This window comes from Scophthalmus maximus, chromosome 5, assembly GCF_022379125.1.
Source record: "Scophthalmus maximus strain ysfricsl-2021 chromosome 5, ASM2237912v1, whole genome shotgun sequence".
Classification (NCBI taxonomy): Eukaryota; Metazoa; Chordata; class Actinopteri; order Pleuronectiformes; family Scophthalmidae; genus Scophthalmus; species Scophthalmus maximus.
In genome coordinates this window covers 15,649,684-15,715,000 of record NC_061519.1, presented here as the reverse complement: position 1 = coordinate 15,715,000, position 65,317 = coordinate 15,649,684, and the positions used below count along the sequence as shown (strand labels likewise).

General features: G+C 43.8%; 8 protein-coding genes and 2 long non-coding RNA genes across 21 annotated transcripts; 6 read left to right on the top strand and 4 right to left on the bottom strand.

The window, feature by feature from the left end:
• Positions 1 to 4,835: 4,835 nt before the first annotated feature.
• On the bottom strand, positions 4,836 to 9,916 carry mul1a (mitochondrial E3 ubiquitin protein ligase 1a). Of its 4 annotated transcripts, none has more exons than XM_035634020.2 (6): positions 9,798 to 9,916; positions 7,800 to 7,953; positions 7,357 to 7,444; positions 7,139 to 7,259; positions 6,319 to 6,550; positions 4,836 to 6,202 (listed from the first exon to the last, which is right to left on the bottom strand). In XM_035634020.2, the coding sequence occupies exons 2-6, from the start codon at positions 7,914 to 7,916 to the stop codon at positions 5,687 to 5,689; spliced, it is 1,074 nt and encodes a 357-aa protein (XP_035489913.1). In that variant the 5' UTR covers positions 7,917 to 7,953; positions 9,798 to 9,916; the 3' UTR covers positions 4,836 to 5,686. The 4 variants fall into 4 exon arrangements, with proteins under 4 accessions (XP_035489913.1, XP_035489915.1, XP_035489914.1 ...); XM_035634022.2 differs by lacking the exon at positions 9,798 to 9,916 and adding an exon at positions 8,465 to 8,660; XM_035634021.2 differs by lacking the exon at positions 9,798 to 9,916 and adding an exon at positions 8,140 to 8,183.
• On the top strand, positions 8,504 to 13,773 carry alg3 (ALG3 alpha-1,3- mannosyltransferase). Of its 3 annotated transcripts, none has more exons than XM_035634018.2 (9): positions 8,504 to 8,642; positions 10,989 to 11,088; positions 11,194 to 11,341; positions 11,514 to 11,674; positions 11,799 to 11,919; positions 12,034 to 12,239; positions 12,400 to 12,476; positions 12,593 to 12,737; positions 12,837 to 13,773. In XM_035634018.2, exons 2-9 carry the CDS (start codon positions 11,015 to 11,017, stop codon positions 13,012 to 13,014), a joined length of 1,110 nt encoding a protein of 369 aa, XP_035489911.2. In that variant the 5' UTR covers positions 8,504 to 8,642; positions 10,989 to 11,014; the 3' UTR covers positions 13,015 to 13,773. The 3 variants fall into 3 exon arrangements, with proteins under 3 accessions (XP_035489911.2, XP_035489909.2, XP_035489910.2); XM_035634016.2 differs by lacking the exon at positions 8,504 to 8,642 and adding an exon at positions 9,877 to 10,135; XM_035634017.2 differs by lacking the exon at positions 8,504 to 8,642 and adding an exon at positions 10,259 to 10,346.
• vwa5b2 (von Willebrand factor A domain containing 5B2) lies at positions 13,683 to 24,467 on the bottom strand. The gene is made up of 21 exons (XM_035634012.2): positions 24,329 to 24,467; positions 23,763 to 23,978; positions 22,735 to 22,960; positions 22,452 to 22,609; positions 22,044 to 22,175; positions 21,832 to 21,956; positions 21,544 to 21,720; positions 21,322 to 21,432; positions 20,446 to 20,648; positions 19,371 to 19,485; positions 18,705 to 18,890; positions 18,396 to 18,612; positions 17,984 to 18,321; positions 17,271 to 17,508; positions 16,857 to 17,198; positions 16,617 to 16,754; positions 16,301 to 16,426; positions 16,172 to 16,222; positions 15,556 to 15,667; positions 15,142 to 15,265; positions 13,683 to 15,057 (listed from the first exon to the last, which is right to left on the bottom strand). Exons 1-21 carry the CDS (start codon positions 24,465 to 24,467, stop codon positions 14,296 to 14,298), a joined length of 4,236 nt encoding a protein of 1,411 aa, XP_035489905.1. The 3' UTR covers positions 13,683 to 14,295.
• Positions 14,915 to 17,401, top strand: LOC118310761. 2 transcript variants are annotated; one of them, XR_004793837.2, is made up of 5 exons: positions 14,915 to 15,083; positions 15,186 to 15,700; positions 16,070 to 16,198; positions 16,307 to 16,462; positions 16,992 to 17,401. It is a non-coding gene; the product is annotated as an uncharacterized LOC118310761 (long non-coding RNA). The 2 variants fall into 2 exon arrangements; XR_004793836.2 differs by lacking the exon at positions 16,992 to 17,401 and having other exon boundaries at positions 16,307 to 16,600.
• Positions 18,185 to 24,465, top strand: LOC118310763. Its single transcript, XR_004793839.2, has 6 exons — positions 18,185 to 18,373; positions 18,744 to 18,827; positions 19,343 to 19,493; positions 21,539 to 21,737; positions 23,216 to 23,964; positions 24,338 to 24,465. It is a non-coding gene; the product is annotated as an uncharacterized LOC118310763 (long non-coding RNA).
• Positions 24,468 to 30,252: 5,785 nt separating the features above from the next.
• Positions 30,253 to 39,309, top strand: prss56 (serine protease 56). Of its 3 annotated transcripts, none has more exons than XM_047332279.1 (14): positions 30,253 to 32,980; positions 34,506 to 34,664; positions 34,798 to 35,052; positions 35,196 to 35,388; positions 35,523 to 35,631; positions 35,733 to 35,889; positions 36,044 to 36,186; positions 36,370 to 36,529; positions 36,640 to 36,828; positions 36,944 to 37,135; positions 37,271 to 37,467; positions 37,767 to 38,334; positions 38,435 to 38,541; positions 38,652 to 39,309. In XM_047332279.1, exons 1-14 carry the CDS (start codon positions 32,881 to 32,883, stop codon positions 38,823 to 38,825), a joined length of 2,703 nt encoding a protein of 900 aa, XP_047188235.1. In that variant the 5' UTR covers positions 30,253 to 32,880; the 3' UTR covers positions 38,826 to 39,309. The 3 variants fall into 3 exon arrangements, with proteins under 3 accessions (XP_047188235.1, XP_047188236.1, XP_047188237.1); XM_047332280.1 differs by having other exon boundaries at positions 30,254 to 32,980; positions 35,199 to 35,388; XM_047332281.1 differs by lacking the exon at positions 30,253 to 32,980 and having other exon boundaries at positions 34,538 to 34,664; positions 34,767 to 35,052.
• Positions 39,310 to 40,674: 1,365 nt separating this feature from the next.
• On the top strand, positions 40,675 to 46,471 carry chrng (cholinergic receptor, nicotinic, gamma). Its single transcript, XM_035634355.2, has 12 exons — positions 40,675 to 40,830; positions 41,840 to 41,976; positions 42,072 to 42,116; positions 42,249 to 42,373; positions 43,101 to 43,256; positions 43,925 to 44,022; positions 44,153 to 44,353; positions 44,728 to 44,842; positions 44,916 to 45,030; positions 45,163 to 45,427; positions 45,526 to 45,659; positions 45,741 to 46,471. Exons 1-12 carry the CDS (start codon positions 40,767 to 40,769, stop codon positions 45,945 to 45,947), a joined length of 1,662 nt encoding a protein of 553 aa, XP_035490248.1. The 5' UTR covers positions 40,675 to 40,766; the 3' UTR covers positions 45,948 to 46,471.
• Positions 46,472 to 47,912: 1,441 nt separating this feature from the next.
• LOC118310948 (phospholipid scramblase family member 5) lies at positions 47,913 to 51,464 on the top strand. The gene is made up of 7 exons (XM_035634356.2): positions 47,913 to 48,249; positions 48,335 to 48,412; positions 48,534 to 48,726; positions 50,326 to 50,437; positions 50,527 to 50,626; positions 50,929 to 50,987; positions 51,294 to 51,464. Exons 1-7 carry the CDS (start codon positions 47,913 to 47,915, stop codon positions 51,318 to 51,320), a joined length of 906 nt encoding a protein of 301 aa, XP_035490249.2. The 3' UTR covers positions 51,321 to 51,464.
• Positions 51,458 to 55,534, bottom strand: eif4e2 (eukaryotic translation initiation factor 4E family member 2). Of its 4 annotated transcripts, none has more exons than XM_035634358.1 (8): positions 55,377 to 55,534; positions 54,410 to 54,521; positions 54,198 to 54,332; positions 53,922 to 54,026; positions 53,676 to 53,828; positions 53,439 to 53,579; positions 52,704 to 52,777; positions 51,458 to 52,600 (listed from the first exon to the last, which is right to left on the bottom strand). In XM_035634358.1, exons 1-7 carry the CDS (start codon positions 55,394 to 55,396, stop codon positions 52,742 to 52,744), a joined length of 702 nt encoding a protein of 233 aa, XP_035490251.1. In that variant the 5' UTR covers positions 55,397 to 55,534; the 3' UTR covers positions 51,458 to 52,600; positions 52,704 to 52,741. The 4 variants fall into 4 exon arrangements, with proteins under 4 accessions (XP_035490251.1, XP_035490250.1, XP_035490252.1 ...); XM_035634357.1 differs by having other exon boundaries at positions 53,443 to 53,579; XM_035634359.1 differs by lacking the exon at positions 55,377 to 55,534 and adding an exon at positions 55,257 to 55,376 and having other exon boundaries at positions 53,443 to 53,579.
• Positions 55,535 to 55,620: 86 nt separating this feature from the next.
• capn10 (calpain 10) lies at positions 55,621 to 63,462 on the bottom strand. The gene is made up of 13 exons (XM_035634353.2): positions 63,144 to 63,462; positions 62,579 to 62,831; positions 61,948 to 62,079; positions 61,628 to 61,824; positions 61,227 to 61,456; positions 60,994 to 61,135; positions 60,550 to 60,716; positions 60,190 to 60,446; positions 59,396 to 59,598; positions 58,677 to 58,932; positions 57,623 to 57,816; positions 57,484 to 57,529; positions 55,621 to 56,745 (listed from the first exon to the last, which is right to left on the bottom strand). Exons 2-13 carry the CDS (start codon positions 62,723 to 62,725, stop codon positions 56,716 to 56,718), a joined length of 2,001 nt encoding a protein of 666 aa, XP_035490246.2. The 5' UTR covers positions 62,726 to 62,831; positions 63,144 to 63,462; the 3' UTR covers positions 55,621 to 56,715.
• Between the last annotated feature and the right edge of the window lie 1,855 nt (positions 63,463 to 65,317).

The following is a 65,317-nucleotide window of genomic DNA, read 5'->3' as shown; positions in this document are numbered from 1 at the left end:
GTGGCTGAGTAGAGATCAGTGGTGTTGGAAAAGCTCTTGGCTTTGTGTTACTAAGTATTGCCACAGATACATGGAGCATATGTAAAACATGTTACCGAGTCCACCGAGCATTTATTTCAACCACCAGAAAACATGCAGCAAGCCTGTTTGGAGGTGGGTCCAAATAAAAAAGTGTTTTATCATGCTTTGCAAAAAAAAAAAAGCAGTCACAAAGACTTAAATGAGGATGTTGCAACGTGTGAAATTTAATTAATAGCTCAACTAATTATATCTATCCAATTATGATTTGCCTCCATTTGGATCCACGCTCTGCAGAAAAGGTTACATAATGCATCAGAGATCATAATTCTGCTGCTCCATCCGATTGTAATTCCCCAGGGATGACTCACGAGGCTCCTTCTGCCCAATAAACTCGCAGCCTCCAGCTGTCAACAGGCAGAGCTGTTGATTCATGCGGTGGGGTTCAGGCGAGGGCCAGGGATTTCACATGACGTCATCAGTCAGCGACGGGCTGAGAGGCTGTGGGGGGTGAATCTGACCTGCTGCTCTTGACGGTACCAGGCGCTGCTCTTCGTGATCACTATTTTGGGAAGAGACGTGGATGTGTTACACCAACTGGACACTTCTCTGTCTTACCTCAGCCCGCAATAAGGCAAATGCACCTCGAACACCACAGTCCACAGTCTCCTCCTCTCTCCCCTTCTTTCTCCTTCTCCGTCTCTGCCTCTTTAGCAGGCAGCAGTTCTTAATGATCTGGCTCACTCAATCAGTCACATAATCTCTGACAAGGGCACCCAACATTAAGAAGTGTGTGTGTGTGTGTGTGTGTGTGTGTGTGTGTGTGTGTGTGCTCTGTCTTGAAGCACTGCTTCCAATTACAAGTGAATCACCGTGCTGAGTCACTCATCCCCGCTCCCCATCTCTCTCCTCAGGCCAAACAAGGTCTGCCGAGCTTGAACACACACACACACACACACACACACACACACACACACACACATTGTGTATGTACCCACTATGTTCCTCCTTGATGAATAGCTGAGGAAAAACACACATAACAAGTCTTCGGCTAAGAGCCAGGATCAATTCTCGTGTGTGTTAGGATTTAAGAATTGTATAAGTGAGAGAGAGAGAGGAAGAGAGAAGGTATTAAAAAAAGGGTAATAATGTCACGGAGAGCAAACACAGAAAGAGGTGAGAAACACACACACACTCACACACCATCTGCAGTAATGGACCAAATGGAAGCAGTGTGTGTCAGCTGTCCTCGTCACCAAGATTAATGCTGTTTGTTTTCCTGCATAAACATCCTCCAAAAGATTGTGGGAACATTGGCAGAGCTCGGGCCCCTGGATCAGTGATCACACAGCTGAGACAGAAACTCTCACATCCTCAGACCGCAGCGCGCTGGAGGGACAGCTCATTCACACGGGAGGACAAAAGCTGTGATCAAAGGTGAATGTCTCATGTTGCTCAATGCCAAGCTTGACTTTAAAGTAAAAACATTCCTAGGGAAACATTCAAGGGTTGTGTCACATAAAAATAAATAAGCTAATGTGGTGACAGTCAATGATGGAAAGTAAGTGCATTTATTGAAATACTGTACAAACGTATAGCTGCCCAGAATGAATATGAAGCAGTGATTAGCGTCATTGGCTTCGACGTGATCAACACAAACATAAAACATCTGCTAACATACTGTTGATATGTGTTTTCTTCCTTCTACAATTCGGATGGTTTTCCCTCCCTCTGTTGGAAATACTGTATTTTTTTTATTTAGAACACTCGTTTTTTCGGCTCAAACTGAAAAGCCAAACAAGAAAATCTTTATATTGGACCACGGTGTATGTCCCTGTGACGCCGTCCCTGTCTCCCTCTCCTCGGGGGGGCGAGCGCTCAGTTTGTTGATTAGACGAGAAGCACTGCAGTCACACTTCAGCCGGAAAGTAGGTCACATATCCCACGTTTCGCTACATGCCCAAAGCAGATGGGTGACAGCGGTAATTGGCACCGGGGACTATTGCACGCTGTGATGGCTCTCTCTCCTGAGATACCTTATCTCTACCTTTCCCCCTGCTGTCTGTTGGAGTGTCTGCTAATGCCTGGCTGCCAAAGTTGAAAAGCACTCCTCCACTCCACCCTTACCAACGAGGAACACAAGCACATAAGGTCAGGGCGTGCCAGGATTTCAAAAGGCTTATCAAAACTATCTCTGCAGATCCGGAGCTGCTGCACCATCAAACTACATCATTTCAGGCCCACAGTCCACGGCCGCGCCAGCAGCTCTGTGATGCTGCATGTGCTACAATGTTGTTGTTTTTATGTTGAGTGCTTACATTTTCTCTGTCACATAAAGGGTATGAGCAGGTACAGTATGAGGTTTACCCTGTTTATTATTCAGTGGCTGTGGCTAAGGAGATGGTGGGTTGTCCACTAACAGAAAGTCGATGGTTTGATCCCCGGGTCGTCCAGTCTGTGTGAGGAAGGGTCCGTGCACAAGACAATGATTAAAAAAAAGAAAAAGATAGAAAAAGGCGCTGTATGAATGAACGGTGTGTGTTTGTGTGTGTGTGTGTGAGAGAGAGAGAGAGAGAGAGAGAGAGAGAGAGAGAGAGAGAGAGAGAGAGAGAGAGAGTAAATCCAGGGGAATGTGACTTGTTCTGTAAATCTCTTTGTATTAATACCACCAGTAATAATTTACCATTATCTTTAGAATGCAGTATGTGTGTGAAGTAGCTGAGGCTGATGGGAATGTCATTAGTTGTGTAAGTTGAAAAGTCAGGAAAGTCCCCAAAAGTCATTGCAATTCATCCTGAGGGGAACGTTAATATCTGTTCCAAATTTTATGGCAATCCATCCAAATTTGTAAAAAAAAACAACACTTATTATAGTGTTGGAGGAAAAAGTCATGGGTTCATAAAAATCATTGAGTTTCATCCGTTGGGCACCATGAATATCTTTTCAAAATGTCATAGTCATCCATCAAAAAGCTGAGACATTTCAGTCTGTACTAAAGTGGTGCATGTATTTGACACTAATGAATTGAGGTTTCACCTCAACCAAACCACCACCGTCTACGCCCTCGTCATCGCAAATCAGGGACCACGCCCGCGAAGCGCGGCCAATTAGAGGATAACCATATGATTTAAATATATTCCGTCACTTATCAGAGTGGATTGAACAGGATCTCACAGTGCACATGAGTTCCATCCAGCCATCTACGGGAGTCGGTGTCCTCCGGCAGAGCTCAGTTCTTCAAATGAAGAGAGGTGGACACCTAGTGGTAGAAGCAAACTCTTTATTATAATTCACATTGACTGAAATGGGCCTAGATGATCTTATCTATATTCTCAAACACGGTGCGCATAACAACAAATGTATATTTATAGATTCGTTAGTCAAATTTATACCTACCCACCTGAGAACATCACTGTCACTCTTTTGCTGCAATGTGTTTTTATCATTTCATAGACTCATTTAAACTGGAACGAACAAATACAATTCTTTTCTTTTTTCATGCCCTCTGAGGTCTGCGGGTGCTACAGGAATAGTCTGTTCCACGAGAGCCACAGCTGCTGTTCTGCTGAGAGAGCTCGTGAAGAATTTGTCAACGTGAACCCTCATGACCGCCGAGGAAGATTTATGGGATCCTGTGTCGTCCCACCTGCTCCTTTTTCACCCCCACTCTTCACCTTACCACGCCTCCCAAACCCCCACACACTCACACGGGCGCCTATTAGTTTTTTTCCTCTCTGTGCCACTGCTTTTCATCTATCAGCCATTCTCCACGTCTTGGCACATGCTTGTTAGAGATGACACAAATAGCACGCTCGATGACTCACTACACCAAATTCTTTTCAGACACCAGGTGCTGTCAACAAGACATCGTGCCTATGGGGGGAAAAAAACCCTTCATGAATTCACATCATCTTGAGAGTCATGTGAAACACCTGTATGTATTCAGACATGAACTACTTCCCCAATGTTAAAGAGAAGCAGTAGCCATTTCACGTAACGGCTGGCGGCAGAACATCTCGTCCTCATGAAATGATCGAGCAGAAAACTCCACATTAACCTCATATCAGATCTGTATCCTCTACAGTCAAAAACATTTCCAGGATGACCTGGGGTTTTTGAACATTACCACAAATGTAATGTTAATGTTTGTATACAAGATTTAGAATGGATTGTTTGCATAGAGAATACTAGTTTACTCAGAAAACTTCTGTAATAAAATGGCTTTTTTTAAAACTCCAAAAGTCAAATGACAGTTACAGTCCTCCAACCACTAAGTGAAGTCAGGTGTTTTTTGGGGGAATTACCTGCATTTAAGTATAGATTTGTTTGATAACATGGTAGGACTCCTCATTTATACAGTAAATAATTCATCATTTGGGAAAAAGTATGTGAAGCTCTTGGCTAAGTTCATCAACAAATGCTACCTGGAGTCCCGTTAAAAAAAACAGATTGGAGTGGAGAGTAAGAAGAATTTGAATTTAAAAATAAAACACCCAAGCATTTTCAGTTTGATATTCAGAAGAAGCTTCTGAATCACAACTCGCAAAAAAATCTTCAGGATCGACTGTTGATTTTAAATATCAAAGTATAAAAAAGTTACATATTCATCAGTTTACATGTAGTGAATTGACCCTATAAATATTAGAAGAGATTCAATATAAGAGATTTGTTTGATTTCAGTTGGAGTTGTACCTGATTCTAGCTGCTTCACAGCCGACATCCTTATCATCAACGCCATAAAAGCTACGTCGCCATCAGTCAACAGTGGGTTAACTTTACAAACTGAATCTCTACATTAGAGAAGCAAAACTTGCTGCTACATGGTGAACAGTTTTATTCCTGCAAACACACAAAATAATGAAGTAAATTACAATCCCAGCTTTTTTCATTTTCAAACGTCGTTTTGTCGTTTTATAAACTCAAGAGACATCACTTGATGACAGTTATCATATAACTTCCTCTAAAGCCAGACTGATTTTCTCCTCTTTTTTAATAAATGTGGTTTTAATACTCCCCTGGACTTGTAAAAGACTTTGATGTATTAATTGGCGGAGTTCCCTTTTAAGCATCTCTAAGTCAAATACACTACACAAATGATTCCACTGATTTACTGATTTTTTTCCCACAAACATTATACACACTCTCACTCACCTGTAGTGCATTAATCATACATTAACACTCAAGCTCTGTCTTGGCCCTGAATGTAACTATTGATTCAGCAACTTCCTGTAACTCAAAAATATAACTGAAACTGGCTGAAACAAAAGCGACCAGACTGGAGTTATCCAGATACATACATTGCAATCACTCTGACACAGCATCAGTCATAAATTACCAGAATAAGGCACGTAAACCAGTAGGAAAATAAACATTTCTATTGCACTAATTTACATTTTTTTTTTGCATTTACCTCATTATCCTGTTTTTTTTTCAGGGAAAAGTACTTCAGTGAAATGTGGTAGTGAAAAAAGCCTTTGCAAAATATCCTCATGATTCACAGTTCATCAGTACTGTACATACAGTATGTTCTTTATTCTAGACGATAAAGAGATCAGTCATTTGCCCTTTTGTAGCTGCTGTCAGTGCAGCAGTTTAGACTTCTCAGGTGTAAAGCTGGTACAGTTTGTATGGTACAGTTCCACTGAGGTTATATGGTCCCACGGGTGCCTCAGACGTGAAAAAGCGGCACCACTCTGCTGATATTCTGTCTACAAATGGGGCACTGGCGGCGTGGAAGGGCCTGGTAGCAGGTGTGGCAGCAGCACACATGCCCACAGTCCAGCAGAATACAGTTACGTGGCCGATAGAGGCAAATCACGCAGGCGTTCTCTGCGCGACCTTCCGCCGCATCTTGAAGGCCCTCGGGGCCCGGTGCTGCAGCAGGCGCTCGGGGAGCTTCAGCCTGCATCCTCTCAAATTCCCTCCTCTCCTGCTCCTGCTCCCACCGAACTTTTAGGTGGCAGTAGTAGCGTCGACCGACCCAGAGGAGGACCGACGCCCCGGCCAAAGCAGAGGCAATGGTCAGCGCTCTCCACCAAACAGCCACGCTCTCTTGATCTCGCCGCAGGCTGTCAAAGTCAGTGATGCTCAAGAAGTACTGTGCACTATTAGAAGGGGGTCGAAGATTCAGGACGCCATCTGTGTCCAGTATCAACTCACCTACACCTGTGAGAGTTGCACCCACCTGGGAAAAGAGAAAAAAAAAGGTGAGCAAAAAAATTATCCTTTCTCAAATCATTATGAATTAATCACTGAGCTATAGGAACCAACAATGTTGGTATATTACATCTAATAACTGACCTTGAGCATTTCCTCTGTCTCCAGTTGCCCTTTGATTTTCTCCCCACTGAGGTATTGTCCCACAATGTCTCCAAAGCCGTAATTGACCTGGTGAAACTTCTCGTGGGTGATCTCCGTGTGCACTCCGGAGGCTTGCAGAGGGCACAGGACCTTAACTGCGGTCTCATCCGATCCCACTAACACAAAGGGCACTGTGTTCACTCTCTGGTGCAGGACTCGCTCACTGTCTGTCCTGCAACAGGTAGCGGAAGGGACAACACATCTCATGATGGAGAGGATTCTGGATATGCCTCATCTGTAGTAAGTAGTTTAACGACTCTCTGAATTCACGGTTCGGTTTCTACTTGGGTTTTTTTATTGTTATTATCCTTATTATTATTATCCTTGGTCATGATTGGACGGAAATAGTAATGTGACAGATGCAGTTGGAAGACAAAAAAAATATGAATTATTTTGTTTTATTTTCAATTGTTGAATGAAATTTTCATTCAACAATTGAAATGTGGAAGAGGTAGCAGCAGGTTGGGGTATCGTGCTTCTGTCGTCCTGTATCGTGATTCAAGATTGTGGACATTAGTGTCACAGTTTCAGTCTTGTTTTCAGAATCCTAACTGCCCTAATGTGTAGAATCCAAAAAATTCTGAGAAAATCAAACGACATCATTTGACTAATCTTGAGACTGCTGTCTGTATTGATCCTGCATTACAAACCGGGTTGAGGAATTTAAAAACCTGTGAGTTTTGAGGATTAGAAGATCCTGCTGTGAGTCTGCATGTAGAAATTATACAGGGAAAAAAAACCTTCTTCACACTGTGCTCACCAGGTGCTTGAAAGGCCATTCCAAACCAGCCTTTGTTGTGTCAACATGAATTTCTGCAGCACGCCGGCAATTTCTTTTTGAAAGTGACTCGTAAGCGGCTCGCCCACTGGCTGCACAGCACCTACATATACGAGCACAAAAAGTAAATAATTAGTAAAACATTTCTTTCAGTAAACAAATATGGATCAATAAATAAGAAACATCGAGACCCCAGTTACCTTCAATGACAGCATACTGCAGACATGCTCCTGGAGTTACTTTCAAGATGTCTTTGAGTTTCCCATCTACAGTGAAATGTGGAGCATCCTGACAACACAAGACACAGATTGTATGTATTACACATAGCGCAGAGTAAACAGTTTTGGGGTTCCTGTCCCATAGAACATAGTTTTTTTTCCCCTTAACATATTTGGCAGAATACTTCTTCAGTCCTCTACAAATTAAAAAAAATGTAAAAACTCTATCCACTTTGTGACACTTGCCGAGTGCTGATCTTCCTAAAGAGAATTTCAAGAACTATGTCACAGCTGAAAACTGTTTCCATGGTTTCACAACTAATACCATCCCTGCCTATGGTTTAGAAAGAATGAAAAAACAGAAAAGTATGAAATTGCAAAATATAAAGTAATGTAAAGTTATGTTCATTATACACACAACTGACATCAAGTTTATCCACGGTCGTCCGGCTCTTCCTGTACAGATAGTAGCAGATGCCTGAGAGGGCGAGGCTGGCGCCAAGACACACCGCCTCTGGAACCCCCACAGAAAATCCCTCCATCGTCTCTGGGTCTCCTGTCACTGCCACAGGAGCAGACCTGCACAATGACATTTAAGAATATCAATAAGTCAACTGTCACCATTCACTGTTGTGAACTGTAACTGTGTTGTGAAACAGCCTATATAAACTCTTCATTGTTTTGTTTTTTTGCTATAATGAGGCATAGAGTTTCCCTCCTTTGCATTTATTATAACAAAAATGAGCATGTTCATGTGCTTTGTACACATGCAGTCCATACTGCTTCTAATTGGTCATCATCAATCAATTTTAAAATGAACAGTAAAATACAGTTGCGGCTGAGTCAGGGGAGGCATGGGAGGCAGTTTGATCTATCATGATCAAAGGACGGCTTTGCCTCCCTTGGTGGGACAAAAACAAACCAATCAGAATTAAGTTCATCGCTGTTGTCAGGTAGAATTTTGTATGAGTAAAAAAAAAATTGAAGGGAGGCTAGCTGAGTCTGCCTTTTCAACCAGTCACAAAGCCGTTGATAGCTACGCTCTGCTGTATCTGCTAGTGACATGATATGTTCAGTGTAGCCTGCTTACGTCAAAGATGATTAAGAGAAACGCCAACGATGGAGGGCCAGGAGGATATACTGCAATATGTACCTGTCAATACATTTTGGAGATCAACGTTCCAATGCCAGTTACAAATTAAAAACTATGGAAATATAATTCAGAAGACACCAGGTGGATCACAATGCTTCAAAATGGATACATACACGTGAGTGGAATGGTTATTAGGCTCGGCAACTCGATCGTAGTGGGATGCACTTAACGAAAACTAGAAGGATTTAAGATTAAAAGTTCGCACCCAGTTTCAAATGGTAATGTTAAAAAAACAAAAAAACAAGTTAGAAATCGATGTGTAATCGTGGACTCAGACCTGACCTTCAACAGCCACATTAAAACAAGTCAGCCTACGATCACCTAAAGAATATATCAAGGGTTAAAGGACTTATATCTCTTATATCTGCATGCATTCATCTTCAGCAGGCTCGACAACTGTAACAGTGTCCTCACAGGTCTCCCTAAAAAGTCAATCAGACAGCTGCAGCTAATTCAGAACGCTGTCTCCTGTCTGTCAAAGAATTGATTTCAAAATACTATTGTTGGTTTACAGAGCACTGAATGATTTAGGGCCACAGAACATTTCCGATCTTCTACTTTGCAGTGAACCACCCAGAGACCTCTCAGATCGTCTGGGACTGGTCTGCTTCTCTGTCCCCAGTGTCAGAACTAAACACGGAGAGGCAGCGTTCACTTTGTATGGTCCACACATCTGAAACAAACTGCCAGGAAACTGCAGGTCTGCTGCTCCAACTCTCGGTTCTTTGAAATCAAGGCTTGCTTGACGTTTGTGATGAAAACAAATGGAGAGGTTGGTTGGTCATGTACAAGTCAAAGGGTTTATTGCACGCGGGTTCAACTGCAACACTAAACCACAAATGTGAGTGTGAAAGAAAGACATTGAAACGTGGGACACCGGCTACAGCTGATCACTGTGACAGTCAACTCCATTTGAACACAGCAAACTTAACTAGCCTGTTAGAATTTGGCATTTGACGTTTGTTAAAATCAACAGATCCCAGCTTTGAGTCAGTGATGGTGATATTTTAAAAATGGGTCAAATGTGCAAGCGGTCTATTATCATTATTTTCTCATTAAATGAGATGAATTTTATTTCAAATCTTGGTGAGCTAACGTTAGCTGCCAGCCAGCTAACGTTGCTAGGGCAGCACTAGCAGTGACCTCTGAATGTTTTTCTTAAACTGATGTTAGCTAACCACGTGAGCAGCAATAACTCATGTCTAAAACCATACATATATGCATGTCTTCATATCAGGTACGAGGAATAATAAGTCTGTTTTGTTGTTACCTGTCAGAGAGAAAAGGAACGTCTCAACTTCTCGTATTCGATTGAACCGTGTTCTCCATTAACGTGACGTACGAGATGAGAACGTAGCGTCACATGACAAAGTCCGCGCATGCGCCGCGCGGCGTTTCTCCACATCGTCGCCTGTTCCGCCGCCGACATGGCAGGAGGTGTGCGGAGAAAGTCTCCCGGCTCCGCGTCCCCGTTGTGGGCGAAGCTTCACTCGCTGTGGCAGGGCAAACATTTGGTCCTGTTCAAGACGGAATACACGCTGCTGGTCTTGTCTGTGTTGTGGTTCCTGGAGATCGGGATCAACGTGTGGGTCATACACAAAGTAGCATGTAAGTAAAGCTACGCAGCTAGCTAGCATGCTACGGTGTTTCGTCGCTGCCCCGAACGTGTCTGAACGCTAAGTAGCTAGCGTTAGCTTAGCGTCTGACTTCAAATGCCAACTGTCAACGGGAGTTTACTGTCCTTGCATGACCATATACTGTCGTCTGCCCTGTCCCGGTGATACACGGCCTTCACTGCTAGTTTTAAAACTCAAAGCAGGTAAATAAATTGTTTTAATGACTTAATTTTAAACTTGTAGTGGCATGTTAATTCTCCATGTGACTACTGCGAACGTTAGATTTAAACGCGAGTATGACATTTGTGTCATTGCCTGTTTTCGACATGCCGTCTTCTTTTTTCAACGCAGGGCTTCAACAATAATTGTCAGTAACAAATATATCATTAGTTAATCTTTCTATTTTTAATGAACGGTTGATTCTGTTAAGTGTTCGAAAATAGTAGGGAAAATGACAAGTAGAATTTTTCTAATCTTTTTTTCTTCTTGGTTTGTCATACCAACTGTCCAAAACCTAAGATTTTCAATTCACAATTATTTAAAACAAAAGAAAAAAGCAAATGTCAATAGTGGAGAAGCAGGAGCCAGTGAACGTTTGATATTATTAGCATCAGCTAATCCTTGACAGCACTACTGCGCATGCTCGTGATTTAATAGAATTGATGGACCAAAGTAAATGATAGCTGATTGGTCATTTCAATTATTTATGTAGCAGAAACTTACCAGAAAATCTGAATCCTTGGTTGACAAATTCAATTATGGAACAATAAGTATAAAATAAATAAATAATAAATAATTGGGAAATCTTCTTCATCATTCATGGGCACCAATTTATCTTCTTCCAGACACTGAGATCGACTGGAAGGCGTACATGGATGAAGTGGAGGGTGTTATCAATGGCACCTACGACTACACGCAGCTGAAAGGAGACACAGGTCCCCTGGTGTAAGTTTCATACGTCTTCAGTGCTGTAGATGCTCCATCCTGTGGTCGGATATAATTATTTGGGACCACGACTCTGAGATAAACAGTGGCACCTTGTTGTTGCAGGTACCCGGCTGGCTTTGTTTACATCTTCACTGCTCTGTATTACATCACCAGCCACGGCGTGAACATTCGCCTGGCTCAGTACATCTTTGCTGTTTTCTACCTCGTCACACTGCTGCTCGTATTCAGGATCTACCACCGCACCAAGAAGGTCAGCCCGTGGTTGTGTGACAAAAACACATTTATCCTGCAACATTATGACTCAATACACCACTAAGTTGAATTATGATGTTATTGATGCTAATGTAGCTAGTGGTTTTACAACACCATGTTACTTTATCTTTGTTCTTTGTTTGATCATATTTGTTCCTTTCTCCCTCCAGGTGCCTCCCTATGTGTTCTTTTTTGTGTGTTGTGCCTCCTACAGGATCCACTCCATCTTTGTGCTGCGTCTCTTCAATGACCCGGTGGCCATGATGCTGCTGTTTGCAGCTGTCAACCTCTTCATGGATGGACACTGGACCCTGGGCTGTGGCCTCTACAGGCAAGTGTGCACTCTTTCATGCAGCTTTTAATGTAATGTCTCCTTTTTCTAATCAAGAGTAATATGTACACATTTGAAACTGTGAATGTGAACTTGTGAATCAATCTTCTTCTCTTTCTGACAGTTTAGCAGTGTCTGTGAAAATGAACGTGCTTCTTTTTGCCCCGGGGCTACTTTTCCTCCTCCTGTCGGAGTTTGGTCTGATCAGGACAATCCCAAAACTTTCTCTGTGCGCAGGAATACAGGTAAATCTCCCCTATAGCAAAACATTTGGTTGCATTTAACTAGCATACCTAAATATATTTTTATGTTTAATGCCATGAACATCATCACTTAATTAATCCGTCTTGATATCACAGCTTTTCCTGGGCCTCCCTTTCCTCCTGGACAATCCCATTGGTTATGTGAGCCGGGCTTTTGATCTTGGCCGTCAGTTCATGTTCAAGTGGACAGTCAACTGGCGCTTCCTGCCAGAATGGCTCTTCTTGAATCGCTACTTACACTTTCTCCTTCTGGCTGCGCACCTGCTCACCCTGCTGCTCTTCGTCTTCCGCCGGTGGAAGAGGTCAGACAGACTTTCACTGTGCCAAGTTAACTGTTAGTCCTGTAAATACAGATGAGCTGGAATAAAATATGGGGTTACATATGTGCCAGTATTTGATGTCATGGAATTCTGATGCTGGGTTTCCATATATTTAGAAAATACTAATTTTCTGTCTGAACAGGCCTGGAGTAAGCATCTTCGAACTCCTGAAGGACCCTGGCAAGAGGAAAATCCCTCCTCAGGAGAACACAGTGGATCATATCCTTCTGTTCCATTTTAATAAAACACTATTACTAGTTAATTGGTTGAAACATAAATGAATGATCTTCCTGTTTTTCACTGGCTTTTTGTGTCGGAGCTTAACAAACAAGCACAGATAGTGCTGATTTTGTTCACCTCTAACTTCATTGGCATGTGCTTCAGTCGTTCGTTGCACTACCAGTTCTACGTCTGGTACTTTCACACCCTGCCTTACCTGCTCTGGAGTGGTGGAGTTGAGAAGCTGGCCCATCTGCTCAGGTAGGAGGAAACCTTAATACCCATGCAAAAGTTCCCCTTTCAACAAGTTTTGAGCATTCAGCATGTTAAGGCTGTATATCGTTTTGTTCTTGTGTCAAGGGTTTTGATCCTGGGTCTGATTGAGCTTTCATGGAACACGTACCCCTCAACTAACGGCAGCTCGGCGGCGCTCCACGTCTGCCACCTCATCATCCTCCTCTGTCTGTGGCTGGCTCCGCCCCTGCGGTCAGCCCCAGCCGGAGCACAACAAACACCTGCCAAGGACAAACGTCAGTGAGCCACAGCCTAATCGGACCGGACTTCGAATACGGTCACATCAGCTTCCGACAGCCCTTCATCCTCTTCCTCTCTTTGATCCCCACACCACCGGTACAGAGGGAGGTCACTGGGGTAGACTGATTGTATGAGAATAAAAGGAGCCATGTGATGCTTCTCATCTCAGCTCACTGCTGAAAGTGAAGGAAGTGAGTGTGAGGGTGCATGTCTGCAGACAATCGCCTATATGATGAAATGGGATGTAGTCATCCTATTGCAGTTGAAGCGATGAAAAGAGAAAGAAAACATGGATTCTCAGGTTTCATTTTCAAATGCATAATTAGTAGAGTGGAGTACAGTGGTAGGAGGAAATTCTGAATGTTATAGTGTTTGGAAAGAATTTATTACATAAGCTATATTTCTACTTAGTGAGTTAAAGCTGCAGTCCGCCCATTATTTAACTGGCCCTTTCTCGTTCGATAATTATTTCTCGTTCGATATTCTGTTATTATCCAAAGTCGTTTAATGTGGCACAAATAAACTGGCACATTGTTTTAATAAAGCAGTATGTAGAAGAGTGTAATTTATATCCCATTGACCTAAAACTTAGTACAAAGCTTTACATAAATGTGTCAAACTAAAGTGAAGACAGCCAAAGCTGTTTGTTTGATTTGTTACATGACATTCATCCCAGCACAGAAGTAGATTTAATGTGAAAAGTTAGCAGTAGACTGAAACAGCAAAGTTGTAACATTTTATATTAAAGAGAGATGCCACTTGACCCTGATGCTGTTTGTTTCTTCAATTTTAACACGGGGTTTTGTTACACACTACAAAAAATTGGCTAAAATTATTTTATTTGCCAACAAGGAAGTCCATCATTTAAAGTAATATTTCATTAGTTCATCAAATAATCACCTTCATAATCAAAATCATTTCCACCTTACAGTCTGATTGTGACTGGGTGTTTTGTGAAGTAATAACATACTGACAGGAAGCTACAACTTAGACTATAAAAAGCCCATTCAGGTGGTCAAGGCATTCTAGTGATTGCATAAAGCTTATTTATAACAAAAGGCCACTTGGTCAATGTCTTGTTACATTTTTATAAATTGTCATATCAGTAAAAATGTTTATGTGCAACTGAATATTAAAATGAACTTGGCACTGGGTTATGGTTTTAGCTGCGCCTGCACTTAAAATACAAGATTTGCTTTTCCATTAAAAGGTGTTGCCTCTAGAGTAGCAGGTAACAAATATTTGCAGATTAGTAGATTTGGCTCAGTTTTCTCAGAGATGATTCTCACATGTTGTTGGGGTTATAACACAGCATATTCAGTTTAATGTTCTCGTCCCAGTGGCGGAGCAGCAGGAACAGCTGTCTGGCCGCTCCCTTCAGGCCTGCCAGATCCATTCCCTCAGGCAGCTCCTGACAACGCAGCCAGAAGTCTGCCTTTGCTGCTAGCAGCTCCCACTCCATGAAGTAGCCGGCACAGCGGTGCTCAAGCCATGCTAGAGCCACGGCTGTGGCCCAGCTCGAGCCCTCCAGGTCCTCTAGAGCCAATGGGCAGCTCCCCTGGAGGTCGGCTGGATCTACTGAAGAGCCTTCACACACATCTGTCTCTGATCCGCGACCACTATCTGCCTGGCCGTACCTCTGGCTCTGGCAGAGGCCAGGAGATGGCTCCAGGGAGTCCTCTTCGAAGCCGGGGAGGTCAGGGTGTGAGGTGACCGGTTCTCGGTCAGACAGGTGTCTTCGGCGAAGCCTTGGTTCCAGCATCAGGGGAGTGTCGTCCGGAGTGTGGTGGAAAGGAGGTGCACTTTGTTTGGCTAGGATGCAGGAGGTCGTAGAAGAGGCAATGTGGTGACTAGAGGATGCACCCAGAGGCTTGGCAGAGGTGGATAAAGATGGAGCACTGGGAGATATACAACGGAAAGGTGGGCTGAGGCTGCGGCGGTGGAGGCTGTAGGGTGAAGCCCTTTTTAGGCGGTCCAGGGGGATCTGGACACAGTCGGAGTAGATCTCTGTCAGCAGGAAAGCTCCTGATGCCAGCTGCAGACGCACCTGGTTAGAGAACACGTGGACATTAGGTAATACGTTTGCATGCTTGTGTGTTGTGCATATATTGTGATTGTTTGCGCAGCTCACCAGGGGCAGGTAGTCTGGAGCTTCAGTTTCAGCTTGTGTCTCAGTCTCTGCAGATAAACAGTGGGACTTGAGAGGAATCTGCTTTCCTGATGAAATGGAGGACCTGAGTCTGCCCAGTTGAAACCTGGAACATGTAAAAAATATCTACATTTGAATTGGACATAATATGCGCCACTCCAAGGTAACCTAAACACAAACACTGCCATGAAGGAAGTTTAGCGCTATAGTAGTATAATCATTCAAAGCCACAAAAACATTGGTGCCCAAACTGAAGGTGTATCACTCAAAAAAGGTTAAAATAAATACATGCCAATGAGAACATTCTAAAAACAAACAAACATTAAAACGAGTCAATTTTAACATAAGTAATTTTTCTCTAATAACAGTTTCATTTAATTTGAATGTTTTCTTTACCTGGTGCCAAAGAAGCTCTCCATAGACTTGCTCTCTATAGATCGCTGTGAGCGAGTGCATGGGGCGCCAGCGATTGCTGGAGCTGTCGCAGAGTTGGCACAACCCCCTACACCTAAGACAGCAGCGTGGAATAAAACATTAACCGGTATTGTTTCAGCAGAACAGTTGTGAAGTGATGTTTCCTGCTGGGTTTTAAAGGCTCAGTGCACTGAAATTACAAAACAAAAACATTAAGAAATGTTTTACAGGGGAAATGTTTTGGGAAAGACTTATAAGTTTTCAAATGGCATTTTTCAAATTCTGTGAGCACCACAATCCAACCTCCCCCAGTGTGCTCACATTGTAAAATATATATATATATATATATATATATATATATATATATATATATATATATATATATATATATATAATATTTTTTTTATAATTTTGGTGAACTGATCCTTTAAGAGCTACCACAGGGAATACTGATGTGTCAAGGGAGAGTAATTCTTCCCTTTCTCCTTCCATACAGACTCGGCTTGAGTTTGAACGGGCTTTCTGGTAGGACGCCTCTAACCTTTGGACTACGCTGCAGAGGAGTGTTCTCACCGAGCGAGTCGACAGTAATACTTACTAGAGTCCCAGGATGTAAGGCTACATGGTGAGGCAGGAGTGTCATCTCTGTCTGAGAGATACAAAGATGGTTGATGACCTAAAGTCTTGACAGCAGAAACGGGCTGGTGGTATAATTCAGTCTGTTTACCTGCAGAGTTCCAGGTGTCCTCCATCTCCTCACTGTCTCTACTGGTACGCCGTCGGCCCAAACCTATAGAATAGGCTCGCTGCCTACGACTACCTGACTGGGAACCCCTGCTCCCCAAATACACCCCTGCACACACGGACCACAAATACAGAATGACATTAGGTAAATGGTCTATATAGATTTACCTGTGCCTTATATAAAATAAAATATTACTCGTGACAAGCAAACTAAGATCTATTGTTTCAAATTGGGGTTACGTGCCCCTTAAAATATATAAAATAACATTTCTGTCTTTATTTGGGAGTTGGTTACACACCTGTGTTTTTGACGTCGATGCTGTCTTGCATGCCTCTGTTGGGGTTGCTATCAGTGGTAGTGAAGGCTGTGTACATACAGATGATGTTACAATGCCTACTGGTCTGGATAGCCTTCATACGGTATCGCTTAGCAGAACCTAAGGAGCCACAAATACAACAACAACATTGAAAGATAGACAGCCTTTATAATGGTTAGGAGATGGATCAGTCAGTATGATATATCATCAGCAAAACCTCACCGTGTCCAACGTCGGTCTCCTTCTCCGCCATTTTCTCAAAGTCTCTTATAACTGAGCGAGCAGTCAGCTGGTGAATGATATCCTCCCATGGTTCCTCTCCTCTTCCTTCCTCCCCCTCTCCTCCACATCCTTCAGTCCCTGGTGTCCCCTCGCCCTCAGGGGTCCAGAGGTGCCCCAGGTCAACACTGACCTCCCAGGACACTGGCCTGCCGCTGAGCAGGCCGTGAATGAGCGAGCGGCACTGACCTGGAGGGGGATCCTCTGGCTGGACGGCAGTGAAGAGGTACTCTGGATCTGTGAAGTTGTCCCAGTCCATAGGAGAGGCGGGGAACAGAAGACCATCTGTGGGTCAGAGTGAGAAAGTGAGGGGTAGATATTTGATGCACAATCCCGGTTTTCTTAGTAGTGTCTTACTGGAGTCAGTGAGGCTTCTGTGGGACAGTGCCCCTCGTGGCGGGGGCTTCGTTTCCCCGTCACTTTCGTCCAGCCTCCCTCCCAGCGCTTGGTCGAAGGAGACCCTCTCCAGAGCTCTCCTCAAACGATGCATCTCCAACTCGCCCTGCGGGGACGAGAAACTCCGTGCTGCCATGGTTGAACGTGCCAGAGCCTTTTGTCTCTTACGAGACTCCTCACCTCCATCAAGGCGCCCATTCTGGTTGTGTAACACAAAAAGTAGGACTCCTATTTTATTTTTCTTTGCAGCAACATATGTCTAAAATGTAACTATGTTAGGGTTGTCTGTTTGTACTGTTCCAATGTGTGTATTTGTATAACATCTGGTTAGGATGTCCTTTCTTTTCTAAAACACCTTTCAACAATACTCTGTCAAGTAAGAGAAAAAAAGTAAGACGTTTCACCCCTTTTTCAAAACACAACAAGTCAATGTATACTGCTGTCTTGTGTTGGTGGATATATTGGCATCTTTCATTTTCTGCAACAGAATTCTCCCAGTTTTATTAGCGAAATTGGTGACAAAGCAGTAGGCAGAGAAAGAAAACATTAGAAGACTGATAGATCCCATCAAACTATTTTTTAAGCGCTTGTGTAGACAACTGTTCATGACATACATTATGTTGCTCGACTACAGAGAAATGCTTTTAGGTGAAGTTGTTACAAAAGAATCTTGCCTTTTTTGCCCCATTATCCGGGGTTTCTGCTGAGAGGTTTTGTTGCCATGCAGGGTCCGCCCAGCGGGACAAGGATGATCTCTGTTCTGGAGGGGGCATCTTCTCAAGGCCTTGGGGTAAAGACCCAGTATCCAGCACGGAACCACAGGACTGGGGGTCGGGCAGCAACATCCCGCCTGCTGAGTCAGAGTTGGACGAGGCGTGTATGTGTGAGTGGGACTGCGTCTGCAGGCTCCGCTCACTACTGAGGGAGCAGCGGGTGAGGACATACTGCTCCTGGATGTAAGAGCTCTTCTGGATCCTCCTCCTCACATCACTGGACCAGTCTTGCTCCGCACCTGGAGGCAACAAATGCCAGCTGTTAACCACGATGGGCGAACCTGACCAAATGTATGTATGTTGAGTGACTGACCTGGGCTGGTGCCAGGGTCTGTGTCTTTGGCACAGGAGAATTCAGAGGAGATTTCTCTGGAGATCTCCCTCAGTGCCTCCTCCAAGTCGGTTCCATCTGCACTTGTCACCACAGGCATTAGTTCGGAGGTGGGGGGAGGTGAAAGCTCATCATTTGATTGGTCAAAAACAGAACCAGCAGAGCCACGATGTACACCTTTATAGCCCCGTCCATGAGTCTGCAAAATATGACAGTGAAATTAAAAAAATGCCTTTGCCTATGCGGCGTCACACGTACATACAAGCGTATTTCAAATGTAGAGATGTATACCTCTGTCTTTTTTGTTTTGAAATTTGTCATATCATACAGGGTGCAATATCCAATGAGGCGATTGCCAGTGTAGAGCGGAGGGATTTCATTGGGTGAAAGAAGAGCCTCCATGTTTTCTGGCAGGTACCAGTCGATCCGTACGTCAGTCAGTACCGGTTCAAAGGCCTTTTTCAGGGACTTGATTAACTGAGGAGGGACAATGAGAATAGTAATTTTACCTGAACACTTTACAGTTAGTTTTTTCTCTAATGACTATGGGACAATGGGTCGAGGGGATAATCAGAATCTTCAATTAAGTACAGTAAAGTACCAAAAGTGTCAAAGGTCAAAGTAAGGAATTGGCCCTAGTGGCTCATATTGTTGTAAATGTTTAAACTACTTTATATTCAGTTAAGTAGTTTAGTTCAGTGGTTTCCAACCTACAGGTTGGCCCACTCCTGTAGGTCATGAGACACACATACAGTATATATCATATAAACATATACAGTAGGATAACTCAACAACTACTTAGTTATTTTTCTACTGCTAATGGCATGTGATGTGATAGAAGGCAAGTGTACTGTATCATGGCTTTATGTTTTTAGCTCTCAGAATAAGGATAATGCCAATAATTGTTATGTAATTCACATTTTCTCCAGCAGGTGACAATGTTGCAGTACTGCTGACCTTGGGCTGGAGTCTCTCCTCGTCATCCAGGAGCTCTGTAATCCCTCCTGTTAATTTGGCAACGCCCTGCAGGAGTCTCCTGCAGGCTCGAGGACCCAGGCCCACACCAAAGCATCTGCAGAGGTGATATATTATTTTTTCACACACACCCAGTGCCTGCACTTCTCAGGAAGCATCTTTCATTTTCATGGATTTGTGAGGTTGGAACTCAGACGTAGGCACCCGGTTGTGAAACCCCAATGGCATGCAGAGGCTTCCTTATGTCTCAGGAAAGAGAAATTATGAAGTAGTGAAACAGACTGAACTGTTTCACAAGCCATTTGGCAAAATTGAGAGTTTGAAAAGAGAAGAGGACAGAATATTTGAAAAGACGGAGTGTTGCAAACGGACACTGTCTGGATGTTTAGATACTGTAAGTACAATATGATTTTGAGGAGAGAAAAAAACGACCAGAAAATTCGTGCCTTTGCTGGATGTAGACTGTAGTTTGACTGCAACGTAATTAACATTCATTGAAATTAGAACATCACAAGAGAATAAAGAGGCAACCAACAGTTGCACAGTTTGCAGGACGGCCAAGATATGGTGGAAAAAGTCAGTCCAACAGGAGAATACTAATGAAGGATAAATGGAGTTTGTGTACTGATGAAGGCCAGGGGAAAACCAGAGGGGCGTGACTACTACTGCAGAGGAAGGCACTTAGCGGGATTACTGGGTGTGGCAGAAAAATACCTCAGCCTGTTCTTCTCTTTTTTCCACGGCACTTTGCTCTCAGTTCTTCAAGATCGCTGTTTGCGTGTCTCTGTGTCTCTGTCCTCTTCCCTTTCCTCCCCCACATTATGTCTCTGTCATATTCATCACCTCATTCTGTCCGCATTCAGTGTACTCCATCCCTCTCTGCTTCCCTGTCACCCCCAGTGATTTAATGTCCCATTACATTCAACTAGTTGTTGGAATTAATGTCCATTTTATGTTTCGATGGCACCATCCTCAAAGCTCCCTGTGCCGTTCATCACACATACATTTTTCCATGGATTAAATATCGAATACACAGTTAAGTATTGGGGATTCATACCTGCCAGCACATGTGTTTCTGCGGACCAACTCCAGCACTTTGGCTACGTTCCCAATGGATCCATCTGTGATGATGAAGATCTGGCGAGGATATGAGCGCTGCATGGGCTGCTGGTACACCCAGGACAGTGCCCCCAGGAGGTTGGTGCCCCGCATGTCAGCTCTCATCCTTTGGACATATTCGTATGCCTGCATGAGAGTGACCTGTGTGCATTCAGAAACAGGAAGAGTGGAGATGCAATCAGAGCCACAGTAACGGTGGGAGAGGCAAGCATCAGAAAACAACACCTGTCCAACTGCGTGGTGTCGCCTGTGCAAACATCGCCTACTGTATGTTGTCAAGATAAATTCACCGTTTGATATCAGACGCCCCAATTACTTTGAGTGAGGGTAGCAAAGAGAGAGCAAACACAAGCACATTAGCCCCTGCCTTAAAACTGCAGCAAATCACACTGTGGACAAACATGCCTGATGGGAGAGGAGATGGAGCGACATCTCCTGCCTTAGTTAAAGCGCGTGAAAGGTCACCATATGGTGAGGAGTATGTGCAAAGACTGTTTGTTCTTGCGGTACCTGGTCTGGATAAAACCTGATACTCTGCTACTAAGGCAACCCAAGGAACTGACCTATCGCCTGATTAGAGACTGGACACAATAGAACACATAGTCCAACATTGGTTGAAAAACATCTGCCATCAGTGTAACCTGATCCTAATGCTCCACGTATTTACTTTAACCGCAAATACTGTAACTCACACGTAAGTAAGAATTTTGCATTTACATAATATACAATTCAATTCACTGAAAACCCTGCAAAAAAAAAAAACAGGCTCAGATTATTCTCCACTCTGAGCTATGGGTGATTGTGTAAAGCTTACATCGGTGCACAGCTTGCTAGAGGTGAACAGAGGCTTGATGGTGGTGCCGAAGCCCACGATGTTGAGCATGGTGCCAGAAGGGAGACTCTTCAGTGCGACCACCATGGCTTCCTGTGGAAACAAGAAGGGATAGACGAGATGGAGACAGATCAATCTACGCACCTACATCTAAAAACTGAACTCATGGTTTATTTGTATGCTTTTGTCCCGGCTGCAGCTCACCTTTACGCGATGGATGTTGGTGCCACTCATGCTCCCGCTGCGATCTACGAGGAACAGTAGCTCTCTGGTGGCTTTGTGCAGCTCCAGAGGTTCACACAGCAAGTCAGGACAGAAGTTGAGCATCAAGACCGGGTTGCTCAGAATGTCCTTGTGGTGCCGCTTCCTCACAAACTCCAGCTGCAGGTGGAACACAAGTATGGCAGCCTTTAGCACACTTGTACTTAGTTAACAGAATCCGGACAGATCTAGATAAAGGCATGAGATGTGAAACAACTGGAAACCCTCCACCTTCCTCTCCGGTTCTGAATCTTTGCGGGTGCAGCGAATGAAATCGCGACGGGAGCAGATCTGCTGTTCATACTGGCCGAAGGAGACTCTGCCTCTCTCCAAAATGACCAGCGGGCTGTGAGGTTCTGTGAAAGTGTTTCAGAATAAGAGTGAACAGACACAAAGAGAAAGTCCAACCATTTGTTTTTCGGGGACAATTTGCCATTGCTCACCACTGAGGTGCAGAATGATCTCTATGTGTCTGTCATATGGATGCTCCTGTGCCAAGGTGATGTAGGTGGCAGAGGCACTTTGGGCGCTGGGGTCTGCGTCTGCCCTCAGAGCATGAGTGGGGCTCTCCAGGCCTGCAAATCATTTGAGGAAAAAGAAGAGCAAATATACGTTTTCATAAGATATTCTATTCATTTTTTAATTATAAACACCAGGCACCCAGGTTAATGTGAGTGTGCTGTTTCTATTCCTTTAGGTGGTTAATTCCTCCTTAGGATTTTGTGTTCTGGAAGTATTTGGATTAAAGGCCTCTCTGTACACAGATTCTTTGTAATGACTATTCCAATATTTCTGTAATAGCTGAGAGAAGAACCACTGAATGAAATGTATTGGAGAAGACAAGGAAGTACCAGCCAGCAGACAGGCCCCTCTGACAAGCAGCTGGAAGTTGAGTGCATAAGGTGCCAGGTTGGCAGCTGGACTGGTGAAGATAGTGTGGGCACAATGCTTCTCCGAGTCCAGGACCCGGTCTTGTTTTTCTGAGGTGGCACCAAAACAGCTTGTTGCTCTGAGGAGGACAGCAATGCGAATTGCTTAGGATAACAATAAACAGCAGTAGACTGCCATCTCATTTATTGATATAAACAGAGTCAGGTAAAATTGTGTTGCCATATTTAGCTGTAACATAAATACCCGGTGTCTTCTAATTTCCCCCCATTTTCACTCTTGCTTGCAGTCATCTGGCCAGTGACAATTGGAGTAAGTAATGAGGGGTAGATGATGTGGATGGCTCCATTCTCTAATGTGGGGAGTTCGAGAGTGGTGCTTATGATAATGGACACTATATCCATGGGGCCGATGACCCCTGTGCCCACGATGAAGGTGGTTCTCTCAAGGTCTTCGTCCAGGATGAGATGCCCTGAAGATAAACAGAAGTTACTCACATAACTAAACAACTGTTAAAAGACAGTGAAGCAAATAGGCTTTGTGTTGAAATAAAAATAAGGCAAAGCCAACTCAAGGCAAAAGCTGCAAATGTATTCCTTGTACAGGATCCCACTGTTTCCAATAAAATACCATGAGCATCAAGTTGATATATGTTTGTGCTAATTCATCATCATTAGGCAGGCAGCCAAACCTATTTACCTCCCTTGTCCTTCCTTTCTCTCCTCAGGGAGACGAACACAGGACAGAGGAGGGACTGACCGTGTCTTTGTACATGTCAAGACCAGATCATCACAGCAGTAGACAACAGCCTACATTAATACAACCAGGAAAAGGGAGTTGTGGTTGATTTGTTCAGCTGAATTCTTGTACTTGTACAAAAAGTCTCACCAGCTTTGATTTTCCAAGCTGAAAGCTGAGTCATTTCACACGTATCTAGAGTACTGGGCATTCATTCCTGTTCAAATACTCCTCATCTGCTCTGGGTTCTGCAAAGTGCAAGTGTCTGGAGAACAGAGAACCAATGACTAATGTCTGCTAGCATAAGTTAATTATGCTGATTACTGCTCAATAACTGTTAGACTTATTTATTAGTCAGTAAGCTGAGGGGAAAGGGGGCAGCCCAGAAAGCAATTTGTTATATCAGTGCTCAACATGAATGCATAGCTTATGTCTTAATTGTTCAAACTCATTGAAATCATACTAGATAAATATATGGCCACCTCGTTACAAGATTTTTCTGGCCTTCTCTGCATTCCTCCGTCCTGTATCCTCACCATTGGTGCATTGAATGTCCTGACTGGAGTTCCCACAGCAGCCCCACTCCTGGCCATTCCCACAGTGGCCTTCAAGACCGGATCCAGGGCAGCAATCCAAACAGCAGTCCTTCAGCTTCCCTCGGCTCTGTATCTCCACACCCACCAGTCGGCCCGCGATTGAAGCCTCGAAGCCCACCACAACCTCCTTTTCTCCAAGAGGGTACACAAACACGCCTACATGTGCATGTACCAAAAATGTTATTCACACACACAAAACAATGGTTTTCATACTTTTCTGTCTGTTTAGAAACTGCTGAAACTTCATATACAGCATAATCACTGGATTCAATCATCTAACTTTCAAAAGCTTTTTATGACAAACTACCGCCTGTCAGATGATGTTGAGCTTGCTATATGTTGCTTACTGCAGGGTATCTAGTTATTTTCCTTTCAACTCAAAACAATCTGATAAATGCCTTAATTTTTCTAATTTGATTTCACGTGGTGTCAAAATACAATTCAGATAAAAACACAGTTGCCGGGATCATTATCTTTTCTAAGAAGGAATCACCCTTTTAACTCACCTTCCACAGACTCTATGTCAGCGTTGGCATAAGTAAGGTGAGCAGTGATGCCCAGGGAGCAGCCGTTGGCACAAGACTTGATGCAGGAGGCCTTGAGTAGCAGCGGTTCCCATGTGGAGCAGTTTCTCAGTCCCACCATCTTCTCAGGGTACCCACAAGCCTCTACTGTGCCGGCTGCATGAGAACACAGGTGACACAGACCAGCGAAATGGTCTGAGCGGACAGGAAGAGGAATATGTGAGTGTGCATTTATATTCTCTCATTTGACATTCCGTGCGCAATCATGCCGATCTTTTCAAATTTGTGTTGTTGTACCAAACAATCAAAACTGATTAGATGTGAATTTTTTCTTGTGCTGCGCTGATTTTGTATTTTGCATTTTTATGAGCACATGCCTCCTAGATATGTACTCATATGTACACATCAGCTCTTAGACGTGTAACCAAGCTGTCGCCTCAGGCTCTTAGCAAAAACCTGTGGTAGTTTGAGTGTTGATGCTTGGTTAATCATTAACATTACAGGTCAGCACTACTTTACTATGCATCTCGCTCAGCATATGCAATCAGCGCCTGTATGCAAATCTGTGTGAGCTTTTGATTACTTCTTACTCCTACTTACCTGCACACTGTGCTTTTTAAAACATAGGACATCATGAATTTGTCAACAGACCTCTCCAACAAACCCTTGTATGCAGTTGTAACAAGTTCTTCATGACTGACCCCTTAATATCTTTAAGTGCAGCAGAAAAGTGTGCGCGCGTGCATGTATGTATGCCTGTGTGTTTGTGTACGCATGCATGTGGGCATTTGGGTGCATGTCTGCGTGTGTTTGCTGTGATCCAGGTAATAGTCTGTCCACAACAAGATCAACAGCCTCCATCTGGTCCCACGCTCTCAGCTCATAACAGGCAAATAAATGCCTGGTTTGTTTAAGACGGGCAAACTGATGCTGTCAGAACACAAACAAAAGAGAAAGTACAACATGGAGCTTCTCTGGAAACTGCTGCGACACAAAGTGGCAAAGCTGATAAGCTTCACATGCTGTCTTATATGAGTATGAGTAAGTCACGTGTGTGTGTGTGTGTGTGTGTGTGTGTGTGTGTGTGTGTGTGTGTGTGTGTGTGTGTGTGTGTGTGTGTGTGTGTGTGTGTGTGTGTGTGCGTGTGCGTGTGTGTGTAACAATCAGTGCACATGTACCAACGAACATTGGAAAATTCAGTCTGGAACTCAGATGCAGACACTGACCACCGCATGCAAAAAAAAACACATTTTGGTGAAGGGCAAAGGTCTTCCAGCAGTTTTTATCTAAAAGTCTTGTAAAGTGAAAACTCTGCATTTGCCCGGCAAGGTTTAATTATTCTATCTGGGGTTTTGGAAGAAGCATATAGCTGTCCAAGAGTTAGCCCCGTGCAACACTGCAGCCCCTCACGTCAGTTACAGTGCAAGCTCCAGATAAAAATCAAAAACAATAATCGTCCAGGAGCACTTACTGTACTGTTCAGTGCCGTGTCCTCTGTGTCCAGTCTCTGCATCACCGTCACATCTCCTCGCAGGTCTCCCAGTGACACAGCGGTAGGAGTTTTCCTGGTATCAAGTGATGCTCTCTCTCTCTCTCCTCTCCCTCTGACTGTCTCTCGCTTTCTTTCTCTCCCCACAAATCCACCAGTTGCCCTATAAGGAAGACATTGATTTCACAGATTTGTTACATAGCTTAATTAGATGCCTTATGAAAAGAGTACAAAACAAAAACTAGGATGAACATCACCTGCATGCACTAACCTACTTTAAGACACTCAACACTTACCTGGACTTATTACTAGAAATGTATTTTCAGTATCATGCAATTGATTTGTGGAAATTAAAATGTCCTGGAAATCTCACTGCTGTGACCAATCACCACTACGCAGCTCTGCGCTAACCTACATTTCCTGATAAAGTGAAATGTCATTTGCTTACCTGCTTTGACCTGAACCACAGTGCTGATCAGAAACTATGATCCTGAACCTGTTGTCCAGGCACAGGCGAGCACACATTGGTAAGCAAGGCAGAGTCTGCTTTTCATCCAGACAATTGGCTGTGATGGTAGCAGCACCATAATTCATACCTAATGGCTGGCCCAGCGAGAGGAGGAGGAGGAAGAGGAGGAGGGGGAGGGGGAGGAGGGGGGGGGGGGGGGGGGGGGGGGGGGGCGTGTGTCCTGCCTCTCCCAACAGGTCAGTCAGACATCTGCAGCAGGCGAGGGTAGGTGAGACGAAAGAAGCAGAAGCTTTTTCCTTCTTACTCTTCATTTCATAGGGTCCAGTGCTACACACTTGTAAAGCTACATCTAAAAAAGAAAATAATTAGAACATAGGGAGTGACAAGGAAGTAATAGCAGAATATAACTAATTATTTTGTTCTGTGTTGGGTTTTATCAATTCAAATTGCAGTTAATTGCTATTTTGATCATGGCAGAAATTAATTTCCTCATGTAACTAATGTGAAGAATATAACGGAATAATAAATAAAAAGGAAAACAAACTGCTGTCTTGGTTCAAGCAGAAATTACTTGTATTATGTTGTTGTTGTTTTCTTCTAAATATTAGATAAACGTTGAATAATGCATTAAGTAGGATATTAATCATCATTATCATTATATCTAATTAAACTTTCTTGCATTTGTTACACAAGGAATGAGAGAATGAGAGAGAATGAAGTTTCCATAGATTTGATTTTAGTAAGTCACAGGATAGGTCAGCGTTAATATGTGGCCTCCATGTTTGTTGACAAAGACAAAGAGATAACAGAAACATATGTATTATCGTTGATTTGATGATCTGATTTGGAGACATCACCAAAATCCTGTGTGTGTGTGTGTGTGTGTGTGTGTGTGTGTGTGTGTGTGTGTGTGTGTGTGTGTGTGTGTGTGTGTGTGTGTGTGTGTGTGTGTGTGTGTGTGTGTGTGTGTGTGTGTGTGTGTGTGACACAGAGAGAGAGAGAGAGAGGTTAGTCAGTTTTTTATCAGTGTCCCATGCTGCCTCCATGTGGTGTTTTTCTTTTAGTTTGGTCTCTTCCATCTTTTCCTGATCAAGTCAAATAATAGTCAATCATATTCTTCACCTTGAATATATCATAAATATAATATTAATAATAATAATGAATAATATTGAGTCTGATGAAATGTAAAATCTCACACATCTCACATAGGTCTCATGCCTACGACTAAAAGATCACCTGACAAACTTTTATATCCCATATTGTTTATTCCTTCTGATCAGTCATAACCCAGACATTCTGGTGAGTAATGAAAAGCAATTATAAAGTGTATATGTTACTCGTCGATTTAATGTTCAGTTTGTTGAATTTGCATATTTAGCAATTATATTAATATGCAAACTTCTCGTTAGCTGTGCAAAGTGTGAGCGTTGTTTTGTTATTAGTTGACTCGAATGAACCAGCTTAGACTTGGCTAACCTTAACCTTGTTTAGGTGGCACAGGTCAGTAAAAGCTTTATATGATGTTCACTTTGCAATGTCATTCTGAAGAGAGTAGCATAAGATACAGAGCGTATTTTATGGTTGCTTATTCGCATTTTTGTTGTCGGTGAACTTATCACATCGAGCCTTAGCTTTATAGTGTGCACTGTAATGTCAGCGAAATGTTGCTGTTATCACACCAGGTAAAATCAGGTTTAGTCATTTTGTTTCCGCACCTGCATCTCCCACATCCCCTCACCGGGAGAAGCTTTTATAGTGCAACAACCCAGCATGTTCTAAAGACTTTGTTATAAACATCTGGTCTGGTTAAGTAACTTTAAAAGGACTACCGAACATTAATACCCCCCCATCAAAAACAATTCAGCACAGTTTAACTATATTCAGCCGACTTTAAACAGTACAAAGAACTACCCAAGGCTTCACTGGTCATGTTTTCGACGAATCGAACCCTGACTGTTTATTAATGCTTTTTTTAATATAATGTAAGCTCAGATCACACAGAAGCAGCTTTAGTCCCAGCAGAGGATGATTCTTTACTGGACTGTCCCGCAGTTCATCTAAAAGAAGTTCCATTGATGTGACACTAGATGTCAGCCTTCTCTAGTCAGCTGCAGCATGGGCTGGAATCGTGTCTGTTTCTTCTTCTTTTTGTCATCAGCTGTCTGGTGGTCCAATTCAGGAGCAATATTCAAACCTACTGTCTGGACATAATTTGGCCTATTGCACATACCAAAAGCAACAGATTGGTTTTCGTCTGCTCTCTTCTTAAAATCTGCACTCAGACCAGAGGTACAGATACTTTCTTTGCCAGTTTGGCTATCAAGGTATAGAATTACACAAAAGTACATCCTGCAATATATTCCTCAACTGAATAATCAATATGTGGAACATATGTTTAGTTCACCGTTTCCAAACTGCTTATCCCACACTCGGCACACCGCTAAACAAAGAGCCTGTGTAGTTTAATTATTATCATGGGAAAAAAAATCATGTTTCCCCATAAATCTAATGAACCATATCACCCTTATCACTATTTGGGTGAAGTGAATATTTCATCATTGAACAGTAAGTGATTAATGTGCATTTACTGGCGGTTAGTGGGACTGTTGAGGTCATAATAGATCTAATTAACAACATGTCTAACAATGACCCGATGCAGGCCTGAGCTGAGGCAGATGAGCTGCTTGTGCTTGACTATTGTCAGGGGGTTCAAGTGTCTGTCTGTGTTGAAATGTTGGGAACCTCTTCTCCCTTGCGTACCCCACTGACCTAGATTTCAATTGTTTTCTGTCTGAGACAATGGGAGAAATGGTTTCATAACTGAACACAATACCTGGGTGTTATTCAACACGATTGTTGTTCAGGTTCTCATTGTGGCGTGATTTTGTGCTGAGCGTTGTGGGTTTTCTTTATGTAACCTGCTGAAGCGGCCCGCCTGCGACAAGCATCTGGTGCACCCCGCGGTAGATTACATGTAGACGGTTCGACAGATGAATGTGCATTCACGGGAGTGTCTGCCTCCATCTTGTCCGATCACTGCTGCCTCAAACACAAGCACACGTCTCACGTGGGCTGGTGGACATGTTACCAACCTTTCTTACATGAAATCTTGAATCCCAGAGCATTTTGGGCTTTAACATTAATAAACTGAGAGACAAATGAATACTTGAGCGTCTCTCGAAACCGCTCTAAGGTTGAACTCAGAGATAGCTCATTAACCGATATTTATCAGTCACCAAAGCCTAAAAATCAAACCCATCTTAGGTATGAGCTACTCATTCACCACTGACTATTGAAAGTTGTCCCATCTAGTGGGAAGGTTGTCAACTTAATCTGCAATTGAGTCTGACAACCTGTTTATTATGCTTTAACAAGAACATTCTTCATCAAAAGTTGTTAAGTCACATGTGGAATTCGCGTGAGGGACAAACAAAAAGCCTGTACACTGTCTTAAGACCTGTTGGGTTCATGTTCATCAAGCAGATCAGTTCAGTGATGTAAACAAGCATCACAGGCACACAATGAAGCAAAATGAGTAAATTAAATGAGTAACTATTAACAACTTGACAAGTGTTTGTGACTCTATATGTTATGTCAAATGACCTACATCTGGATCACTGAGTGGAGTATCTGTCAAATTGTCCCGTCAGACAGTATAATGCTTATTTACTTCACAATGGAACCTAAAACTGTCTTTTTAGGAAACATTAGGTTTTCTAGTCCTTCTAGGTACATTATTAGTTATTTCACATTTCCAGATGCCTCTTATAGCTCAAACATAGCAATTGCACTCCTATATAGTTCTTCAAACTACTACTACTACTATTGTTGTCTGCAAGGTGTCTACATGTGCTGAGCAAGATCTAGGCCATTTGCAAGTTGTAACTCACTTACAGAGTTTTAGCTTTCAGTTTAGTTTATGTAATTCACCAGAAATTCACAATGATGTCGCTCCAGACCAAAACAAACATGCTCAAATAAATGATTTTTTTAATCTTTTGACTGGCAGTGTTTAAGTTTAAATGTAGACACCAGTGAAAAGGGGCAGATAAGGCAGATGCATCGGTGGTTGTGGAGACAGAGACAGGCCCCGGCTGAGCAGGAGAGAGAGGCAGAGTGCTCAGATGAAGGAAGAGGGAGCAGGAGGCAAATTAATCAAACCACATCAAAGGGAAAATGGATGGAGGGAGGGAGGGAATGAAAGAGTGCCGCCCGTTTGTCCCATGCCGTTCCCACTCCGCTCCGCCTGAGTCTGCTCCCAGATCTCCGGGCCATTGTGCCGCACGGGTGCATGGAGGGGGCTGGGGCACTGTGCACATAACAAAACACACACACACACACACACACACTAACAAATGTCTGAGGGCAAGGCTGGAAAAAGGAAGAAACTTTTCTTTCTCCGCCAACTCAGACTCTGACTCCTCTTGCCCTCCACTCCGTCCCCCAGGGCCTGTTGTTGTGTTTCCTCCTCGCAATACGTGCGATTGTTTGCAGTCCTTCACCAGACTTGGCTGCACAAACTCTCACTGAAACACAATCACACAGTCACACACACCCTGCAACACGTACTGTATGTTGTTGTCAGTGTGCTGTCAGCTGTCAGTGCTGGCTTGTGGCAGCAGTGGACGGCACTCTTTGATAATGCCCCGCCAGATTCGGCTGCCGCTCTTTCTTTCTTTTTTATCGTTCAGCCAGTTATTTGGCGCAAAGTTGACTACAATTTGCGACCCTCCTTTGGTTACCGGTTCGGCACAGACTTTCTTTCTGTGTCCATGTAGACTGTGACCATGCCCCTGTCCGTTGCCAGTGAATGTACAGAACATTTTGTTTTTATATTAGGTCTGATTTTGCCAGAATTTTGCTGCCAAGACATTGTTTACTATCCAGAGCTGTAATAATAGAATAGTATTTATCAAATTGCACCAGAAGTTTTAAAATAATAATGACACCTGTTTTTTTGTTTTTTAGTTTTTTGAAACAAAGAGTGGCACGCAGATCCTTTGACATACAGTCATACTGACTCAATCTCAAATTTCACAGCTGATTTATCATCTATTACATACATTATTGTAAGTATACTGTACATATCAGAGCCGTCTTGATCTATTTCTGTTTGGTACGTAGCTCGCAGGGATTGTACAAAAGTAAATTTGACTTAGTCTCTCCTCTTGAATCTCCATCTTGAGTCAGTATCCTGACTTTAAGATACAATACATTTATTAAAACAGATGGTGGTCACAATGGTGTACACGTTTAATCTCCAATATTTTTAGGAAGCTGTAGCCCAATTAATGTTGCTGTTTGAACTTTAAAATCTTAGAGATGACAAGCTACAATCACAACAGACTTGAAATATTTATCATGTAAGGACATGATGAGTTTTGTTTTTTGGCAGTTTGATTTTTTAAATAAAAACAATCTAACTGTTTTCTTTTGTCAGGTTTCTCTGAGAGAAGAAGACTGAAAGTAGTTTTCCAAGAGTTAGTTTGTCAGTTTGCAAATGTAAAAATGCTTGAACCAAAATAAGGTTTTGCGTTGTTCGATGAATAATTTCTTCTGGACTTACACAAAATACATCATGCTCATAAACACTCTTTTAATGTATCTTTATGTAACAAAAGCAGAGTTCAGCAGAGAAAGACAAAAGTGATGTGAACTGACAATATTTTAATGGGGGGGATAAAAGACTGTAAGTGATCAATGGAGGCGGCGGCCAAGTGATGCCCGGCGGACGGCTTTGATGTGGGCATCCTCAGAGGGACGCCGGGGACAATGCTCTCTTTGAGGGGCATGCAGAATGGCAGACACTTCCCTCTCCCCCTGTCCCGCTCTCTCACACTCTGTCACTCAAACTCCCTCCGTCTCCTGCTTCGCACCACTCACGCTGAGACCCCCGGGCTCGGACGCTCGGCGACATTTCTCTCGCTGTACATTCCTCTGCTCCAGTGTCACATCAGCAGCATATCCTTAGCTGCATAACTTTCTCCCTCTTTTCTTTCACATTAATTAATTCAAACAACACCCCCTTCCCTGCCGCCCAGCCAATCACTCCGCCTTCCCCTCCCCACCCCCTCCCCAATCTGTATCTCTCTCTCTCTCTCTCTCCCTCCCTCTGTCTCCTTTCATAGAACCAAACCTCTTTGTGATGTCCAGCCTTGGCAAGTTGCGCCCGATTTGCTGTCACAGTCTTAATGAATTCATCTGTTTGTGTATTGGCCATGGGAGCATTTCTCCCTCCTCCCTCCCTCTCGCTCTCTCTTTCCTATCCTCTCCCCCCTCCCTCTTGCTGGTGTTCCCCTGGGGACTCTATATATACCAGGGACCACTCCGGGCACCTATTGTTCCTCTAAGTAAACTTACAGACAGATGCCCTGCACCACAGTGTGGGAGAGAGCCAAGAGAGTCAGGAGGAGGGAGACAGTTAAAGATTGCAGAGAGCCACCAGACACTAAGGACCTGGAAGCGCCGCAGACCAGCCACATCCCGGGCACCTCTGCATCCTCTTCAGTCGTCCCGCCTGTTTCCTGCGTGTCTGCTTGTTGTCATTGTCGAGTGGAGGTCTGATGCTGTGACGCCATGCTGCTGCTGATATCAATGCTGTTTATGGGACTGGACTGCTCGCTGGGGGCCCCGGCAGGTAGAGAGGTCTACAGGATGCCCCAGAGTGCTCTCAAAGGTACATTCTTTTCATTGTTTCTCAATCACAGCAATGTATGTTGACTAATAGACAATAGTTTGGAACTCTGAGCTCGGCGTGTGAAGCTTGAGACACCCTCAGAGGTGGATTTGATCAACAACCCTGCAAAGTCACACTGGTGATGCCGTGATGGTTCTCGAGAATTAATAGAGTTCAAACATCTGGTGATCCTATTTACAGTTACAAAGCCCCATCAGCTTAAATGTGCGGGTGTCACACAAAGTTGACAAGCTTTGGGCAAACCCTTTGATATTTGAGTTGTGTAGTAGACCTACTTCCTTCTTTATGTTGGATGATGGCCCTTATGTCTGGGTACATATTCACGCAAGTGTTTGGTGAAGAGCTACTTCTTAAAAGTACTAATACAACAGACTGTGACTATGATGCTGAAGCTCATACTATGGTCATTACATTCCAGGACTAGACTTAAGTGAAGAACAGGAATTTAACAAATTTGTATATTTTTGTCTCCTTAGCCTGCAGTGTTATTATTCTGGTCATTTCTCAGACAAGGTTGTCAGAGAGCTAGTGCCGTAGAGCTCAGCGATGAAGGACCTCTGGCCTTCTCTGCTTGAAGTGCTGAGTACAGCAGAACCTTCATTCAAGCAGCTGGTGATGGCGGTGTGTGTTTAGAGTGTCCAGAACAAGGGACTCAGGGTCCTAGTTGCCCCGGGGCTGCCAGCCCGTGCCCCCGGGGTCTGTCCCTGCCCAGCAGCCTCTGCCCGCTCAGCCCTGGCCTTCTAATTAAGTCTTCAATCAGCATTGTTGTTGTTAGTGGCCTATCCTGTGATGTGGTGCGGCACAGAGGGGGGCTGCAGGGTCGGCGGCCCGATTGAAGTGTGTCTGTAGAAGCCTCACCAGCGCGCTGAGCGTGAGCTAGCTTCCCTAACACGCTGCCAATGAGCTCAAAGAGCAGCATGAGAAAAAGGGGGCTACTCACACACACACACACACACTAGAGAGCCTCACCAGTTCATGCTAATGCTCACATGCACACATGGCGTTCCCACAGCAAATCACAGTCTTACATGTAACGACCTAGATATCCTGTCGCCAGACTTCAGTTTCGTTTGTCGTTGTTTTGTCAGAATTCAGCAAATTTTGATCGGAAAGAAAAAGTGGTAGTGATCCACGGGGACACTGATATCTGATCATTTGACAATATTACAAAAATGTTTTGATGAGAAGCTGTAAAGTTTTACAATCGATGAAGACCAAGCTGTGTTCTGACTGGGGCCGTTGATAAACTATGTGATGGAAACATTACTTCAAATGTTTGTTTAATCGAATCTGCCGTGTCTGTAAAGCTAATTAGGAATCAACTAATATAAACACGGATTGCTGTCTGTCTGTCTGTCTGTCTGTCTGTCAGTCTGTCTGTCTGGCTCTACTATACAAGCCTGTTATCCTGTCTGTGTTCTTCTGTCTCTCTCTCTATGCAGATTAGGTTTTTTTAAACATTTCTTTACATCTTTTCTGCTCTTCCTCCTGTCCTCTCCTGCAGCGCTGTCCGATCGCGGTACAGTGGTTTTAGAGGCGGCCATGACGAGTGCCCTGTCCGCTCTCGAGCGTGCGTCCTCTGAGAGGAGTCGGGCTGAGGCCGGCTGCCGGGGCTGTGCTCCCTGTCTGTTTCAGGACTGTGGACAGCTGTCCGGCTCCTGCTGTAAGTACAACATCACTCTCACTTCCTTTTTTAATTCCTGTACATATTTGAGCCTCTTTGTCCAGTGTCACCACTGAATGATTTCTTGGTATCTTATATTAGGTCTCCTTTTTTTTGGGTTTTTGTTGAACAGCGTCTCCTACCAGCGCCTTATCAGAGCCCAGCTGTGACGTCATCAGTAAGGCCCAGAAGCTTCAAGTTGAAGCAGAGCGGAGCTGGGCTCTGAGCCAGGCCTGTGCATACTACCAGCATCGCTGCCCACCTGGCGAACTGGACAAGGAGAGCTGCATCAGGATCATGGGTGAGAGTTGCAGCGCCCGCGTCCTCCAGTGCAGCCTGCTGAACACAATGCAGAACCTGGAGCCTGCTACGCAGACGCATGCACAGGGTAAGGGGATTCAGGTGATCACAAAAAAAAAAAAGTGTAATCATATAGATTATTCTTATTTCTCTCAGAGGCTTCAGTGTTTACAAAAAAGGAAAAGAATTTGCTGCATTTTATTTTTGACCATCTCTGTTTCTCTGTCCCAGCAGCAGTGTGCGGTCAGAGGTCGTCCGCTGTGCGAAACGTCACTCAGCCTCGCTCCAGGATTGTCGGCGGCTCCCCTGCTCCCCCAGGCAGCTGGCCCTGGCTGGTCAACCTGCAGCTGGATGGGGGCCTGATGTGCGGAGGGGTCCTGGTGGACAGCTCCTGGGTGGTTACTGCTGCCCATTGTTTTGCAGGGTAAGTGTGCATGTCTCACTGTGTCCGGCAGCTGTAGTAAGAGTTATGATTTCTCTATGCCATTTGAAATGATTGTACTTTTTTTCCCATCCTCCTCTCAATCTCCGTCACTCTTTTTGGTCTGACCTCCGCAGCAGTCGCAGCGAGAGCTACTGGACGGCCGTGGTGGGGGAGTTCGACATCACCAAGACCGACCCCGATGAGCAAATTCTCAAAGTGAACCGCATCATCCCTCATCCCAAGGTAGCGACCGGTCAACCGGTCAAACGTCCTGTTCAGTCTGTCATGAAATCGTTCGATCAATCGAACAAACCAATAAATCAAACTCTCTCCTCCTCCTGCAGTTCAACCCAAAGACATTCAACAACGATATAGCCCTGGTGGAGCTGACATCACCAGTGGTCCTATCTGAACACGTCACCCCAGTGTGTCTCCCCTCTGGCATAGAGCCCCCTACTGGCAGCCCGTGTCTGGTGGCAGGCTGGGGCTCCCTCTATGAGGGTGAGTGGAGGATAAACCACAAGGATTTCCACTTTAACAAGTTTCCTTCTAGCAATATGAAATGCTTTTTGTTTCCTTTTGATGAAGTCAAAACTGGCTTAATAGTAACACCTGTCACTTCTCGACATATAATGTTAATTTTGTTCATCTGCAGACGGCCCATCTGCTGACATTGTGATGGAGGCCAAGGTTCCCCTGCTGCCTCAGAGCACCTGTAAGAGTGCCCTCGGCAAAGAGCTGGTCACCAACACCATGCTGTGTGCTGGCTATCTTACCGGAGGCATTGACTCCTGTCAGGTGGGCAGAACAGCAAATTCTGAGTGACCTTGTTTGGGAATTGTCTTCATCCTTAAAATTGACATACACTTAATTTATCATGTAAAGCCTGAAGCTTTTTGTTTTGTTGGTGAAATGAGTCATTTCTGTGAACCATACTATTTTTTCGTAACTTTTGGTGGATTTCTTTTTCTTTATATGAAGGGAGATTCTGGAGGCCCCCTGATCTACCAAGACCGAATTTCGGGCCGGTTCCAGCTCTACGGCATCACTTCCTGGGGTGACGGCTGTGGAGAGAAGGGCAAGCCTGGGGTCTACACACGGGTTTCTGCTTTCTCCGACTGGATTCAGGCGGAGATACAGAGTGAGTTCCAACTCAGCAGCCACAAAATACCAAACCAAACCCTGCAGTATGTTTGAATGTTATACCGCCTACAATAGTATAATCAATGCCTATCATCATTCTTTTTTAAGAGTCATTTGGGAGTCGGGAGCCAACATGTCCGGAGCTTCTTAAGACAACAGAAATGACAGAGGAGGAACAAAGGTCAGAATTCAGCTCCCTCTGTCACTTCTACACCCTGACCTGCCCCCGGGGTCAGTCTGCCAGCACTTGCAGCCGAATGGCTGAGGACAAATGCCTCACCCGCTTCAAGAAGTGCCGTAAGTTCATGAAAAATAAACATTTTAAATATTGATGATTGTAGAAAAAAAGCTACTTTAAATATACTGCATCATCATGAGGTGTCTGATCCTCTGTTCACTCTCTCCCACCCAGAGATGCGTTCGTTCCTGCAGACCCTGTTGGACCTACTCCAGAGAGCCGAAGACTACATCAGGGACAAGGTCGACTTGACCTTCTTCACCCAGACTCTGCCCCAGCTTGTGGAACACATCTACAGCACTGCGTTCACTCACACCAGAGAGAGGAGAGACCTGGGGCTGAGCCAGTGTCTCACACAGATTGAAGGTATATAATCGACAGCTTTCCAAATGTATGGAAAAACTCGATAAATACCGGCACAACTTTCTTCCTCAGGTGCATTGGCATATTAACAAATGGAGTTGTTGCTTACTAATATAACAGGTGCTTTATTACTTGCAGAACAGCTAGGTGGAGCTGTGGTGCCGGAAGAGCAGGGTCCTTCTCCAAGTCCCCCTGCCTTATTCGAGGAGGTGGGCCCTTTGGTGGCCGACTGGGAGAAATACTTGCGGAACATGGCCGAGGAACTGGACAAACAACACACTGACACATCCACAGACATCTCCTCAACATCACGGGAGTACAACATTTTCTTACAGGTGGGATATTTGTTGATGGATTTCTGTCAAAATGTGGATGATGTTGTGTCTCATCACGTCATGTAGAGATGTTCACGGCACAGTTTGATGTTTCCAAATACAAAGTACTTCTAATTTCAATTCATTCTAAGGCAATTTTAGTTAAATGAGCAGGTTTACTGGTAATTTAATGTAAACATGTCAGTATCAAAGATCACAGGTTTTTCCTTGTAGACTCAACATTTCACATGAGCATTGGAAAGGGAGTTTATTTTAAGATAACTCTAATATCCGACTGTATTTCAACATGTCATCTCCAGACAGAGGACTCCTCAGTGCATCAGCTGGAGGGACAATATCTGTCCGTTATCTCAGCTCTACGCTCCAAACTGGACTCCAGAGCTGCTCCTCCCATCCTGCACTTGGACGCCATCTTCCCCCAGAGAGAGTCTCCCAACGCTCCACTCTCACCCTCTCCTCCCCCCGGGACACAGGTCGACACCGGTTCCTCGTCGTTGCCCGAGGAACCCCAGGAGCCGTGGTCACTTCTTAAAGCTTTGATGAGCGAAATTGAAAAATTAAGGACACAAGATGAGATTGTGACAAAAGACGTGTCTCAAAGTGAAACCTCATCGAATAGAGACGCTTTTCCTGATGGAACATGGAGCGCTACAACTGAGGATTTTACTTTTGTCGAGACTGGAGAATCTTTAGCTCTACCACTTCCAGTTCAGTCAACAGCCATCGTCCAGACAGTCACTGAGGGGGACCACACAGACATGACCGCTGACCCCAGACAAACTGCACATGCTGTAAAAGCGATACGCCTCCAGAGAAACTACAGGAGCCTCCTTCGCAAGAGGCAGATACCTGGAGCCAACGGGAAATGTATGTATCATGTACAGTTCTGACAAAACTTTCATTAAATACCGTTACTACCGTCACCACCCAAGTTATTTCTCAAATAATTTTTTGTTTTTTCCTCTAGTGTGTCCTGGAGTGAGAGAATCATCACAACAAGTCAGCCAAGTCAGAGACTCCTACAGCTGGGTCCTCAACATCCCGAACAAAAACCTGCGCATGAACTTCCAAGAGGTAAGTTACTATTTAAAAAGGTTAGAATGTACAATGGTGAATGGAAACGGCAGCTGCACCATTTTAAAACTTTTGAATTGCTCTTCTAATTGTGTCTGTCTTTTGTTCAGGTGTTGGTTGATCTGAGTTCAAAGAATGATCGAGGACTCTACCAGGCTCGGGTCAGGGCACTGGTGGGAGGACGACCTTTGACCTTCTACAGTCTTGTCGGATTGGAGAATGAGTCATTCTACCGCAGTGTACCAAGGATCATCGCAGTGGCACTGGATTCGCTCAAGACTTGATTTCATCGTGACGTAGCTGGAAAATAAAAAGAGAAAGAGGTGATGGCACAAAGACTCTCAGAGAGACCAGTTTGAAAAAACCTTGTTATGGGACAGAGCGATGCACAAACTTTACTTCCTCTGTTGTTTCCAGTGACAAGCATTATTTTGTTTTCCCTGCCTGAGAGCCTGACATCAGCTGGAAATGAAAACAGATATGAATGTATCGACCCAACTATCGACCGCCCATCACGCAGCAGGTTTTTTTATTATTATTATTGTGGTTGGAGACACAGCCTTGCCTAACTTATGAATTTGTACAAAATGATAAGTTATTCATATTGTCATTGTCTTTTGCAAAGGTTGAACCTGTTGTGATTTACTCAGACTGTAAATATTATTCATGTTTTCTTTATTCCTACCATATTTATTTGTATAGAGAAAAGCCTTTGTATTTTTGTAAAAGAAACAAAACTATATATAAATAAAATTGATATTAATGCTATGGCATGTTGTGTTGAATGTATTGGTAATCGGTAATTGGCAGTTATGTATTTGAGGTATTTGAATGAGCCAACACTAGACAACTAATGCTGCTAATCCTGCAGCATTTACAGTTTCAAACTCTGGAGACGAGCTTCGGTGCTGACTGGTTATTCTTATGACCCCAGATTGACCTCAGTCCTCCAACCCTTTTAGGTTAATCTCTCTCTCTCCCTCTCTCTCATGAACACGCCAACTGCTTTGCTGTGTTTACCAATAGGTCCAAGTGATGGGGAATTGAAACTGGACCCAGAACTGGACTGACCTTTAGAGACTCTTATTGTCTGTCAAAACATTGTGAGTGCAGCCAACTGTTGCTCCAGGAAGTGACAGCCTTGAGTTGTGGACAAGCCCCATTTTCAGCTGTGTGTTGACTTGTGACCTCGTCACTGTGGTCACCGAGTCTCAGCTTCACGTGGCGATAATGATTGGCTGAATGAGTCCAAATGAGCCGAGGCAACTCCACAATTAAAATCCTACCACTAATCTCAGACAGTTTTTGCCCAGCTCAAGTCCCAGAAGAGGGATATGCATAGGTAACAGCTGAATAAATGCACACACACACACGCACACACACATACTTCTGTTGCAACTCATCAACTCTTCAACCCCCCCCCACCACCACCACCACCACCACCTCTCACACACACACACACACACACACACACACACAGGGTAATGACAGGCCACAAATGGGTGAGCAACCTCCACAGAGCCTGGTCAGTCATCAGCGTGAGCGTGCTTTAAATGGGCGAGACTTATCACCTGTTCTCTTGTCCACTGTACTTTATTTTTTATTTTTAACTTTTTGGCTCCAAGACACACACATTGTGCTGCTGCTTTCTCTTCCCCTTCTAATCTTTCTGTCTGTAATCCAGTTATTATAGAGAGCAAATTTAACCGTGGAAAAATCAAGCTTATTATAGATCACTGCCCTTTGAAGAATATTTCTGAGTGGACGCCTGAGTCACAGTAGCCAGGTGTAACAAAGAGAATTACAATATACAGTGTGTGTGTTTTGATGGTGTACCTTAACACTGGAGGGCAGCCGTGTGTGTGTGTGTGTGTGTGTGTGTGTGTGTGTGTGTGTGCGTGTGCGTGTGCGTGTACGTGCATGTGCTTATTCGTGTGTGTGTGTGTGTGTGTGTGTGTGTGTACGTGTTGTGACAGCTGGCTATGCAGTACTGGAAATACACTCTTGGAATAAACCCTAACAATCATCAACTCCCCCACCAGCATCCAGTCATTCCTGTAAACCTCAAACCTGAACCCTCCCGTCAGCATGATCCCCAACTTCTGCTGGGAAACACACACACACACACGCACACAGAAGGGCTGAGTAACTCTATCAAGTGGTGTCGGTGTGTGATTAGTGATTGCAGATTTGTCTCGGACAGCGCACCATAAACAACCACACTGATGGATCACGGACCTCTGCTCTGTCTGTCGCTCTTCATGAGGCTGTGTATGATTTCTTCTACAGGTAGGAAAAGCTGGATAATTAACCTGCTGCCATGTTTTGGTAGCGTTGATACAGTATCTTGTTTGCAACATATTAATGGTTTAAATGATACTTTTACTGGTAATATAATACTTTACCAGTTACTCATTAGGTCTCTGTTTTTACATTCAAACATAATGTGATGCTCTTCTTCCAAATGGTTGTCATGACAAAGTAAAGCGAACAGCATCGCGACACGTTAACTAGGATGAAACAATTTCTTCTGTTGTTTCAAATATATATTGTCTTTTCATTGTACTGTAATGTATAGCAAAGCATATTTGGTAAATCAGACTGGTAAATCAGATACAACACTCATGAAATGTGTTTTAACTGTCGTATCTGTTGTTGTACTGGACAGTCTGTTGTTAAATGAAAAAACAAATGGAGTGGATTTATTTCGGATTCCAGATTGACACTCATTATACCTGAAGGGGTTATAAGGTGTTTTTGCTCTGTTGTCAATTACAAAAGGGTTGAAATCACTGCTAATACTAGACATCAACTAAAATTGCACATTTTCATAAAGTTGTTTATGATTGAGGTGTGACACTAAAAATACTGCCGGCCGAGACAAGCAGTCAACTTTCGTTAGTCAGCTTGCTCCCTCCTGTCAACTTGTTTTCATGACCTCTTGTTTTGATGTTTTTATAGGGTGAATTGCACATATATTTCCTATAATGCAACTCAAAAGCATACTTTATAAGATGCCCCTTTATGAATTTTTTGGTGTTAACGTTATGTCTCAAGCCCAGGCCAAGATTACCCTGCTGACATCACCATGACATCATCAGGGTTATTTTCTTTTCATTTAGAATCTTCCTCCGGAGCCACATGTAGGAGACATCATACTGTACATCATAATGTAGTGCTCCTCATGACAAGCAATATGTCAAATGAAGGGAGTGCCCCTTTACGTTGAGTCCCTGTGCCATCACCTGTTTTCTGTCTTCCACACTGTCTCACCCCGGCCCGTGTGGTTTGTCTGCAGCGTCTGCGGTCAACCTCGAGGGGGAACTCTTCAAGGATCTGATGAAAGGCTACAACAAGAACGTTCGGCCCATGGAGAAGAGCGGGGACATCACTCCGGTCCACATCAAGCTGACGCTCACAAACCTCATCTCCCTGGTGGGTGAAGTTCAGTTCTGGTGATTGTGATTAGTGCCTGTCAGGGCTGCACGGGCCTTTGAGTTAACTCTGTCTCCGGAACTCGCTCTCCTCAGAATGAAAAGGAGGAGGCCCTGATGACCAGCGTCTGGATAGAAATGGTGACCACATACACATTCACAACCCATCTGCTGGACTTATTTTCAGCTGCATTGCAAGGATGGTGACTTTTATCTTGGTACATTTGCAAAACATGGTTCAAAAAGTCAAACTCACAGTATTTCTGTATGTAGCAATGGTGTGACTACAGGCTCAGATGGGACCAGCCGCCCAGGTCTGCGCTTTATGGGAACATCACCTCTGAGCTACGCATCCCCTCCAAGAGCATTTGGCTGCCAGACGTCATACTGGAGAATAAGTGAGTTAATCAACCTTCACATTTGACCAAGTTTTTTTTTTTTAAAAAGGTCCAGTCAATAAGTAAAGGAGACAATTAGTAAATGAATGAGTAAGTTTAGTGTTTTTAGTAAAGCACCTTTTACAGAGCAAAATTGCTTCACTAACATACAAGTGTTGAATAACATCATTAAAGTGTTGCTTATATCTCATGGAGAACTTATGATTCTGCATAAGTTCTTCTGCATGTGTTTTCTGTCTGGTTGGGTTAGTAAAAAAGAAGATAGAAAGCTTGAAGCTTTGTTTCTAGGAGTATTTTTTTGCTTCCTTTGCATCCATCCCTGAAATAGTCCACTAGTGGGAAATCAGTAAAGCAGATTGGGCAGATTTTCGTTATAGTTGTATCTTTTTAAATTTACAAATGTGAATTTTTTTTTTAATTAATCTTTATTTGATCAGGCAAACTCATTGAGATTAAAAATTTATTTTTCAAGAGAGGCCTGAGAACAATTTTATATTTACAGCAACAAAAGACAACACAAATTACTGACAGCAAGAGTAGACAACAGACAAAAATGCAAGAATGGAAAACTAAAGGCAGTGGCAAGATTCAGTGAAGTGATCGAATAATAACTGTTTGACTTCTCAATGAGACTGTTAAGTATTAATAATAATCAGTAATAAAGCCAAATGTGCTCTAATAGCCAACAGGACTTCGGTTGCTCACTCTTCTTTCTTCTGGTCTGCAGTGTGGATGGACAGTTCGAGGTTGCACTCTATTGCAATGCACTAGTGTCTCCTAACGGCTGTGTCTACTGGCTGCCTCCTGCCATCTACCGCAGCGCTTGTGCCATCACTGTCAACTACTTTCCCTTCGACTGGCAGAACTGCACCATGGTCTTCCGGTGAGTGGAGACATGATCTGTTGGGTTTTGACGATTGGCCAGTGAGCGGTGAATTTAGAGTCCGATTACAAAACACAAGATACTATGACTCTGTTAGAAATATAAGGCACGTCAGTTCATGCTTTGTCTTTCATGTATCTCTCAGATGTTTTGTCATCTTAACTGAGAACCATATCTTATACAGATATTAAAAAAGACTGTATTGATCCCTGAGGGTAAATGCATGCATTACAGCAGTACAGTAGCTTAAATCATTAAAATAGAAAAGAAAAGAAGAATGAGAAGAAGAAGAAGAGAAAAAGAGAAGAATAAGGGAAAAAAAGAGACTAAAGAGATCAGAGAAATGACTGATTAAAAAGCTGAATACGATATATACATTACAAAAAAAATTGACTATATAAGCGAATTGTGCAAGGGGCTGTGTAGAATGAAGTCATAATCTGATATCATATCATATCATATCATATCATATCATATCATGGTATGATATGGACAAATTAAATGAAAACCCTCCTTAAATCCTAGGTACACCCCTGTTTGTTTGATCCACGGTGTCCAAAGCTGGGACAATGCATCTTTCACCCTCTTTCACGCGGCTGCATTGTGAAAGTGAATTGATGGTCGTGTTTGTTGTGGAGACAGACCGCGTGTTCTCTCCCTGTGTGCAGCTCTCAGACTTACAGCGCCAACGAGATCGAGCTGGTGCTCAAACAGGAGGACAACCACACACTGGAGTGGGTGGACATTGATCCAGAAGCTTTCACAGGTACAAATGAATGGATAGGAAACATTTGAATGATGGATATTAAACAGTTGCACATATATATATAATATTAGCGACACTAGGAGCATCCACTGCCAAAGTAATGAAAACTGAATGAAATCTTTGTTGGTAGAGAACGGAGAGTGGGTCATCAAACACAGGCCGGCAAAGAAAGTGATCAACAGCCAGTACACTAAGGATGAGCGCGAGTATCAGGAGGTGGTCTTCTTCCTCATCATCCAGCGAAAGCCCCTATTCTACATCATCAACATCATTGCTCCCTGTGTACTCTTCTCCTCCCTCTGCCTGCTGGTCTACTACTTACCTGCCAAAGGTCTTTTTCCTCACTTTGTGTATGTAAAAGTCTGACCTCTGTCTCATCAACCTCAGGATGATCCCTCATTTAGACATGTTTCAGACCTTGACCCGTGAGCGTGACAAGACAGAGGTCTGGCTACACAAGATTGTGAAATACACTAAAGCGCAAACAGACAACTTTTTGGCTAAAACTGGCCATGATGGCGTTAAAACTGATCGCAAAGTGTAATGGCGATAGAAAAACCACAGCATCCGTTCTTATAGTGGTTCCCTACTAGCCACGATTTCCCCATGTTATGTTGACTCTTTCAGTAGTTTAGACATTGCCAAATGTTTTTTCCGAGCACAAGATCCCATCAATCCGACTGGTTTGCGGTTTGGTTTTTGCAGCCGGCGGTCAGAAGTGCACCATGTCGGTTGCAACTCTTCTGGGCCAGACTGTGTTCCTCTTCCTTATCGCCAAGAAGGTGCCAGAGACCTCAAGAGCAGTGCCTCTTATTGGAAAGTAAGTTGACGTGCATCACACTAAGATTTCATTTCAGAGTCTACATGTGTGACTAATAAAACCTTGGTTACAGGTATCTGATGTTTGTGATGTCAGTGACCACCATGGTCGTGATGAACTGTGTGATAGTCCTCAACGTCTCCCTGCGAACCCCAAACACGCACATAATGACAGACAAAGTCCGAAAGGTGAGCTTGAGGCCGGACCATCTCCTTTCTAAGTGGAATGTCCATCAAGCAGCTTCTGAATGATCACAGTGTGAAAAGTCCACAGCAGTTTGTTTGCCACTGGATTACCCTTTGACCTGCTGTCACTGTCAGATCCTTCTCAACATCCTGCCTCGGCTGCTGAGGATGCAGATGCAACCCTGGACACCAAAAGATGACAACACCTCAGGAACCAGAAACGGTGACACTCTGACAGCAGACAGGAGGAACATGTTGCCCGTTCCCTGCCGACGCCGCAGCTCCATCGCCCTCATCACTAAGGCGGAGGAATATGTGATGAGAACAGCTCGGTCCGAACTCATGTTTGCCAGACTCAAAGAAAGAAATGGATTGATGAAATCAGTATTAGAGAAGCTACGTGCGTATTTGAATGAGTCTGAATATATTTAAAAGCACGCGGTATCTGGTGTGTTTTCCCTTGTAACCACATGAACATCTGGTCTCATCCTCACCCAGATGATGGGCTGGACGGAGGCACAGCGGAGCAGCTCGGTACCAGTCTGGCAAAGGCCTCTCCAGAGCTGAAGCAGTGCGTGGCATCCTGCAAACACATAGCTGAGACTGCACGACAGCACAACAACTTCCAGAATGTGAGCTCTACATTTGTACATTTACTCATCTCCTGTGGTGGAAGTGTCTGTCACACTCGCTAACCTCTTTCTCAAACGCAGGAGAATGAAGAGTGGTTCCTGGTGGCCCGGGTGATCGATAGAGTTTGCTTTATTGTCATGACGCTGGTGTTTTTTGTCGGCACAATTGGGATCTTCCTGATGGGCCACTTCAACCAGCCTCCCTCCTCACCCTTCCTTGGCGATCCAAAGAAGTATCTCCCTCCATCGGGCAACCTCTCTGACTCTATGACTGAGAACGGTATGTGAGCAGACTTCCTGGGGCGGAACCAGGAGGAAATCATTAGATTTCATCATTCAAGCCAAGGTGGAAATCCGACGGCGTCTGCCGTAATGCGTGATCCTTCACCAATGACTGCGAATGGGGGAAAATTCAACCCCATGTGTTTTCTGCACAGGTGTCCGCTGCTAATGTGGATGTGTGGACTCTGGCTGAGGATGAGTGAAACACGTGTGTTCATGGTCATAATGGATCCACGGCATTTGCATTGCATGGATGCCACACCTGATCCATAATGATGCACACCGGTGTCAGTTTGACGATTTTTTGTTGAGGTCGAACAATGTTGAATTTGATGCTGTATAAACAAAAAGAGCAAACTAGAGTAAGTAGCACCCCTTGTTGTCAGCACAGTGTTTTACCTTTTTGGGACACTACAAATACTTGGTGTTGATCACACATGTGAAGAGTAATGTGATCTACAGCCAAACGTTCCAAAATGAATGCTTTTATCAATAAAAGAACTACTGTGATCACATGATAACACAACTGACTTTCTCAGAAATGTGTCAATCCTGTGTTTTCACACACACCCGGGTTGCGCCCCCCCCAAAAAAACAAAACAAAACACAGACCCATTGTGTGGCCCCCCACCTCTGGAAGCAGGATTTTAATTACATGGCTGAGTGGGGCCTTTCTAGCCCAACAAAAGGAAGATCCGGCTAGTTGGGATGGAAACTGAGTTGGGGGGGAAAAGACAGAGCTGGGGGACAAGAGCGGGAGTGAGATCTCCAGACACACAAACACACAAAGACAAACATTACTATGTGAATATTCACACACACACACACACACACACATACACACACACTGAGGTGGTGGAGAGGGTGGTGCTTAACCCCTCCTGATCCTGAGGACTCATGAGCATCGGCCTGATCTCTTGTTCCTCTCACAGTTAGATGATCAGAGTCTGGAGGTTGACGACGCAGATGGTAAGCAAAATACTTTAAATGCGTGTGTGTGTGTTTCCTGTCTTTATGCTGCGTTGTGTCATATGTGATGAAGATACAATGCTGTCGGCCTTTTGGTCACCTGCTGTACTTTAGCCGTCACTGACTTCATAGCGTCGTTGTGGAGGAATACACAGTGTCGGCGGCAGAACGAGTCCAAACTTTGCGACAGGACAGTGAGTGTGTGATGTGAATGAAAAAGAAGCTCAGTTCGGCTGCTGTGGCCAAGTCACTTTGTCTAGAGAGCTGATTGTTTATATTGCTGCCAGGGAACTGTCTGAGCCACAGTCATCTTTATCCCTTCTTACTGGAGGGAACTCCAATTTTTTTTAAAAAAAAGGTAAAACTTCCTTTCTTAGAGAAAAGAAATAATTTTCCTTTTTAAGGATTTCCTCAACAAAAGCTACTTATGTGTTTAAACTCAAAATAGTGAATAAACTATTTTTTTTTTTAAACTGTCAATTTGCAGTTGGGAACCCATAATAAATGATTCTCGTTTTTTCCATTCACAAATAAAGTTCAGGCTTTTCACTTTCAAGGAAAATCGCCCTTTGACTCAACTGCTTGCAACTTATAACACTTTTTATTTAAGCGTCACACACACAAAAAAAGTTTGGGAACCATTCATTTAGTTCACCAGCTCCCACAATCCAGATTAGATGATTTTCTTATATAATATGTAAATGTAATGATTCTGAAATAAACTGTGGATAAACTGGAAACAATTGGACTCCATGGGAGCAATTTAAAGACCATCAATTTGGAATTTTTTTGTGGCCTTGAATATCTTAGGTAGTTGCATCACACACACTCTGACATCTAACTCCAAACAAGAGATGTCTGACTGAAGTCTAAAACACACTGAATAAAGTATCATTCTCTGATTTACTCAGCTAAGGCTGAACACTGACATTATCCTTTTGAAGAAACTTACAAGTTTTGATGTCGCGACTTCCACGTACTATATATTTTCAGTTCCGTCCCATGTCAGCTGTGACCAACCAGCCTCTTCCTTTTGGTGGACTGGAGCGAGAGAAGCACATCCACATGATCTTCAGGGCTTTCCAGAACCGCTGCGGGCCATGTGAGTGCCAGACTCACTCACACGGACCCGGACACCACCGAACGGCTCCTGACTGGGATCCTGACGAGCAGCTTTCAGTTCGGGCTCCTGAGAGGAAGACGGAGAACGGCTGCATGCAGCCGTCAGCGAGAGGGAGCGGGCCAGTGATGGAGGAGCAGAACCACGAAGGATCAAACTTCATGTCTGTGCTGGAAACAGTCAGTCAGATTCATATTAGCGCTAGGCCTGAGCTACAAGGTTAGGGGGAAAAAAGGGTGGATTTGTGTGTGTGTTGAAAGGCATCATTTTTCCACCTGAAGGGAACAATGCTCTGTTACTGCAGGTCCACAGTGTGTCCCCAGGAGGATCTACAGCATCACCACAGAGGGCAGCCGGCCACAGTTGTTTGTGGCCGTGGAAGGTACAGGTGCACGTTCAGCTCTGAGAGTCTCAACTGAGAACGTTCATCTCACCTGCGTTTCACATTAAGAGAGAGTGGATGATGGTGATGTTGTCTCTTCTTGGTTTCGCCCTCCTGTCAGAGAGCTCATGTGTGTGTCTCCAGTGTTGTGGTCCGGCCCGGGCCTGCACACTGAAGGGCTTCGACTGTCAGGGCCGCCAGGTCTTTTGTTTTGAAAGGCCCCTCAGGGCGGACGCCTGCTGCCTCGGCTGCTGCCTGATGGAGATGAGGGTCTACACCCCTCAAAAACATCTCATTGGCACTGTGAGCCAGAGGTAGGAAAATCATCGTCTTTGGTGGAGAGAACATTTTTTCAAGGACTGTGCTTGAATATGATTTGGAGAGGCTCCTGTTTTATTGAGTATTTCTATTTCCTGCTACTGTGTAATTCTGTGCCACTGGACTTCAGACGGAAATATGGAAATTTTACAGATAAAGCACATGATCCAGTAATAAAATATGGTACATACTCATCGGTGGAAGAATTAAACTTCATTAGTTACAATATTCTAAAGCTACCTGCGCATGAATTAATCAAAATAAAAAGTGCATTACACATACACACACACACACACACACACACACACACACACAAACATAATAGTAAAATAATAAAAAAAATTCAAAGCATTAATATTTTGAAAAACATATGCTCTTTTCCTACTTAAAGTGCATTTACCTGCTATTGCTTCTGTACTTCTCCGTCAGTAGCGCCTGGTTTTTACTTGAATTTTTATTCTGCAATATTAATAAGCCTCATAAAATGTGTGTATTTCTTCCACACCTGGAGTTTGACCTGAAAATGCAATTACAACACACTTTTCCTATCATGTACTCCTAATAGAAAATATTTTCAACGAGATGAGAATGTACCGCTGGCTTCAATACAGTGTATGCCCTCAGTCAAAGGATCTGCTCAATTATTAAACAGGAGGAAAATCCAAATAAAGTTTAATTTCAAACATACCTATCTGTCTGATACTCACTCACTCATCCACACTCTAACCAAATAAACCAACAAAAAACCTACAGCATCCCCTGCGGGTCATCCAGTCTAAGGGGACACACATTTTTTTTAATATTATTTTCATGTCTTTTATCATTACTTTTATCATTTTGGTGAATTAACCTCTGCACCTCCTGCTATAGGAATATTCTACCAGCCATCTTAATACTTTACATTCTCAGACTGAACAATCGTAATGTGAGCCTTTTTCCATGTGGCTCCCAGCCTCAGGCCACCCAGAACCACCGTGGCTGCCCAGGCCTGTCTGTAAATAGCAATGAGAGCCTTTACTGTTCCACAGCCGGTGTGTAGTCTAAAGCTGGGGCGAGTTAATGCACAAAAACAGCTGTCTGCATGGAGACACGGCAACAGAGCTGCGCTGGACTGGGAAGGAAGGAATGCGCCATCCTCCTTAATGTGAATGGTGGCTGGGAGCAACGGCAGGAACCTGTGTCCCGCAGCCATACCAAAATACTCCATCTGGCCTGAGTCTGACTCCAGGGTTGGCTGCATGGGGGTGCCTTTGTGGGTCGAATTTAGCGTTTTCCAGAAGCAACACCCTGTGAAGTTGTGTCCAATTAAGACTGACCTGGCAGAGGTTTCAGCAACCAAACATCTACTTGGTATAAATATTCCCTCAGTTGCACTAGAATAAAGCATGGCCCAATGTGAACTCTGCCGACACCAGGCAAACAAAGGTTTTGGTGCTGCAGAGTCATGACAGCTGAAAATGTGATCAACCGAGCATCAAGGCCGAGCTGCGCCACTGTGTGAAGTACTGGCCAGTGCATCTGCCAGGTTGCTTGTTGCATGGTTATGCAAGGAAGTGTGTGTGAGGCTGTTGTGTGTTGTCTGCCCGTGTTTCCAGGTGGAGCATGTTCACCCCTCTCCTGGAAGTGTGTGATTCAGAAGGAGCGACTACCGTCAGTGTGCAGGGCTCCTGCTGCCCGTCTCGCTGTTTATCCAGCCAGCGATTTCAGGTAGTAATATTTAAGATAGCCAAAGCTACAAAAAAAAAAATGTAAGAGTGTCTGACATTCTGCATTTCTGGCTCTTGATCATATACCAGATTGTCTCAAACATTGGTGAGAAAATTGGCACAATATGGAAGAAATGGCCTGGCTTCAATGACGAACGTAACATGGACCATGAATATTTTGGTTTGGATGGTGAGTTCTACCAGAGTCAATTTTATTCAAGTGGTTCCCACTGTGGTTCTTTTTATATCATGTACAATTTTACTTAACATAATCAAGAGCATGGCAGGAAGTTTTCTTTTCACAAATCTTTCTCAATATTTTCTTCGCAATTTATGGGAATCATCAGCTTTCCTGTCAGAACTCTGTCAACACACTGTCGTCATGTATTTCAAATTCTAGCAATTTGACCGTTTGTGGTACCAGCAGCCGTTTACTGTATACCCTTTTCATATTTCCATTTAATAATTGTGCTATTTATGTCACTCTTCCAGTGCCACCGGGTATGGAATCCCACATTAAACTACTGCTGCTAGCAACCACTTTCCTGTTGGTAAGCATTTGAATTTAAATTGTCACATCACTTGATACTTTAGATAATTCTTTTCATTAATGCCTTGACTTGTAACTGTTGTGGATGATCCAGGTGGAACTAATTGTAGTAGTAAAATTTTATCCATAATGCAACTAGCAGCAATATTTGTCAAATAAATGTAGTGGAGCAAGAAGTGCATATCTGCCTGAGATGCACTGAAATTTGTGTCCTCATGTGTAGCACTTCACTAAATGTACTCATATCTCACCCACGATTTAAATTCACTCGCAGATCTACTCATTTGTTATTATAATTTCTCCACAGAATCACATGTTCTTTGAGATGAGCTGATCAGCAAAAAAAAAAGGACAACAATTAGTAGCATTGATGTAAACTACTGAGGCACTTCACCAGCCAGGTTTCACAAAAGAGTCTGGGGCCTGTGAACCAAGGATCTGATTTTTGAAAGGAAAGTGACAATGAACCAGTTTTTAGCAGCAGATGCATATTTGACATTTATTGCTTGAAACCATCAGGTGTACATCCAACATAGTTTCGTCACTTTTGACACGCGCGCACGCACACACCCATCATCGCACAACCAAACATAGGCAGCATTACAGTTTTTGAACAAACTATAGACGCTGTCTGAACATGGTACAATGTTGAAAATGCTCCAGAGGAACCAAATGTAACAGACCCTGACCCTGGGCCCAGTTTTGTTTATTTTGCTAAAAAATTAAAAAGGAGAGAAAGGTCAGCGAAACCTAATACACCTTTGCTGAGGACATTAAAGCAGAGCCCCAACCCTTGGATTATTTAAAGGCGGGGTGAAGACGAAACAAACAAGAGGGACTCCTGGATCAGGTCGGGCTCGAGGCCAGGCACAGTGATCGAGGCAGCTTGGCAGTCCAATTTTAAGATGCCGCCCACACAACCTTCTGCCCAACACAGGATGGTCCTCATCCTTTGGGATTCGACCTCCAGGTCAAAGACGGAGAATCATCATTGATTCAATTAAGTGATCTTTGAAGTGGAGTGTATTTACAAATATATCATACACAACAATAGCAATCAGTAAATCATTTTAGTTCGAAGTGACCAGAGGAATTGTAGTTAAAATACAGCACTGTAATAAAATGTCGTTTACTGGCAACCCTGTTTGAGTCCCAATAATACAGATGAGCACAGACTTATTTAAAACAGCAGGAAGTGTGATGTGATGTAAAGCAATAAAATCCGATCTAGCATTATAACAGATTGGTTTCCTCGTTGGTTCTGTTGTATTTTCTCAAGTACACTTTGTTAACAGCTAATGACAAACACCAGTCACATGCCCCCCTCTGGTGGCAGGTTAACAGATGTTACAAGTTGCATTACAAAACATAAAAAATGGAGGCATTGTTCTCCTCTGGTTGATTAAAAATAACGCATATTTCTCCTTTCGACTTAGTTCACTGTCCACTTGAAAGGCTTTTCTGTTCCATTTCAAATTCGGCACGAAAGAAGGAATCATCTCCCCGCCCCTGTTCCTGACTTTAATTCTGTCTTTCGAATTACAAAGTGCCAATCCACGCAGCGGAATCCTTCCCTGGACTCGCCATTCCCCAACAAATCAAGTATCCTCACACCTACAAAACCAAACAAACAGACAAACAACATCAGCATGAGACAAAGCACATCAGAGAAAAAACTATTTCTTGGACTCATCATTAATGCAGCGACATTTCTTACCCTTGCAGAGGTTCTGTGTGAGGGCCTAACGTCCGCTGCTAGGATTCACCAGACCATGGAAGTCTTCCCATGCTCTGCAAAGGGGGGATGCAGCACATCATCATTCATAATAATGAAATGATATTTATGCTAATTTTTAAGTGAGAGAGCATCAATTTACTGCAAAAGTACATGAAACATTATAGAATTGGCAAACATGGTTATAATTTACTTTGTACAAATAACATTTACACACAAATCTGACGGTGAAAAAATTGAGAAACAGAGTTTGCCTGTGTTTTTTAAATTTTTTTTGCAATAGCTGTGAATTTTGTTATAGAAGCATTTAATTACTAAATTATTATGACCAAGGAAAGTAATGCGGTAAAATTTGTCCTGCAGCTAACAAATATCATCCTAACTGTTAATAATGTTGATTATTTCCCCCACAAACAATAAAATTATATAAAACATAGAGGAGCAGCAAATCTTAAGATTTAAGAAGCTGAGGATCCTGGGAGGCAAAATTGTTTTGATTAAAAAATGAATTGATTAAACGGTCATCAAAAACCACATCTGATCTGTCAAAGTTGTGAGAAACATTATCAGTTTTAGAGAATTCTGCTCTTTAAAGCAACAATGAAACGTAAGAGTTATAAAGTGTCATTCATGAGATATGAATTTTTGTTGTCTTGTGAGCATGCATGCATATGTGAGAGAGAGGATGAGAGGAAATAGTAAAACGATTAGACATACATACTTGATGCTGTCTGTGTGCGTCTTGTACTCCATGATGGTGTTGGGGGGCAGGTTGAGGACTCGGCGCAGGGTGTCTCTGATGCGAGCGGTGGTCGACTGGTCACTGGCCGTTTTGTTCCAGATGGAAATGATGTCCTCCTGAGTGAAAGAAGCACGAAGACGGGGCATGATTAAGTATGTTGGGAGTGCCGCAGTGCAGGGTTACATGCAACAGTGTCAGTTTGGCGTGTTTACCTGGAAGCGCACTGACACCACGGCGCCACAGATTTCCTCTCCCACCATGAACTGTTCCCCCAGCATGGCCAGGATCAGGTTCTCCCAGCAGCGAGACGCTAGGCCTTTCCTCAGACGGATGATCCACTTACCACCCATCTTATTGGCATCGTCCTACACACAAGACGAGCACGGTTTCGGACTGAAACATTATTTTAGTGTACAAGATCTCGGCAAGTCCAAGAATATCAGCAAATGTGTACTCACCTCCCACATGGGTTTGATACCCTCCTTGAAGAGGTGGAAGTCACTGTGTCCTGTCAGATCCCCCGGTCGGATCATGTGACTATAGAAGCGCCAGAACTGTTCCACCTAAGAAAGGAAAAGAAATAATTACCTTGATAACGGTGGGAGAATGGCTCTGTAGAAGTTTGCATTGAGAATGTGGGGCTGTGTCTGCCTTGAGTGACAAACCAAAGTCAACAGGCTCTCCGCCCTATCTACTGTACGCTCTCTCTTAAGAGGTCACCGGGAGAAACCTACCGAGGCGAAGCTGCCGATCTGTTTGATGTTCTGCTCGTAGCTCTGGGTGCTGGCTGGTCTGCCTGGGGTTCGTCTGGAGTACCAGAAGGTGTAGTTGTATTGAAGAGGGTGCTCTCCTGGCCCTGGCACCACCATCTGCACATGAGGAGGGGAAGGTGACTAAGACACACAACTTACTTAAGAGTGTGCAAGTCTTTCTTTGACTGGCTCACCTTCCTCCTGGAGGCGTTCTGTTCCCTGTCCTCGTCCTCGCTTTTTTCCTTCTCACCGTCTTTCGGTGAGCCCTGGTCCTGGTCGTGGTCTCCGCTGTCATCGTCTTTCAGACTGGATTTCACGGACGACACGCAGGGAGGAAAAACTAAAATAATGGGGGACTTGCACTGCGTTGCCAGTTTATTAGGTACACCTTTGCTTAAACTGTTACAGTCGAATAGAGCAGCCGTGCAACAGATCAAGACTTCAGCTTTTGTTGACCGTGTTGCCGAGGTGATAGGCCAACTCTATTAAACTCTTATGAGCTTTACTGTGTTATGGTGATGGGTATTTGTAATGACTAATGAACCCTAATATAAATGGGGTAGACACAATATAAGAAACTAACACTGGGTATTACCTTCCTATAGTTTGGCTACTGTGCAACAAATAAACTAAGTGAAGTGAGTGAAGCTGCCGCACACCTGCACTGCCCGGACCCCCGGGCCCCACGACACCCTGTCAGCTGCCTGCCCGTGCCTCAGGGACCGCGGGAGTCCAGTTGTGAGCCGAGGCTGCGCGCACCTTCCCCGGCCTCTGCCACGACTACCACGCCGAGGACTCGCGGCCTGTCCGCCTTCCGCCAGGCGAAGCTACGGCTAGCGACGCGGCACATTTCCTCCCTTCAACACACTGTCCACCCGCTGTCGTTACTTCAATGCGTTTCAACTGCGACAGCCAGTGTGTGTGTGTGTGTGTGTGTGTGTGCGTGTGCGTGTGTGTGCGTGTGCGTGTGTGTGCGCGCGCGCCTCGCTGTCACGGTGGGGTTCATGAGCGAACACGGACCATGCGATATACCTGACACACCTCTTTCTATTTCACACGCAGGCAGCGCCGGCGGCTCCCGTTAGCATTCGGCTCCCCGGTGCACACGCGGCGGCGACGCGGAGCGGGACGATGTTCCACGGAAACTTTCGAAGTACTCACGCGTCAAATTTGTTGTTCATTATCTTCTCGGTGGGAGCCTCTCGGAGTCCGACCACAGCCTCCTGAATTCCGCAGGAACGGCGGCGCGCATGTCAGACGCCGGTGTACGCGCACGCCATGTGCTGGTCGCGGTGATGCGCGTGGAGGAGAGCCGAGGGGGCTTGACCGACACCCGGCTTCAGTCTGTCAGCAACCGTGTCACACTCACTGGAAACATGTAGGATGCAAAGAGCCAAACACCGAATCAAAAATGGCTGGATTCATAACCAGCAAATTTATTCATCACATCTCATACAAGCACACTCCCGAATAAATACCACAGCACAGAAACACTCTGTCAACTCCAGTGAACAGACAGAGAGCCTGTGACTTTCTGCACACACAGACATGGGTACGAGCCGGCAGACACACTGCACCACACAGTCGCAGTCTAAACACAAAAACGGGGCCGCCGGCGGCGGCCGCCTCTTCATATGAACCGTCTTCCTCTGATGTGCCGCATCCCTTGTTTCATCCCATCCATCCGTCCCCTTCTTCCCATCTGTGCCTGCGGCCACTTCAAACAGCGGCTGTGTTCAGGTCCAAGCGGAGCTGTGGACCGAGTCTAGGGGGTGACAAGGGAGGAGAGGGGCTGAGGAGAGAGTCAGGAACAAAGTGGACTTCTTTAGGTCCAGCCTGACTCAAGTGATGCCCAGGGAGGTGAGCGGGTTCGCGGTTGAGGGATTGAGAAACCCTCGTGTCTTTGTCCAGAGGTAAACGATGCAAGTTAGCTACAGTAAAGGAGCAGATTGTGTGGGGGATGAGGGATGGGAGAAAAGGTCTGGTATGGTATGGCACGGTATGGTGTGGTGTGGTTTGGTTGGCTCTGCTGGTGGAGACCATCCCCTCACCCCTTGCCCCCTTGTGCCTCTGTGAGGACCTTCATGAGAGGGTCCTTTGTTCCGGGCCGGCAGGCGCACCAGTGAGTGAATGAGCAAGAGCAGTGGCGGCCCTCTTCAATGGCTGCTGTTTGTTTACACCAGCCAGTCCCGTCATAGTTCATTAGCAGCCCAGCCCACCGACAACCTCTGATGTCCTAATCGCCGATGAGTGTGTGGCTGCCCATCAGCCCTGAGCCTCAGCGGTTCAGGATAAAGGGGTTTCTACGATTCCCGACACACACATTCCCACTAACTCTTTCCATCTTTCTGCCTTCTCAGCCACACACACACAGACAGACACATACACACACACACACACTGCATGGTGAGGTTGGATAAGAGAACTGGTTCTTTCATCGTGGGCCAAGAGGCACAGGGACGTGAGCCGACATCAGATGAGCAGCCCCAGTCCCAGAGAACTAGCTTTGCATCACAGAGATGTGAGAGACCTGCCGCCCAGAGAGGAACAAAGCAAGACAGAGGGATTATTGAGTGTTGCCCTCTTCTAACCACTATCATAGCCTTAAAAATATGGACGTAAGCAATGTACAGATCCAATGTGACACACTGAGTTAGCATTGACACAGGATAAGCTCTCACATTGCTTCCCCTGTGACCCTCATCTGAATGTCAACTTTCCATAAAGTTAATAAAAACAAAAGGTTAAAATAAATATTTCTATTGTTGAAAAACACATTGTGAGCAGAGAGGTGACAGAAAAGGTTTCTTGATCATAATCTAACAACACCAAGGCTGCAGGTAACAAATACTATCACGGCAGATAATTGTTTTGATCAGAAGTTTCGAAGAACTGTGAATGTCAATCATGACTCCCCTGAGGGCAAACCTTCAAGTTGTTAAGGTTGTCAACAATCCAAAACTCCAAAATATTCAATCAATATTACAATGATTATAAAACTTAATTTTTGAGAAGCTACTTCATATATGAGTTAAGCAATCAATCTCGAATTAAATCAAACCCCTGCTGTATTGTTTGTTTGTTTTTTGTATTTTCATTGTGTCTAGGTCTTTGTTTTGTATCACCTTGTTAAAAATATTGAAAGTAATAACTATCCCCTTGGACCAATTAAGCCTTATCTTGTGATAATTGTGAAAATAACAACAATCAGTTGTGAAAAATTGCTGCCAATTCATTTTGTCGTCATCATGCACTACATCATACACACCTCTTGAATGGCTCTTCCCAGCCTCTCCTGACTTTTCACCACCTTCCTGAAAGACAAGTTCATCCATCATTACCTCCTACAGACAGCGATATGACAATGACACCTGCAGATGCTGCTATTACCCATGTAGTCACCTAACCTGTGTATTCTGCGAGCCAGGCTGAGGGAGAAGTCTGCCGAGCAGTCGGGCTCATAAGTAGACGGTAATATGGCGTAAGCTCCAGGAGGAAGGCTGCAGGCCAGACTGACATCCTGTGTGTAACAGTGGGGGACGCAACTGGCCGCGGGATCCTCGTCCCTGGGGATCGTCTGTGCACATTCCCCTTCTACGACCTGGATAGAGTCAAAAACAGACACTCTTGTAGGAATTATAATGGCAGCTTCCACTCGTCATTCAATTATCATTATATACTACACTATAACAAGAATAATATACAAGATGGTGGCCCTTCTACTGTATAATTTACTTAAAATCATCCAGACCAAGTATATATACATATATACTATACATATTTTTACATATTTCATTTTATTGTATAGTTTTTCATTACTGCTCTTCTCCTTGTACATACAGTACTTCATTTTGTATTTGTTTTGTTATGCACCAAAACACCAAAGCAAATTCCTTGTGTGTGAAAACCTACTTGGTAACACAATTCTAAATCTGAGACTGAATCTGGTATTCTCAGATACTTTATTGTGTTTAGTTATGTCTTATCTTGAGTTGTGTCAAGTTGTGCTTAGGACTACAGGAAAACATTGATTGTTACGGTCACAGCAGCAAATTTACACTGGTGCTTTCAAACAAATTAACAAAAACAATAATCAGAGGCGATTTGTGCCCGAACAGTAAGAAAATCATCTCTTGAGTCAAACTACCTAAAGAAGTTGTTCTACAATAAGATAGTATCTGTCAGTGTTTCTGTTTTGTTGTGTTTATTTTGCTGGATACAATGTACTTTTAAACCAGAGTTGCTCTGAAAACAGATAGGAATGTAATTTATCAGAAAATTTTCAATTTCAACACTCCACTCTACTTTTCACACTCTAATCCAGACCACAGTTGACATCTGAGTACAAATAGCAAGATGTTTATTATGTAAATAAATGGCTTTAAAATCCAACTGATTACAGCATAATTACTGGGGGGAAAGTCCACAGAAGTATCTAAATGTCACTGGTATTTGACTGACCTTGTAAATGTGGAAGCCAATAGGGAGCAGATCAGTGTCAGGGCTGTTCTGGTGCAGGGTTATCCTGACATTAACTCCTGGGGTCACCGCTGAGTCGTCTGACACTGTAAAAGGGAAGAAGGGATTCTGCCAGTGAGACAGGAAGTTCCTGCTTCCTCCGGCCGTCTTTCCCTCCGCCCACGAGCCCCAGAAGTAGCTGGTCTCCCACTCAACATCTGTGGTTAATGGCAGTGAAGGTGCTGGGCTTCTTAGGGCACTGAGGAGGACAGCGATGAAACATGACAGTAGGAATATCCATCTTCCTTAACTTGTTTGGGTTAATGGTTTAAAGCAAGCTCTCAGCTGTTGAGAAGCAGAACAACTTTGATTTATTTGTTCCATTTCTTTAAAGGTGTTTTTCAATTTGGCCAGCAGGTGTCACTAAATATTTATAGCCAGTGTTTTCTATAGAATGCAACTGTTGTTCAACATCGTGTTTTGTCAATTTAATGATACACTTGAGTAATCAGTGAGAATAAATTTGCCATTTGTATTCACAAATAAGTTTTATTCACAAATAAGTTGTTTTCCCTGAAGGAAATTACAATAAGGCACATGTGTGAATGGCAGCGGAACCTTTTGACACTGTGAGGTTCAAAATGTCAAATAAAAGGTTGAAAAAAACATGTCTGTCTTCATAAGATGGACTCATGAACTTATTGTTTTTAGCTGGTCCTTACCTAAGGGATATAGAGGAGGAGGAAAAGACCCTAATGAGAAAGTGGCCCTGGGCCCCGGGCTTGTAGGTGCTGGGGATGAGCAGGTGGTATCCAGGCTCCAGCTGCCCACGGAGGACCACCTCTCTCTCGTAGGCGTGGCAGTGAGTAGAAGCACAAGGAGGTTTGTTCAACATGCGGCTCAGATTCAAATGCTTCTTTTCCACCTGGGGACAGAAAGAATGCACTTAACTGGCAAAAAGCCGCAACCAACAACAACAATAAAATAATAATGATAATCTTTATCTATAGCACATTCCCAAACATACTGTAAGGTAAAAAGTGCTTCACACACGGCAGCAACTTAAAAACAAGAAAACCATTCCACAAATTATCATAGACTTAGACCAAATGAAACCATTAACAATGTCACCAGCAAAAGGGCTGACAATAAAAAATTAAAGAAAATCTTGTCAATAAAATTGTGTTTTAAGAAAAGATACAAAAGAGATCAGTGATTCTGCTGACCGTTTCTCCTCAAGCAGCTCATCCCACAGTGGGATTGGAAGTGATTAAAGATTTCTGATGGAGAATCTCAGGCTAAGAACTGGCTCATATGCGACTCAGAGGTCAGATATATAGCACGAGGAGAGGCCATGACGGGCTTTAAGATCGTAAACACGACTGGGAGCCAGTGCAAGGAGGCTAACAGCTTGGATTATTATTAAAAGCTTGGCGTCGGAGTTCTGTACGGTCTGGAGCCAATTAACAGTCACAAACACAGAGTTTCTCGTTTCCACATGAATTATGGCACAAACCTTCCACATGTGCAGAGCAGTAGCCTGGTAGTGCTGGTGCTTTGTGTTCTCTGTGTCCTCCAGGTGCGTTCGTGCATGTTTCTCCATGTTTCTCCACTTCCTCTGCTGCAGCAGGGACACCAGAACTTCTCCCCTCTCGCTCACTTTGAGCCAAAACTTGGGGTTGGTACCGTAGCTGCTGCTGTTTCGGCTACCACCAGCTGAGTGGCCTTTGACCCACCGGCCGGGCAGTTGATGGCTGTGTGTTAGCAGACATCCTGTCAGAGAGGAGAGTTGTCAGGGTGGTGGAGGGGGAAGGCTGTCAAGAAGAAATTGTGACTGAAACAGTAGGAAACATCTTTTATGAAATAAGAAAATTACCAGTATAGATGCTCTTTAGGTGTCCCTCCTCACTGATGGGGTATCCCACTGTGACATCATCAAACTGGGACATGAATTCAGCCTCATCCAACCAGAACTCACCCTCAGCCACCCGGGCTTGTAAATCTGAAGCACAATGAGGGTCGACAGACTTCCAACCTGCACCGCTGCGGAGAGAAACATATATATATATATATATATATATAAGGACCTAAGTACATGTCTGAAAGCAGCTTATGAAGCACATAATAATAATAATAATAATAATAATAATAATAATAATAATAATAATAATAATAATAATAAATTTCATTTATGGAGCACTTTTCATTGCTAAAAGCAATCTTAAAGTGCTACAGAGTAAAAACAAGATAAAAGAAAATAGAAAAAAATAGGTTTAAATAGAAAAAACATCGGTAGAAGAAAGAAGAAGAAAATGCCTACCTCCCTATCCAGCCCCCTCCCCAGCAGCATCTTCCCCAGGGGTTTCTGATCCTGAGAAGCCGCACTTTGCTCCCAGACACCGTCTTCACATCCAACCACTCCATGACAGTCAGAGCATGGTACTGGCCCAGCTCACTGGCGCCTGGAATAGGCAAAGAGATCAAGAGGTCATGTGACGAAGGGATCAGGGATCACAAGATCACATCTCTGTGCGAGGCAGCAGTGTTCCTGACCTCCAGGGCTCCTGTGAGTGGAGCAGCTCAGCACACAGTCATCTTTCACAGGGTACAGAAGGTTCAGGTCAAGCCTTCTCCTCCTGAACTGTTCGCTGTCCTGTTCTGATCTCGGCTCCGCCTCTGACCCAGAGTCCCCCAAGCTCCATTGTTCCGCTAGGCCACCGGTCAAATCCACCAGGGCTTCAGACACCTGCCCTGCCCACAGCCGCTCGTATGAGCCATGAAGCCTAGAGAGGATGGATGGGACAAACGGGAAACAGGATTTCCAAACCTCATTAAACATGCTGATGGGAATACCCAACAAGGTCACTGAAACTTTCCAAAATAACAATAAAAAATATCTGTCCTAGTTCACAGTTCATATTAGAAAAGACAGGGAAATTCCACAGGCTACTTACTTGGCATAGGCCTTCTCCAACAAGGCTACCCAAAAGCCAGTGGGGGAGTGGCAGCTTGAGAAGCACAGAGTTGAATGAATACAGGGAAGGCGGTCGTCAATGGTCACCTCTGTCCAGTATCCCTGCTGCCAGAAACGTAACCGGAAGAAGCCCCTGTACCTGCTGTCACCCCACTGGGGCTGTTCTGGGGGTAACACCTAGACAGAGTCATGGACTAAGTCACAACAGCAGTGCAGTACAGAAAAACACAGACAGCTGCCCATGTTTGTTGAAAAAACCCCCCAATTAAACTCTAAATCCTAATGTACTTGTTTCTCTACCTTGTTGAGTAGATGTTTGTTCTTGAGCAGGACAGTGCAGGCACAGAGGAACCAGCAGTCTCCTAACAAGCCTTGTTTAGCATGACGCAGGTTGATGTTGTCAGGGAAGAGAACTGGTGACTGGCAGATTTCCTGGAGGCGAGAGATTTTAATAAAGGAGGATCGACACTGACTGACATTGAATTGAATTTGTTGTTGTTAGGAAGTTGTAAACATTGAGGCCAGGGCCTCCGAAAAATGTTGTTTTTTCATATTATCAGATGATATTGATCAAGATGAAAGACATTGTGAAATGTAATGCTAAAGAATATTTCTTCTTTTTGTGATTAGCTCTGCTTTGTGAAATACTGAAAAATAACCTGTAAGCACTCATAATCACAGCACACACACACACACGCACACACACGAACACACACACACACACACACACACACACACACACACACACACACACACACACACACACACACACACACACACACACACACACCGCATTTCTTTGGTTGAACGAACGATGATGCAAGATTCACACAATCACAACAGCATGGCAACAATTAACCCAAGACAAAAAACAAACATAGACGGAACTCCCTACGGCATTTCCCATTTCCCCCTTGGCAGCGTTTCAAACCTGCGGCCGCCGCCAGGTGATGTTCCCCTGCAGCCGAGCGACAGGCGTGGTGCTGTCAGAGAACAGGGACGTGTCGTCAGAGGGGAAGTCCAGGTCCTGGAACAGAGCCTCGCCCTGCCCACACGCCACCCTGCCCTCTCCTTTCATGGCTCCTGCCCCTTTGTGGGTCGCACCTCCTTGGTCATCGGGTGAACCTCAGCCAGCGGTGACCAACCCTCACTGACCCCATGTGCACGTCCCACCTGCCGTACACCTAAAAACAATCATAGTTGTGTTATGCATTTGTGAGATTTTACAAATGTGTTGCTTTGTGCAAAGAGCACAGCAAAGAATTGCAACCTGTTCACCTAAAGTGTTGTTCAATTTATTTTGAATTCATCAGTGTTTGCATATAATTATGTTTCATGCATGTTATTGATGACATGCATATTGTTGCATGATGCCTTAAACTCGTATTTTAATTTTACTACACACAAAAAAAGGACATACAAAATCCGTCTGTACACATACCTATGTATGTGCTGTGTATTCATGTGTGGCTCTCTTTCATGTGTCTCCATCTTACCTTGCTCCTCTTATAAGCATCTTTTCTCTGGTCGCTGTCATTTTGTTGCAGTGACAGTAAGAGCTAGCCGCCAACGTTAGCATCCGTTAGCTTGTCATGCAGAGCGGCGGAAGAAGAATCTAACGTATCGCTTCATCGTGTCACGGTTTGAGGACAATAAGCGCCGCGGGGATTTCATCCCACGACAGAGGGTTTCATTCTGAGTAGCAGTGACACATCCAAACCAAACCACATCTAACGTATCATCCCGCTGAGATTGGGGGGAATAAAATAACAACACGTAAAGTCTTCCGCCTGGACTTCCGGCCGCTTCATTCGTGAGTGAATCCTTCCTGTGTGGTTGGTCGCTCCCGCCACCTACTGTTCATACAATGAATTACATACAGGAGGTCACTTGTTTGTGATGATAAAAAAGCATGGATATTATTATATTATGATCATGATATTGTGATGTAATATTATGTACATTATGAACCCTTAAAAAATACAGTTTCACACGTGTTGACTAAGCTGTAAGTTCACTCCAGAGGCTGCAGGACATGGTGCTGTTATACTGTATCCTTATACTGGGTGGTGTTTGACCACCTTATTGATTTTATTAACCAGTAGTAGTAGTAGTAATAATAATAATAATAATAATAATAATAATAATAATAATAATAATAATAATGACTTTATTTATAAAGTACATTTTTTTACCCCCCACCTCACCCCCACACCCGCCATTTTGCATTTAGATTTTTCTGTGTTCTCTTTATTCACTTTAAAAAAATGTCAGAACCAGGTAGTCACACAAAGTCATTTAATAATGAAAAATTGCACATTTATTGCTTTTAAACAACACATTAATACATTTCATTCATTGAAATTAAAAATGATGATTACATTCAATTCATCATATGCGTCTTTGAGCTGATTACTTCACGTGATGTCCCATGCTGCTCGATGTTTTTATTTTAATTAGAAAGACAAAAAGGAAAACATTAGATTGAATATTGGCTTAGTGTTGTGTGGTGTTGTAGCACAAAGAGGTTGACTTAATGTGGCACAGACTCCTTGGTGCGCTGCACCCACTCTGAGTCAGGGTTTGCACATACACATTTGTTTTGCATTGTCTTGAAACTGTATTAACGAGACAGAGAAAAGTTCAGACATGTGCCTCATAAAAATGGATGTGAATCCAGATGGGTTTCTTTTTTCTTATATTATTGCCTTGATGTCGCAGTAATTTGTGACCTCCTGGGTTGTGTAGAATTTCAGCGGATTGGATTTTCCTTGTAATGTGTGCAGCAAATTTTCATGGGACCTTCAAGGAAGAAGAACACAAACATTTTAGCAGAGTCCAAATAAAATATTTAATAATCAAAAACGCTTGACAAAAAACATATTCATATTGAGGTCATACTTCCTGCATTCACTCAGCAGCAGCAGCAGCAGCAGCATTACTGAGACACACACAGCATGGTTTTCCATCCGCACTCAGCTTCTCTTCAGCAGTAAATCAAAAAAAATTCTGATTTGTTTTCTCAAAGTGGATGAACTGATAAAGTTTGTCTCCTGACAGTGAAGTTTCTGTGTGATATTGGAAAGTCCCACGCCAAGCAAAGAATCCAGATGGAAACAGTAGTGTAGTACATTCTAATGTTAATTGGGTCGAGTGGGCAGACTCACACGCAACGTACTTTTACCCACAATAGGGACACAAAACCCCTCCACAGTGGGCCAGTGCACAGGAATCAAGAAATGCATCACACACCTAAGTGTTACTTGTGTATGATAATAATAATAATAATAATAATAATAATACATTTTATTTATATAGCGCTTTTCATAGATACTAAAAGACACTTTACAGTAACATACATCACATTAAAAACAGATAAGCAATTAAACCAACATATAAAACAAGCATATTAAAAAAAAATTAAAAACAATAAAACCAGTAACTATCAGGTGAGAAATGTAAGACTATTGTATGTGGAAAGCTGATAGGAAGTGGTGTGTTTTGATTAGTGTTTTGAATGTGTCCAGGTCAGTACATTCACAGATGTGTATGGGTATGATGGTATGATTATGAAAGAAATAATATTGTTCATTCCTTGAATGCAAACACTATTGGACACAGTTACTTGATTACTTAATGTTGTTCTAGTTTTGTTCTATGACTTTATGAC

What these genes read in the sequence shown, in the direction of transcription:
- mul1a (XM_035634019.2), bottom strand. Translation starts at nt 7,967, where the DNA reads ATGTCATTGTGCAGGTCTGCTCCTGTGGCAGTGACAGGAGACCCAGAG. An exon ending in CGACCGTGGATAAACTTGAT is followed by an intron (nt 7,445 to 7,799) that starts GTCAGTTGTGTG and finishes TTGTGTTGTCAG; the next exon opens with GATGCTCCACATTTCACTGT. An exon ending in AATGGCCTTTCAAGCACCTG is followed by an intron (nt 6,551 to 7,138) that starts GTGAGCACAGTG and finishes TACCTGTTGCAG; the next exon opens with GACAGACAGTGAGCGAGTCC.
- capn10 (XM_035634353.2), bottom strand. Translation starts at nt 62,725, where the DNA reads ATGAAAGGAGAGGGCAGGGTGGCGTGTGGGCAGGGCGAGGCTCTGTTC. An exon ending in ACAAACATCTACTCAACAAG is followed by an intron (nt 61,825 to 61,947) that starts GTAGAGAAACAA and finishes GACTCTGTCTAG; the next exon opens with GTGTTACCCCCAGAACAGCC. An exon ending in CTGCTCTGCACATGTGGAAG is followed by an intron (nt 59,599 to 60,189) that starts GTTTGTGCCATA and finishes TTCTGTCCCCAG; the next exon opens with GTGGAAAAGAAGCATTTGAA.
- vwa5b2 (XM_035634012.2), bottom strand. Translation starts at nt 24,467, where the DNA reads ATGGTGGGACTGAGAAACTGCTCCACATGGGAACCGCTGCTACTCAAG. An exon ending in TCAAAACAAAAAAGACAGAG is followed by an intron (nt 18,613 to 18,704) that starts GTATACATCTCT and finishes CATATTTTGCAG; the next exon opens with ACTCATGGACGGGGCTATAA. An exon ending in CATCGACGTCAAAAACACAG is followed by an intron (nt 16,427 to 16,616) that starts GTGTGTAACCAA and finishes CCGTGTGTGCAG; the next exon opens with GGGTGTATTTGGGGAGCAGG.
- alg3 (XM_035634016.2), top strand. Translation starts at nt 9,907, where the DNA reads ATGCGCCGCGCGGCGTTTCTCCACATCGTCGCCTGTTCCGCCGCCGAC. An exon ending in TCTACCACCGCACCAAGAAG is followed by an intron (nt 11,342 to 11,513) that starts GTCAGCCCGTGG and finishes TTCTCCCTCCAG; the next exon opens with GTGCCTCCCTATGTGTTCTT. An exon ending in CTCTGTGCGCAGGAATACAG is followed by an intron (nt 11,920 to 12,033) that starts GTAAATCTCCCC and finishes TTGATATCACAG; the next exon opens with CTTTTCCTGGGCCTCCCTTT.
- LOC118310948 (XM_035634356.2), top strand. Translation starts at nt 47,913, where the DNA reads ATGTCAGCTGTGACCAACCAGCCTCTTCCTTTTGGTGGACTGGAGCGA. An exon ending in GTTGTTTGTGGCCGTGGAAG is followed by an intron (nt 48,413 to 48,533) that starts GTACAGGTGCAC and finishes CCCTCCTGTCAG; the next exon opens with AGAGCTCATGTGTGTGTCTC. An exon ending in TAGCAACCACTTTCCTGTTG is followed by an intron (nt 50,988 to 51,293) that starts GTAAGCATTTGA and finishes ATTTCTCCACAG; the next exon opens with AATCACATGTTCTTTGAGAT.
- prss56 (XM_047332279.1), top strand. Translation starts at nt 32,881, where the DNA reads ATGCTGCTGCTGATATCAATGCTGTTTATGGGACTGGACTGCTCGCTG. An exon ending in TACGCAGACGCATGCACAGG is followed by an intron (nt 35,053 to 35,195) that starts GTAAGGGGATTC and finishes TCTCTGTCCCAG; the next exon opens with CAGCAGTGTGCGGTCAGAGG. An exon ending in TGCGCATGAACTTCCAAGAG is followed by an intron (nt 38,542 to 38,651) that starts GTAAGTTACTAT and finishes TCTTTTGTTCAG; the next exon opens with GTGTTGGTTGATCTGAGTTC.
- eif4e2 (XM_035634357.1), bottom strand. Translation starts at nt 55,396, where the DNA reads ATGAACAACAAATTTGACGC. An exon ending in AGATCGGCAGCTTCGCCTCG is followed by an intron (nt 54,027 to 54,197) that starts GTAGGTTTCTCC and finishes TTCCTTTCTTAG; the next exon opens with GTGGAACAGTTCTGGCGCTT. An exon ending in TGGTGTCAGTGCGCTTCCAG is followed by an intron (nt 53,580 to 53,675) that starts GTAAACACGCCA and finishes TCTTTCACTCAG; the next exon opens with GAGGACATCATTTCCATCTG.
- chrng (XM_035634355.2), top strand. Translation starts at nt 40,767, where the DNA reads ATGGATCACGGACCTCTGCTCTGTCTGTCGCTCTTCATGAGGCTGTGT. An exon ending in GCAGTGCCTCTTATTGGAAA is followed by an intron (nt 44,843 to 44,915) that starts GTAAGTTGACGT and finishes CCTTGGTTACAG; the next exon opens with GTATCTGATGTTTGTGATGT. An exon ending in ATCAGTATTAGAGAAGCTAC is followed by an intron (nt 45,428 to 45,525) that starts GTGCGTATTTGA and finishes ATCCTCACCCAG; the next exon opens with ATGATGGGCTGGACGGAGGC.